The 72,089-nt window shown below is 44.0% G+C and overlaps 2 protein-coding genes across 2 annotated transcripts in view; one reads left to right on the top strand and one right to left on the bottom strand.

Moving 5' to 3' along the window:
* Ccdc43 (coiled-coil domain containing 43) overlaps positions 1–8,419 on the top strand; it is a 12,329-nt gene extending 3,910 nt beyond the window's left edge. The window contains exons 2-5 of the mRNA XM_032913179.1: positions 1,447–1,534; positions 3,057–3,192; positions 4,455–4,513; positions 6,639–8,419. Of these exons, the coding sequence (XP_032769070.1) occupies positions 1,447–1,534; positions 3,057–3,192; positions 4,455–4,513; positions 6,639–6,826 (471 nt within the window). The 3' untranslated portion in view covers positions 6,827–8,419. The remainder of the gene's footprint in view (positions 1–1,446; positions 1,535–3,056; positions 3,193–4,454; positions 4,514–6,638) is intronic.
* Positions 8,420–12,636: 4,217 nt separating this feature from the next.
* Positions 12,637–29,380, bottom strand: Meioc (meiosis specific with coiled-coil domain). The gene is made up of 8 exons (XM_032914275.1): positions 29,315–29,380; positions 28,693–28,827; positions 24,077–24,234; positions 20,130–20,234; positions 16,521–18,393; positions 15,708–15,842; positions 13,279–13,459; positions 12,637–12,866 (listed from the first exon to the last, which is right to left on the bottom strand). The coding sequence occupies exons 1-8, from the start codon at positions 29,378–29,380 to the stop codon at positions 12,637–12,639; spliced, it is 2,883 nt and encodes a 960-aa protein (XP_032770166.1).
* Positions 29,381–72,089: the final 42,709 nt, after the last annotated feature.

Here is a 72,089-nt window from a genome sequence, read left to right as displayed (position 1 = left end):
ACTGCTTCCTGCTTATTAGAAACACTGAGTTCTTGGGGCAAGTTTGAGCTTTGCTGTCAGGATATCTAATTTTCTTATTCCTACCTTTTAACAAACCGTGACCAACAATGATCAACAACCCACCCTGGCCTCCTGGGGGGCCCTAGCACTTATATACCTTCTGAAATGTCCCCAGAATCCAAACATCACAGCAATTGCAGAAACTATCTGCACCTGGCAAAATCACACCCCCTGCTAGAGAGCATGAGGCAAATCACAGTCAGCTGCTGGGAGCAGTCTGAAGCAGCCTCACTTTTAATCCCATCCCACACACCTGGGCTTAAAACGAAAACGTATTCTTATAATTCTGTGTTCTTTAAAGAATCCAAAACTCCCACTAGACCCTAGTACTTGAAAGATGGAGGTAAGAGGTTCATGGGCAACCTCAGCTACTTAGCAAGTTGGAAGCTAGCCTAGGCCACAAAAACTAAAAAAATAAAAAAAAATCAAACCAACAAAACAAAAGAAGGGGAGAATTTTGATTTAGGCAACAAGTTTTCCTCCAAACAACAAATGAAGTTAGGCAAGAGAACAGGGGAGACACTTTAACAACCTGTAACATGAAATGGAAGCTATCACGAAGAACAATGTAATAAGATAGTGTGTTTCAAAGGTGTGTATTTTAACTCTTTCCTTACAGGAAGCTGGTAAGTAGTGAATTAAGGAACTGATCGGAAGCTTTAACCGTTCTACAGTATGTACATAGTATGGGACCAGTGAAGTGGCTTAGCAGGCAAAGGTATTTTCTGCCAGTCACTTAAGTTGGATTCCTGAGACCCTCATGGTGGAAGGAGGGAACCAGCTCCCACAGTTGTCTCTGACTCTACAGACACCATAGTGTTCGCAACATGTGCACACATACCACACATCACACACAGAGCAAAAAACTACACATTGTTTACTGTATCCTAAGAGTAGACAATGTATATAATTATTAATTAAAATATAAAACATTTCTTTCTTTAGAAATGAAAAATGAAGGCTGGGTGGTGGTGGTGTACGCCTTTAATCCTAGCACTCAGGGGGCCGAGGCAGGCAGATCTCTGTGAGTTTGAAGTCAACCTCGTCTACAGAGAGTTCCAGGACAGTCAGGGATGCACAGGAAAAACCCTGTCTCGAAATACCAAAAAATAAATAAATAAATAAATAAATAAATAAATAAATAAATAAATAAATAAAAGGAAGGATGAGGCAGGGCAGCGTGGGTACCCTGGACGACAGGGGTGAGTTCTAGAACACTCAGGATGGCTTCTGTGTGGAGCTTCAGATGAGAAGAACTCTCATCTGTGGCCCAAGTCCTTCCAGGGTTTCTCCTCGTCTCCACTGGGGAGAGCAGTGTCCTTCCTTAGGTTGCTGTTGTTTCTAGGTGCTTTTCAGGAAATTAATTGGTGCATTTTTCCACCTTAGGAAGAAGATTCCCTCCTTAATATCTGTAAGGAAATTGTGGAACGATGGTCAGAAACAAGGGATGTCACCACCAAAGTAAAAAAAGAAGGTAGAGTTGGCCTTACTTTTCAAAAAACATCTATTCTTTTGTGTGTGCCTGTGCATGTGCAGTGTGTGTGGGGGGGGTGTGGGGTGTGTGTGTATGTGTGGGGTGTGTGTGTGTGTGTGTGTGTGTGTGTGTGTGTGTGTGTGTGTGTGGTGGTGTATGAGGGTCAGGACATTTTGAGGATTTGGATCTGTCTTTCTCAGGTCATGAAGATGCCTGTGCCTCTACTCACTAAGCCATCCTCATCCTCCAGGGCAAGGGTTTCATTTTCTCCTTTGGACAGTCCATCTTCCTAAGATAATTTGCATTAACAGTACCTAGAGGCTGCCTTTATAGTTGTAGCAATCAGGGTTTCTTTTTACCCTTTGTCTTTCCAATTACCCCCTCACCCCAGCCTTCTTCTCCCTGTGGTGGATGTGCTTTTTTGTTTCATTTCGTTTCATTGTTGGTATTTTGTTTTGTTTTGTTTTTTTTTGAAACAAAGTCTCTTTGTATAGTCAGGCCTGCCTGGGACTCTGTGTGGCCCCTGCTTGCCTTGAAGTCCTGATCCTCTTGCTTCAGCCTCCTAAGGCCGGGCTACACGTGTGCACCACCATACGTGCATCATTTGGGATTTTACATTCCCTCCTGTCCTATGCCCCTGGTAGATTTGCATCGCGTACCTAGGGTCAGTTATAGTCAGTCTTGAAGCCATGTGGCTGGCCCATCCACCGCTCTCATATTTTCCTGACATAGCATAAGTTATGGTTGTTTCTATTACATTTGGCTGAATCCCTCACCTTTGGAAATGAAAGAGGAATGGGCTCACATGCTCATGAGGATGGTAAATTAGCCTCAGAGAACGAAAAACACAGAAGCCAAACTTGAAAGGAACCTAACAACTTCTACAGTGTTGGTCCTCAGTCCTGAGCACACAGTATAATCACGTAATATACTTGGTTTGGGGCCCAGGTACTGGTGTTGGTTTGTTTTGTTGGAAACAAAAGCAAAGCTGGTTTGTTAATGTCTATTTTTTTTCACTTGCATACGTGTTTGTCTTTGTGTGGGTGTGTGCATGTGAGTGGAGGTGCCCACCGAAGCATTGGATCCTGTCAAGCTGCAGTTACAGGGGACCGTGAGCCACCAGATAGGAGGGCTGGGAACTAAACTCCTGTCCTTTGCAGAAACAGAGTGTACTCTTAATCACGGCGGACCTGCCTCCAGCCCCAGTATTAGTGTTTTTAAAAAATTCCCCAAGGTGCTTAGTGCACAAGCCTGGAACCCCATAAAGGAGGAAACTGTCTCCCCACAGTTGTCCTCTAGACTTTGGTGCACCACCCCTCCCAATAAATAAACATAATCTAAAATATTTTTTAAAGGCACAAAGCCTACCTGCATAGCTTTTCCTTGACTCGTACATGCCTCAGCTTTCAGGGACCAGCAAACGTGAGCAGAGTGTTATTACCGACACTCACCACCGGGTGGCCTAGTGGTTTGGGAACTTGTTTTCACTTACCCCTGTCCTTGTCTCTCCTGCACCACACAGATGAGGTGCAGGCTATCACCACCTTGATTGAGAAGCAGGCACAGATCGTGGTGAAGCCCAGAGTGGTTTCAGAAGAGGAGAAGCAGAGGAAAGCAGCCCTGTTGGCCCAGTATGCGGATGTGACAGACGAAGAGGAATATCCTTTTTGGAGGCTCAGCACCATTCCCTAAGGCTCATGCTAGGAATGCTGGATAGTTTACATCACCCCTGAGAAGCTGCAACTGCCATCTGTAGCCTCGTTTCCTCTTTCAAAGTGGCAGTGGCCGGGGCCTTGGTCAGCTTGAGAAATGATGTTGGAATAGTTGACTTGGGACTTCTAATTCAGCACATAATTGGTAGACTCCGGAGAGAGTAAGAAAGTACTGTGATTCCTTGCACTTGTGGGACTGTATGAGTTACTCTTGCTTTGGCTTACAGTTCGAACTGATACCTTCCATCACGGTGGGGAACCTTATAGTTTGAACTGGTACCCTCCAACATGGCGGGGAAAGCAAGGCAGCGGGAGCAGGCAGCCGCTGGTTACATCGCATCCAGTCAAGAAGCAGCGAGGAATCCATGCTGTTATCAACCTGCCTTTCCTTTTGATTCAGTCCAAGACTGTAACCCAAGGAAAGGTTGCCTCCCACATTCAGGCTTAACCCATCTAGAAAGTCCCACACAGACACCCGAGAGGCTTGTGTCCATGATGATTCTGAATCCCATCAGCCAACAGTCAAGATGAACCGTCCCGGCTACTTATGCGTGTAGTAGCATACTTGCTTTCTGCCAAAAATAGCTTTTTTGAGACAGTTTTCTGTAGATCAGGCTGCCCTCAAACTCACAAAGATCCCCCTACCTCTGCCTTCCATCCCTGAGATTAAAGGCATGCATAACCACGATTGGCTTCCAAAAACAGCTTTTAAAGTACAAGTTCTCCTGAGGTTAAAACAGATCTCTGGGCTTTTCTCCGAGTTTCTACTATAAAGTACCCTTAAGGTAGAGACTGTGGATGATGTGGACTTCTTGAAAGTTCCTCGAGGCTCTGAGAAGTACACACTGTGTGTCTGTGGGTTCTCATGTGGCCGAGGTGGAACTTGCTATAAGAATGCCTGGCCTGGTCTTCCTGCTTCCATCGCTGTGCTGCTTCAGAATGTCTTGCCCCTGGCTTTTAGGTAAGGTCAGTGTGGTGGTCTTTCCAGACCACCTGACCCTTCTTTTTATTTTTAGCTTCTACGTTTTAGAGAATTTCAGACATCTCCCCCCACTCCCGTGTTAAGATTTTCAGAAATGAGTCTCAGCAGAGCCCCATCCTCACCGCGTTCAGCCTGCTCCTTACCCATGTGGATGAAATGCTTTTCAGACTCAGTCAGCGACGTGTGAAGGCCTTTGCTCTACCTGGTTTTCCTTAACGTCACTCACTGAAGCAGATGAGAAAGCTGATCCCGGTGCTTCAACAGCAAACATCGGTTCTGACAAAAGTATCCTTCTCTCAGTCCATCCCTCGTGTTTCCCCAGAGTCCTGGAGGTCAGGTGTCATTCTGCTGTCACTGCCACCGGCTCCCTCTCTCCAGGGAAGTCCTGTCAGTACTGGGAGCCCTGTGCCTAGCTCAGCCCTGGATAGTCAACTGAGCGAATACTCTACCCAAAACACCAGCTTAACAAGGGTCACACTAGCCTCTAACATGCTAGGGTGACTGAATTCCCGATCTCTGCCTCCACCTCTAAGTACTGTGATTAAAAGCAAGCCTGCACCTAACAAAGGAGATGGAGGTTTTTAAATTTATTATTAATAATGATAATAATAATAATAATAATAGAGACAGGGTCTTACTAGATAGCTATGGCTACCCTGGAACTATCTATATAGACCAGGCTGGCCTGGAACTCACAGAAATCTGCCTACCTCTGCCTCTTGAGTGCTGAGATTAAAGGACTGCACCATCACACCTGGCTTCTTGTTGGGTTTTTGTTGGTTTGGGGGGGTTTTGTTTTGTTTTTTTTGGGGGTTGTTTTTGGTTTTTGGGTTTTTTTTTTTTTTGTTTTGTTTTGTTTTTGAGGCAGGGTCTCTCTGTGTAGTCCGGTTATTCTGGAACTTGATACTCAATTACTCAATATGTAAACCAGGCTGGCCATGAACTCTTAGAGATTGCCTACCTCTGCCTCCCTGAGCCATGGGATTAAAGCATGGGCCACCACAACAGGCCTCACCTGGCTTGGTGTTTTGAGACAGGAGGAGTCTCTTTCAGTCCAGGCTAAACTCAAACTGGCTATATTGGAGGCTGCCCTGGAATTGCCTTCATCTCCTGTGAGGTGTGAGCTCCCATGCCCAACTAGAAGAATAAGAAGGTAAATTTAGAACTCCTTCTAAACTAAGGTTATAGCGGGCCGTCAGGGGTTATCTCAGGAATTCATGTTGGTGTGAGGACGGACGGTAAGGCCTTGTGTGTGCTTAGGCAAGTGCCCTGCTGCTGAGTTCTTGTCTCAGACCGAGACTCATTTTATAGCCTAAAGAGTATAGAGGAGATCGATTGCCTAGTACTTTTATTTTTTTAGATTTTTTTTTTTTTTTTTAGTGTTTTGCCTACATGTATGTATGTATGAATGTGCACCATATGTGTGCACTATACCCCCAGAGGCCAGAAGAGGATGGCAGATCCCTTGGAACTTGAGTTACAGATGGTTGTGAAACCACCATGTGGGCTCTGAGAGTTGAACCCAGGTCCTCTGGAAGAGCAGCCAGTGCTCTTAACCGCTGAGCCAGCCCCTGATATGTCATTTTTAAAGTTAAAAGAAATAAAGTTTCTGGCCGTTTTCTAACTTTTGTTAAACTCATTTCATATGAGTTCAGTGTCGACAACATAACTTAGTTTTTCACTTAAACTTTAGAAAAAAGGTCAAATCAGCAACATCTAGTAAGAATAAACCTTAATACTTCCAAGCATCTCCAGGGTGCTAAGTGCATCAGCATTCAAGCCCCAGCGATGCTCTCTTCACTGATGTGCCCGAGTTCCACAGCGATTACTCTGCTTTAGACTGCTCGAGGTTTTTGGGGGTTTTTTGTTTTTGTTTTTGTTTTGTTGTTTTGTTTTGGTTTTTTTTTTTGGATCAACTTTATCTGCAAGTTTAAACTGTAGTTTTCAGATGTCCTTGTTAATGAAATTCATTTTTATAAAATATTCCAAAGTGCAGGCTTAGTTTTCCAAATGATATTTTTTAAAAAAAAAAAATCCAAGGAACATTTTAGGGCTAATTGTAAGATTAAGGCTACCATTAAATCAAGAATTCTTTTTTAATGAGTGTTTTGCATGCATATGTGTGCATGTGCCTAATGTCTGGTGCCCGCAGAGGCCATAAGAGGGCGCTCCTGGAAGTGGAGTCATGCTTGGGAATGAACCACTCTCTGGGACTAAGGCCAGGTCCTCTGCAAGAGCAAGAACCTATGACCACTGAGTCATCTCTAGTCCAAACCAAAGATTCTTTTCCTGTACTAGGAGTAGCTAGAGTGCATTTAGGACTCAGTATGTAGAGAAGGGGCATCCAGACTGAGGAAGGAGCAAGATTGTTGCCTGTAGAATTTGGGCCAATCCCTTAACTCACTGGTAGGCCTGTTCCGAAACACCAATGTGGAAGACGTTCTCAATGCTCGGAAATTGGAGCGAGACTCACTTCGGGATGAGTCCCAAAGGAAGAAGGAACAGGACAAGCTGCAGAGGGAGAAGGACAAACTAGCCAAGCAGGAACGCAAGGAGAAGGAAAAGAAAAGGACACAGAGAGGGGAACGAAAGCGATAACCTCGGCCCACCCTGCTCCTTTCACCCATGAATTGTTGTGTGTGTATTTAAGAGAACTGAGACTAATGTATTTCCCACAGTTTCCTAAGGCTTCCCCTCTGTTTACATGTTCAAAAGGAAAATCGCAATCACTTGTAAATGTGCCATGTTTTGGTGGTGTGGGCAATCAATTATAGTTAGTATCTTTACCAAAGATCTGGAATTAGGGTAACCTTTCTATTTTAGTACTGAAACCCTGTGCTCTTCTGTCTTTTTTAAAACGGTCTTCCCTCATTTTGTATAATTAGCCAGTTACAGAAAGCTAACATCCTGAAGGAAACACAACTGTTCCTTCAGTGTTAAAAAAGTACAAATTGCTTCTGAGGCATTATTTGCCCTAAAATATAGTGGGCTTTTGTTTTGAGACTGGGTTTCACTCTATAGCCCAGGCTGGCCTTGAACTTGTCGCTGTGTCCTTGCCTCAGTTTCTCAGCTTCAGGATTATGGACAGAAATCACCATGCCTGGCATGTAACTATTTTTGAGGCTGAAATAGCTAATGAAAAGCCCTATCTAGATCCAGATTTTATATGACATCAAATTAGGGAAGTGGAGGAAATTATTTGGGATGTGTTAGATCTAAGAATTTTTCTAATGTGTCAACTTGGGCTCAGGTTGTAGTTGAGTGCCTGCTTAGCATATACAAGGCCCTGGGATTGAGCCCCAGTATGGAAGAAAAGACTTAACAAGTATCTTTTAAAATAGAGAGCTATGTATATTTCATGTAGTCTGTGATTTTAAAGGTATCATTTTGTTAGATTTTTTTTTTTTTTTTTTTTGGTAATCATGAGTTCCCTTGCAATCCCCTCTTAATTTTAATCTTGATTTATCCTACAGGCATGTCCTTCCTACCTTTTGACATTTTAAAAACTTGCAAAAAACAAATCATGTTTTAAAAGTATGATTTTGTGTTCTGCTGAATTTATAGCTATCCTTGACTACGGGTTGGACATACCTGCAACATGAGTAGTAAGACCTAGCAATTCCTGGTTTAGAGAAACTGAAGGAATTAATCTTAGAGAAAAACACTGGAAATCTTGCTAACACAGTACTTAAAAGTATATAGTTGGTGGTTAAACTTATGAGTGAATGGAAAAACCGGGAGAGTCAAGGGTAAACAGAACTCTCCAAGTCTACTTCTGTCACAGCCACATCTGGTTGTAAATAAAGTCCTTCTTTACTTGACTTTGGGCAATGGGCATCAAAAGCCTCAAGAGAACAATTTCTCTGATAAGATTATTTTCTACCAGGGGTCAGAAGACTCCATTCACAGGCCAAGTTTGGCCCACTCTTTTTTTGTATGGGGCAAACTAAAATGGTTTTTTACATTTTTAAGAGGTTATAAAAGAAAGACATTCATGATCGAGACCATATGTGGCCTATAAAACCTAGTATTTGGAGAAAGTTTGTTGACTTTTGTATCATTAGCTACCTTTGTGCAGAAGAAAAACATGGTTAAGGAAAGGAGATGTGCTGCCTCTTTGTCCTGCAACCATGGCATTGCAAAAATAACCACCTTTTTCTTTTTTTAAAATAAACTTTATTTAAGTCAGTGTCTTCTGTTTTGTTCTTTCCAACTGCTGGTGGAAAGGTGCTTGTGGCTGGTCCCTTGGGAATGCTCTTTATTGTCTGGTCAGCCCAGTAGCCAAGTGGATTGTCTTTTCCCTTAAATGTACAAATCCTTTCCAAGTTTCTGTGAAGTAAAGATTACCTGAGAGGATTACCCTGTTTTTTGGAGCATAGGTAAGTTGGTTTTGAAATTCTTTGAGGTACTAGTGGTTTTGGTCCTTTATTTTGTAATAGCTGTGAACCATAGCTCCGCAGAGTATATGACAACCTGTTTTAATAATTCTTATTTTAGGACTGGGTTTTCACCTTTGTTTTGACTTCGGAAGGACTCAAGATTATATCCTTTCCTTAAGGGCACTTGTTTCAATTTGCTAGTTTGTTTGCTTTTTGTTTCCTTTTCTTTTTGAGACAGGGATAGCCCAGGCTGCCTCCAGCTAGCTTTGTAACCTAGGCTCCCATTGAATTCCTGATGGGCCTGCATCTGCCTGCCAACCGCTGGGATTATAGGCATGTGTCAGCACACCCAGGTCATAGTCAATTCTGTTTTCTGAGACCATTTATGTTAGAGAGTACACCCAACGAATGCTTAAATAAAAGCAATCAGCTCATTGAGCTTTGGCAAAGTCACTGAACAGATGCTAATTAATTTAAACCAGAAATATGAAAGAGCAGGTTTTATACTATCATGCCTTCAGATTGAATTTAGGCCAAATGAGATTTTTTTTTTTTTTAATTATGTATGGTAGTGGAGAGACGCTCAGCAGTGAAGAGCACATGTTCTGGCAGAGGATCCAGAGGTTTGATTCCCAGCACACACACTGTGGCTCACAACTGTCACTCTAGTTTTAGGAGATCTAAACCCCCTCTTTTGGCCTGTTCGGGCACCAACTATGTACATAGTACAGACAAATGTTAGTAAAAATGTTCATGTACTTTTAAATCTAAAAATTAATTTTTCTCCTTTGGTTTTTTTAAGATAGGATTTCTCTATGTAGCCCTGGCTGTCCTGGAACTCACCCTGTAGGCCTGCTTGGCCTTGAACTCAAAGATCTACTGATCCTCACCTCCTGAGGGCTGGGATTAAAATGCACTTCCATGCCCAGCTAAATATTAAAATTGTATTTTTATGTGTATGTGTCTGCATGTCTATGCATGCAGTGCTATTGGAAGCCAGAAAGGGGCATGGAATCTCTGGGACTGGAGCCACCATGTGGGTGCTGGGAATCAAACTGGAACCAAATTCTCTGAAAAGTAGCCAGTGACTAACTCCTAACTGCTAAGCCATCTCTCCAGCCACCCAAGTGGGATTTTAATCACAATAGTAATTCCTCCATAACTTTATTGTAAACTATTTCATCCAAATGGAAAGGGTACTGATAAAATGGCTCAAGATAAATTCAACTATCTCCATATAAATGTTTGTGGTGTCTATGTTTGCGTGAATGTGAGCATGCTGTGTGGAAGCTAGGGGTTGATGTTGGCTGTCTTCCTTCATCTTTTTCCACCTAATTTAAAAAACACTTCTTTTATTCTGTTTAATATTAACATGAAGACATATACATTACTCTTTTAAGGAAAAACAACCAAAGTAAAAGAATGGGCTTTTGGTTGGGTATGTAAAAGGATGTGACAATCCGAATTTGATTTCCAGGACCCACAAGCTGTTAGGAGAGACAGAGTAGCCCTCTAACCCCACACCCACTGTAGTTTATGTGTGTGCATGTACACACACATTTTAAAATCACCACTGCAAGCCTGAAGCCCACATAACTACAGGGCAGCTAGGAAACCAAAGGGAAAGAACTATCTATACCAGTGGTTCTCAACCCTCCTAATGCTGTGGCCCTTTTACAGTTCATGTTGTGGTGAGCCCCAACTATTAAGTTATTTCATTGTTACTTCAAAATGGTAAATTGCTACTGTTATGAATTGTAATGTAAATACTTTTGAAGATAGAGGGTTGCTGAAGGGGCTATGACCCGCAGGTTGAGAACTACTATAGAAAAAGACAATAATAATAAAGCAAGATTTCAAAGATCTTGTTTGTGACAGGATAGCCCCAGCTGGTCTTTGTTATTTAGCTGAGGCTGGCCTTCAACTTCTTATCCTCCCAAGCTCTGTCTCACCTTGTATTACAGGCTAGCCTCAAAAACCTCATCCCCGAGTGAATATAGCTTTGACTTTCTGATCCTCCTGCCCTCACCCACTCTCATGCTGGGACTACAGACATTCACCACACGTTCTTATACAGTGCTCAGGAGCAGCGCAGTGTCTCCTCCATAGTCTAAGTATTCGCCCAATTGAGCTACATCCCCAGGCCAGGGTTTGGTTTTCCTTAACCTACTGGTATTTCACTTGTGACCACTGTCCTGTAAAAGTCTCCCCAGAGTTTTTATTCAGCAAGGGACAGTCTCATTCTTTTTCTTTTTTTTTTTTTTTCCTTTTTCTTTTTTTCGGAGCTGGGGACCGAACCCAGGACCTTGTGCTTGCTAGGCAAGCTCTCTACCACTGAGCTAAATCCCCAACCCCGGAAAGTCTCATTCTTAAAGGAGAGTTTATCTGAATGATAATCCTCTGTCGATATTCTTATGTGTTGATGAAATTTAAATCAGGAAGGCTCTTAGCTAAATGGATTTCATATGGTTTTCAGATATAAATACAATGTTAGAAATTAACACAAATGTAAAAAATGAAACTAAACATTTCCAACAAAGTAATTTATTTTTTCCTGAGAGACTAAATTCAGTACAATATTTGTTTTCATAACATTCAACATGTTTTATGTCAAACTTAACCACTTTCTATGCAGTGACTGTGGTGGGGTGTCTATTTTATTTGACTGCCCTCAGTGTAATTCATTTGGTAGTTCTAAAGCATATCAGTGATCAAAATGTTTCTCCCTACAGTTACTCCTGCATTCTCAATCAGTTTCTTCCGCACATCATCTAAAGAAAATTTATGTGGTGTGATTACACTCTTTTTTTTTTAATACCAGGATTTCTAAAGCTAAGAAAAAACACTAACATCAAAAACATCAGTGTTTCTAGTCAAGGATATTTCAATTAAATTTCATCAGTACATTATATTATAGTTTAACTCATGCTAGAAACTTTAAAACCCAAGATCTTCTGAGTCACATAATACCAACATTTCATATTAATGAATAAATTATTCAGGTTCTAATACAAAGATATTAAGTGATGAAAACAGAAAAAGCCAAGCTTTCAAGTGCTCTTTTAAAAAATACAGAAGCAAACAAATGAACATAACTACACAAAATATACACTAACTGAGAAACTAAACTAGTTAAAGATTAACCTAAAAATACATTTTAGAACTTCGTGATACCCTCATTAAAGACAGCAAACTAAGGGTATTAAAACAAGAGTCATTATTTTAGTTACTAGGCATCGAGTCTATAAGATCCAGATAAAGGAATGTTTTATTTTGATTCAATTTAAATACTTTAAAATTGGAAATATTTAATAATTGATAGTATAATTAAAATTTAAAGAATATACACTAATGATTTGAACAGGTTTTATATTCAGTAACTTGCATGGTTTTCACACTGGCACTTTCATCACTAATTTAGGAGAATCAGATGCACTTCCCTCCATATACTTAGGCACTAAGATTTCAAATTTATAAATATGGTAGTATTTTAAATATTAAATTTTTACATGAATATTGGGTTTATTATCCCTGTTTTCCTTTGTTTCCTAGGTATTATCCAGTTTTGTAAGGAAAATACTTTTAAATCACAATCAAAACTTGTCTTGCTTACTAAACTGTAGCCATAATTGGGTTACAGTCACTTAGACTCATTATTTGGAATATACTTACTAAGGCAGAACTAAATGAAACCTATCTCCTAGAAGAATTTCACATTTGCATTTACCTGCACTGAAGAATGGACTTAAGCAATTTTTAGCTGTAAGGGGATATTTAACAAAATAAACTTGCTATCTTTGACTACTCAGAACTCCTAGAATAATCAACTTTACCTTTGAGTTCACTTTAAACTGTATCTGATTCATTCCAAGCAGATTTTTAAATAGAAGTTAGACTTCATTGAAGTATTAACTTTAAATCTGAAAGAAAATTAATGGACTGAAAGTTTGACAAGTTCATTAAAAATTTTAGCACATCTTGATACATTTACTTATCAGCTTTTAAACTCTTCCTCCTGCTGGCATTTCCTTAATGTTTACTTGTTTCACCTCTCTGGTTCATTGGATTGCTACTATTTATGCTTTCATGGACTTTATCTTCACAGTTTACTAGATCTTGAAAAGCCTTTTCCATGTCAGCCTGGCCCGCTGTACTTGCTGTTTTTGGCAAGGTCATCTGCAGTGCACACCATAGGGTGGTGCGTGCTTTGCGAGTAGCTACACACATCTCCTTAATTGCTGTAGCAAGAGCAAAAACATCTGTAAAATAAATAGGGTTATTATTATTCACTTAAATCCTCCTTACATCTTAGGATGTTCACTGCTGTTGCTACCAAATGATCAAACATTATTTTTACAAAAATGATGATAGCAAAGGTAATGAAATACTCTGTATTTTTAAATAGTCAAAAGCATTGTTACTTTTTCTTTGACCTGTATAGCAATAACAATGATTTGGTAAAAAGGACTATTATCTTAAAACAAGTATTATAATTTAATGCATAAAATTAACAAAAGAGAACAATATACTTTGGGAATAAGTAATGTGATCATCATTTCTAATTTGTTCAGATAAGTGTTAATTTTAGAAATGTAGTCTTTTAATCCAGAATCTGATTTTATTAATATTCAAATTATTATCCTACTGTATCAAAAGCGTTAATGTTTGTACCTCTGTCATCTTGGCACCTAGGTACTCCTTGTCTTTGCCGATTTGAAGCATTAACAATTTCATCCTTTCTACGTGACTGTACAATGTGAATTGACTCCAAGTGTCTATCAAGAGCAGTAGAGATATTAGCATGAAGGGGAGAACTTCGAAGACGTTCCATTTTGCCTAGTAAAGTCACAACCTGAGGGAAACATTTAAATTTTGATAAGTCATACAAGTCTTTAATGAAGCACAGTAAAGAGCAACAATAATCATTCAATAGATAAATGGATGCTTACTATGTCCTAAGACTATGGAAGTGGAAAGAAAAATTGAAAGTCTTTATACTTGTTTGTATATGTTAATTCTAAAAGTTATAGTTGATTACTGAGAATAATGAAAAAATCTAATATTCAAACACATATTATTGACAGTGCTAAGATCTGACATTGGGTTTTTTGGCAAGCAATAGCCCATAAGTAGAGTGCTGTTAGTAAGAATCACCTAAAGGAGAATTTGAGTTAAAGTCAGCTGGGCATGTTGATACACACCTTTAATCCCAGAACTTGGGAGAAAGAGGCAGGTGGATCTCTATGAATTTGAGGCCTGGTCCACATAGCAATTTCCAGACCAGCCAGAGCTTCACTGTGAGACCCTGTCTCAAAAGAGGGGGAAAAAAGGGAGGTGGGGCTCAGTAGTTAAGACCGATGCTCTCCTAGAGGTCCTGAGTTCAATTCCCAGCAACCACAGGGGTAGCCCACAACCATCTGTAATGGGATCCAATGCCCTCTTCTGGTGTGTTTGATGAGAGCAACAGGGTACTCATACATGTGAAATAAATCTTTAAAAAAAAAAAAAAAAAAAAAAGACTATTTTTGATCAATCCTAACCTCAAGTCCTCTTTTGGGTCTCCAATATTTTGTTTTTGGAAATCAGAAATAGACCATTCAAACTAACAGATTTTTTTCTAAGATTTTGTGTGTGCGTGTGTGCGTGCGTGCGTGCGTGCGTGCGTGCGTGCGTGCGTGCCTGCCTGCCTGCCTGAAGAGACCAGAAGAGGATAGTCCTAGGCAGTTCTGCAGCCTACTGTGGGTACTGAGAACCAAACTCATGTTCTTTGGAAGAGCAGTAAGCACTCAACCTCTGAGCCACCTCTCCAGCCACACCTGTTAGTTTTAAGGCATCCATAATGCAGACAATAAAGATTTAAATTTATATTGAAATGATATAAAGTATTATAAGTGCTGTGATTACAGGTGTACCCCACCATACCTGGCTTTATGTGGTGCTGGGGCTTTGTGTGTGCTAGACAAGCATTCTATCAACTGAGCTACACTATTTCCAGTCCCGGGAAAGTTCCCAATATTCTTGTTATTGAGTTTTTAAAAGGGTACCAGGGCTGGGGAGATGGATTACTGGATAAAGTGCTTGCCACACAAGCGTAAATACCAGAGTTCAGATTCCCAGCACTCACGTAATCTTGGTAGCCTGCGTGTAATCCCAGTGTTCCAGAGGCAGGGACGGGATCCCTTGGGCAAACTGGCTAGCTATACTAGCCAAACTGGCGAGTTGTGGGTTCAAGTAAGAGATTCTGCCTCAATATATATGGAGGACAGTGAATAAGGAAAACAACACTAACCTCTGGCCTCTACAGGCATGTGCACACACATACATCATGTACACCCTCATGTGTGCCCACAGATGTAAAATACACACACATATGTATGCATATACAACACACTCTCATGCACATGAAAAGCTAAAACATCACTGGGTATATTAAATTAGTATGGGAAGTTCTGTTTAATATGCCTAACATGTTTCAAGATTTAACCAATATACATTAAAGAACTTTTTAATTATTGGTATGTGACTATCAAGTAAGTAAAATAATAAAATAATCACTGGGAACTAATTATTAACATGTCTGTTCCAAGTATTTTCCTCCCTTTGTATACCAGTCAGAACCTGAGTTCAGATCTTCAGCACCCATGTTCAAAAAAAAGTCACAGTTATGTCCACCCATAGTCCCAGTGCTGAGGAAGAGGAGATAAGAGGTACGGTACCTAAGTCAGCTAGTAAGCTAGCCTAGATAAATCTCAAAAAACTAAGGCAAAAAGCAATTGAGGAAAACTGCACTGTCCACCTGGCCTCTGTATGCACATAGACACAAGAGAGCTTTTTTTCAGCTATAGGTAAGTGATTTTACTGGTTTTTGTTTGTTTTGAGCCAAGGCTGTCCTCAAACTCACTAATATAGCCGAGGCTGGCCTTAATCTTGATCCCCCTGCTTCCACCTCCCAAATGCTGGGATTTCATACATATGCTACCACACCTGGCTGTAAATGTGATATTAAAATCTTTCACCACTCTAACTTGCTGAATTCTTTAAAATTTTTAATCAAGTAATTTTTAAAAGTCCATTCATTATTAGATGTTTTAACAGCTTACTCTAGCTTGTTCTCGAAGTTCATCCACAATTAACCGATCAACTCTAGATGGGTTGGAAGTCAGTCTTGGAATTGGAGTATTATTAGTACTGGATACTTTTTTTCCTGGATAATTCTTGGCAAGGGCTAATTCAGTCTGTAAAATATAATTTTTAGAGACTAGATTTTAAAAACGTGATTCACCTGTGGATATTTTTCACAGCTCTAAGAAATAGAAAAATTTCCCCTTTAAATACAAGTTACTTGGTGTCAAAAGGCAACCAATATAAACAACATTTAGATGCTAACTTAGAAAAGTAAAAAACTGAAAAAAGAAAAATAACAATATAAACCACAGCACCATAAATTTTCTCATATTTATTATTATATTTACTTTAAAACTCTCCAACAATTTAATACTAAAAAAACAAAAACAAAACAAACCTTTGTGACCCAATAAGGAGGAGAATCTACCTCCATAGGAACTTTTAAAAGAGAAAAAAACAACTACTTCAAAACTCTAATCTTTCAATCTTTAAGTAACCTAGTTAAGTCCTTATAGCATTGAATTAAATACTTTACAGTATTTACAGAAAAATCTAGAAATACTCTTAGGCAATGAAGGCTCACACTTTTAATCCCAGCACTCGGGAGGCAGAGGCAGGTGGATCTCTGAGTTTGAGGCCAGCCTGGTCTACAGAGTGAGATTCATGTCAGCCAGAGCTGTTCAGAGAAACCTTGTATCAAAAACCCAAATAAGTACTCTTAAACCAAAGTAAACAGAGACAAGCACATGGAACATACTGTTACTTCTACATGGATAATTCTGGGTTACCTTTTTTCTCTCCTTTTCCAGTGCTCTCCATTGTTCATAGCACTCTTCTAGACGAATATGAAGCTCACTAGCTGGTCCACTACGGGTTTTAATTGGTCTTTGAAATCCAAAAGTTGGCACAAAACCAGAAAAGGAATTATCACCATACATCATATCATTAAAATAAGGATATAAATGGCTTAAGTCATCATAAGAAAACAAATCATAGGAATCCAACAGTGGAACAACTGAATGCCCAAATGGGTGGGTAGATCTTAGGGGAAACCCATTTGAACCAAGTTGTTGAAAACCCTGATTATGTCGTAAATCTCCCATCATATAATTATTAGAAAAGCATGAGGCCTGTGTTCGATTCACACGGCTATTAATATTGTTGTCTCCACTTCCTTGTCTGTGGCTATTAAAATGACCCTGTGACTCTAATAGATCTTGATATGTATTTTGAGGCAAGCCATCAAAATGCTTTGGAATGTCCTCAGGATCATAATGTCCACTCTGGGGCTTGGCTTGAAAATTATGTTTGTTTACATTTTCTATTACCCCGTACTGTGAAGCTGAACAGCCATCGCAAAATCCATTCAGCTGCTTTATTTTCTTCTCTGTAACTGATTCAAAGAGATTGTCTTCTCCAGCTTTTGTTAGTCCTTCCATGTGATTCACAGATTGAATTCTTTCTGCACCGTTGTAACTAAAATCAAAACTAGAAAATGCTGAAGGGTTTTCTTGGCAATACTTCTGAAATAAATTGCTATTTGAGGTTAAATTTGTAGATGAGAGTTGGGGAAAATCTGAAGAATGGTTAGAACCTTTTGAAGCTGCGCTTAAATGACTATTCAATTTCATCAAGTTACCTTGATTTCGATAAGGAATAGGAAGGTTGTTTTTTGTTTGAACATTCATCCAAGTTGGTCTGTTTAAACTGATACCTCCTGAAGATGTTGCTGAATTTGAGAATAAATTCACTGATTTAAAATATTCAGAGTTTAGGGTATCAGGCTTAGCAAACTGTTGCTTTTCAGTGACATTAGCAAAATCATTATTAGCTGGACAAGCTGTGTGAGGCTTTAGTCCATATTCTGATTTTAAGCCAAAATCAGCAGTAAATGCTGCTTCCTTTGCAAACTGTTTTTCTGTCAGATGTGGTGTTGTTTTTGGAAATGCAAAATTCTGCTGGTCAGGTATTGTCTCCTCCATTTTTTTCTGATTTGCTGGTTTAACTTGAAATAACTTCGTATAGGCATCTGCTTCCACAGTCGGTGTTTCGGGTGTACCATTGGCTAATTTTTTACCATCTTGGACACTAAAATTTGAACATTTGTTAAGCTTTGTCTTATTAGGATGAGCATATTCTGGGTATCTACAATAATCTGCATTTTCATTATATCTATTAAATTGGGAAAGAAATATCTCTGCCCGTTTATGCTGTAATGGTGTTTCAAGACCTTTAGCACATATTTTCTCTCTTCCGTAGGCGTAAGTATCAATCCCTGATTCTTTCATGATATCAGACAGACCAGTCTGTGGTGTAAAACAGTTTTTGATAAATGGATATTCTTGGAAAGTTGCCTTAACTGTATCATTTGTCTGAATATTGTAACAGTTAGAATGATCACTTCTTGAAAGGTACAACCATTGTTCTTCAAGGTCTAAACCAGTATATCCATGATAAAGTTCATCTATTTTTTGCTGTGGTGTGAGAGTACTATTATGCAAGTATTGCTTTTCCACTGCTGATACAGATTCACCACTATAAAAAGCTTGCTGAGAGATAGATGTATCTATTGGCCTTTTGTTTTCTGTTAAGAGGTCATGGTGATCTACAAATCTGCTTGTGTTCATTGGCCAAACTGACTTTAAATTGGAGGAGCAGGTCCTAGAACAAGTAAACATATTTAATTACAATTTAAGTCTTAGAGACTTTATTTCCTCTGGAAACATTAGGAAATAATAAAAACAAATTCTCTTGCCCCACTTCACCATTCTCGAATCTTTCCCAACCCTTATTTATGAACTACCACTGTTTCCAAACAAGGCAATCATGAAATGTGCTATCTGCTGTAAGAGTTGTGTGCCAAATACAGGTGACCACACATGTATGATGGTGCTTTAAGATTACCAGCAGAATTGGAAAATTCCCTTTACCTTAGTGGCATAGCACAAAGCATGCCACATACTTATGTTTGATTACTGTACTGCCAGTCCTTTAATAGTATAGGACACAGCTATGTGTAATATATAATATTCAGTGATGATAATGACTGTTACTAATTTATACATTTATTGTAGTATATTTAAAGTTTTTATATTTATTTTTATTATTATTAATTATGTCTATGTATATACTGTATATTTTAATTATGTCTGCATGTGGGTATGTGCATGTATGTCCAGTTTCCTCAGAGGCCACAGGCATTATATATCCTGGAGCTGGAGCTAGAAAAGGTTGTGAGCCTTCTCACATGGGTACTGAAAAATGAGCTTGGGATCTTTGAAGAGGAGCAAATACTCTTAACAACTGAGCCATCTTTCTAGCCCCTGTACGTTTTTATTGTCTATTTTTAAATAAATTAATTGTAAGTTGGTCATTATACCAGCAGCAGCCTTGTATAATCTGAGATTGCACTGTCATTTCTTTCTTTGTCTTTTGCTTGTATATTTGTAGACAGGGTCTTGTTATAAGTCAAAGTTAACCTCAAATTTTCAAACACTCTAGGTAGTCAAGGATGGCCTCTAACTCTGGATTGTACTACCTCAGTCCAAATTGAGATTATTGGCCTGTACACCCACTTGAAGCACTTTATGGTTACTGTGTCTTTGACATCAAGGAGGTGCACTGAATGATTGGCCTCTACCCTTTAGCTTTGGGGAACTACTGTGTTCTCATGACACTGAAACCATGTAATGATGCATTTGTTAGACCTGTCCCTATCATTAAGCAACGCATGACCATATGCATTATCTCCACCATACTTTTCTAGAAGTATGTAGATACTGAGGTGGGTAACTTTAGGGTCTTTTGTGAATTGTTTATACTAAGCAAATAGTTTTTTCTTTGAATAGGATATTATATAATTAAAAATATTTTGACCAAAATTTCTAATGAACAAAAAAATGTGTTTTGCTTAAAATATTTTTGAAACTAAAGTATTTTAATTGGTTACACATGTATGGCACATTTTCTTATTAATAGGGCACTTGGGTAATATGGCTTCCACACCCAAATAAAACAATTAAAATATTTTAAAGCCTCTACCACATGAATAAAATACATATGTATTTCTGCAATGAGTTTTATCCTTCAAGGTCTAAGTTTAAAGCCTCTTAGAACTTATGTTCCTTAAGCCAAACCTCAGGCTCATGGACTTAAGGGAAATACATATGAATTATGCAAGAATTTTTTTCAAATCAAAGTTCTTAAGCAAGTATTAGACTGAACATTCAATTGTATGTCAAGTACTTCAGCAAAATCAAGGCTCCTAGAAACAAATATTTGAAAATACCTACTGTCCTAGGATCCGTTGTTAAATACAAATAAATATTAAACTACAAGGTAACCTAGTATATGTCAATTAAAAGAGCTATTACACACCATAAAGCTTATATACTAACCCTTCAGCAAAATATGGCTGCGACTTATCCTGTTCTTCCAAAATGTTAGACACAAGTCCATATAAGTCTGTTTCACTGCCATAGTCATTTCTTTCGGTCTGAATCCTAAAAATGAATATCATACATAAACTATCTTATTTATTAAAATATATCAATTTCTCCATCCATATTCCATTCTCGTTCATTTTTATTCCTTTTTCTTTTGTGGTGCTAAAGATCAAATCCAGGACCTCATGCATGCTAGGTAAGTGCTCTAACATTAAGTTACATTCCCATTCCCTTTATCATCTTTCCTGTAAGATAGACTGACTCTATACATCCTTTCAAACAAAGAAAAGACAAGAACATTTTCTAGTTTAGTATATTATCTATTATATATAAAGACTTCTCATTTCAAGTCCTATGCCTAGTTTACAAAATATACTTACCTCTTATTTCTCTATAACATACGCTATTGATTTAATGTGACCAAGATAAAAATTTCTGACCAACAATGTCACAGAAATGCTTGGTAACACACTTGAAAGCATGTCCAGTACAATTATACATCATTCTAAATGTGTTCAACTTTTTTCATTTGTTATTTGAAAACCAAACAAAGCTAGAGGCATAGTAGCACACTCCTTCAGTGCTAGCACTCAGGAAGCAGAGGCAGGCAGATATCTATGACTTTGAGGTTAGCATGGTCCACACAGTGAGTTCTAAGCCAGCCAAGGCTACAAAGTGAGACTGTCACAAAAACAAACAAAAAATAAACAAAAACAAAAAGGGGGAAGGATGAAAGAAAGCAAACCAAAACAACCATGAAACTGCTGTTGCTTTTAGGCCCTTGTATTAAATATTGGATAAAAAAGATGAAATGTGATATGGACATTATAGACAACGTGGCCATTTTACAGTTGTTCATTAAATATAGTAGTTTATGGACTATCTCTATATCTTTGCCAAGCAGTGATTAAGCTAGAGTTTCACATCTCTGAAATGCTACACAGCAATTAACAGTATCTGATACAGCAGTTCTAACCCTTTGAGTTATGACCCCTTTGGAGTGTTGGTTGACCCTTTCACAGGGTTTCACCTAAGACTATCAGAAAACACAGATATTTACATTAAGGCTCATAACAGTAGCAAAATTACAGTTATGAAGTAGCAAAAATATTATTATGGTTGGGGTCACCACAACATGAGGGACTGCATTAAAGGGTCACAGCATTAGGAAGGTTGAGAACCGCTGGTCTAATACATGAAGAGACACAAACCCTTGGAAAGTTGCTATCTTTTACTTTTTTCTATTTTTAAAAGTAATTCTTTCCTAAATGTAATGTTTGGTGTTTTAAAGCATAGCTTCTAAGCAAGGCATGGTGATACACACCTATAATTCCAGCACTCAGAAGGTTGAGGCAGGAAAATTGCTGTAAATTTGAGCCTAGCCAGGGCTACACAATGCAATCCTGTCTTCAAAAGAGAAAACTAAACAAAACAAAAACAAAGACAAAAACAAAAACAACAACAACAACAAAAAAAAAAAAAAACAAAGAAAACAAGGCCAGGTGGTTTAATCCCAGCACTCAGCAGACAGAGGCAGTCAGATCTCTGTGAATTTGAGGCCAGTCTAGCTTACAGAATGAGCTCTAGGACAGCCATGGCTGTCACAAAGAAAAACCTTGCCTTGAAAAACAAACAAAACTAACCAAACAACAACAACAAATTAGCCAGGTTTGGTGGTACATTCCCTTAATCCCAGCACTTGAAAGGCAGAGGGGCAGAGATAGATGCATCTCAGAGTTCAAGGCCAGCCTGGTCTACATAGTAAATTTCATGATGGTCAGAATTATGTAGAGACCCAGTCTCAAAAAGCAAAAAATCAGTCAAACAAACATTAAAACTGAGTTGAGGGGTTGGGGATTTAGCTCAGTGGTAGAGCGCTTGCCTAGCAAGCACAAGGCCCTGGGTTCGGTCCCCAGCTCCGAAAAAAAGAAAAGAAACAAACAAACAAACAAACAAACAAAAACCTGAGTTGTTTGAAGCCAGCTTAGGTAACCTGTCTGAAACAACATTCAAGATCATTTTTTCTTATTTTCTTTCCAACACTTCAGATTGTTGCAATAGTTTGGAAATAATTGAGAAAGGTCAATATTAGTAGTCATTTAGTTATCTGTTGAATGTATAATTGTAAGAAGTATTAAAATTGTATTTTACAAGGGTATATGACTTACCAAACTATACATTGAACAAACTGAATACCATCAAGTCTAATATTTTTCCACTATACAGTGTTAGCTCATTAAAGATTCAATATGAAATTTTCTTTCTATATAAGATCTAGAAATTTTTCAATCTAATATTTGTCAAACCATTAATAATTATCATTGTAGGAGAAGAGACAGTGGTCAAAGTAAAGTTTTACTTTTCTTTAATACACATTTCTGTAAAGTTTGAGGTTTTTGTGCTTTCTTGTTTTGAGACAGGGACTTACTATATATAGCTTTAGCTGTCCTGGAACTCATGATGTAGACCAGAATGACCTTTAATTCACATAGATTTGCATATCTCTGCCTCTCAAAGCTGGCATTGAAGGAGTGTGCCCAGACTGAATTTTTTCAATTGCATCTGTCAACTTCAGTCATTTTTGGAAAATTGTGTATTATATAATCTAATATTACCCATAATTTTTAATTTTCAGTGTTTTTTATTAGTAGGACTCAACAAATGTTTCCTTATTAAACATACATCAAGCCTCCACTAATAGCTCCCTTGTATGTGACTAAAACAATTGTAAACATCACCCAAGTAAGCTGCTGTTCCCAACAGCTTTCTTGTGATGTTTTGTTTATACACAGCCCCATTCTCTTTTTAAATCCTCCCTTGCAGATTGTCATTATTTGCTTTACTATAAGATTATAAACACAAGAATAATATTTACTGTATTAATTCTATTTTCCCCAGGTAAGAGAATACTTGACATTCAGTAAGCTCTTACTGTTTGCAGGAGAGAAAATATTTTAAAATATTTCATGTTGCATAAAATCTTGTTTTCTGTACATTATAAAAAATTAGTGAACACTTAAAATTGGATAAATAGGTCTAAACATTTTAATTTTATTTGTGTATGAATGCTATATCTGCATATATGACTGCATGCCAGAAGAGGAACTCAGATCCCATCATAGATATTGCTGGAAACTGAACTCAGGACTTCTGGAAAAGCAGACAGCGCTCTTAACCGCTGAGCTATCTCTTCAGTCCTCTAGATCCAAACATTTTAAACTTAATTATGTTTAGAATTGGCAAGATACTTCAGCAGGTTCTAAGCACTTACCACCAAGCCTAATGACCTGAGTTCTATCCCTGAGACATAACATATAAGAAGAGAACCAGCTTCCTCAAGTTGTCCTTAACACAGGCACACACACAGACACAGACATACACATACTTTTTTTTAAAAAATTTAAAATGTTATCTTTAGAAAGAACAACTTAAGACTCCTGAGATTTGGGACCCAAGAACTGTGCTCTTGTAGAGGATGCAGGTTCAGTTACCAGCACCCAAGTGGTGACTCACAACCAACCATTAATTCCAGTTTCAGGGGATTCAAAACCCATCTGACTTCCATAGGCAACAGACAGGCATGTGGTACACAGACATACACGCAACCAAAACACCTCTGCACATAAAATATTCCAAAAACATTTTAAAAGAAAGTTGAGACCTATGTACTACTGCAGATCCAGCACTCAAGAGGTAACAAATATGAAGCCAACCTGTCTAAAACATTAAGTAAAAATTATATACAAATAATTGCCTAATTTATGCTTTCTTAGAACTTTGATTAACATAAAATTATAATCCAGCAGCATTAAAATAGAAAGATAGAAATCTAATATACTTTGATCCCTGTGAAATCAAACTTTAAAAACTCATCGAACCTGAGAAATGTATTGATTTACCTGTTCTTTACACTGATCTGAGAACTAGAAGGTTGTTTAATATCATCTCCGTAAGTAGACCATGGTGCATAGAAGAGTGAGGAGTCTATAGAGCTTGCATACTCTGCTGATGAGGAGAGTGGAGTGCAGGTCTGCCTTAGGTCTACATTGTCTTCATTCTAAAATTTTAAAAAATGTCTACATTAGCGAAATCAAACTTTCATTTATTAGAGAGTATTAGCAAAATAGTAAGAAAACAGATAATGCAGGTGTTAGGAGTTGGAGTAGCTACTCAAGAACTCTGTCAAAAGCCAGAATACAAACATCTGTGGGACATTACATCTGCTGTAATTCCTCAGCTCTGTTCCAGCACGGAAGCTGAAGCAACTATGACAAATATAAACAAATGAAGATGTTTTTGTTGCAGTAAATTTTCATGTACAAAAAGTTATTGATCAGATCTAGAGTTTTTGTTAGAGATATATCAAGCCCGTATTAACAGCTCCTTTATATTAGGAAAAAAGGGATCAGCCAATGAAACTGCTCAGTGAGTAAAGGTTCTCGCCACCAAGTCTAATGACCTGAGTTTACATGCCCAGGACCCAAATGGTAGGAGCGCCAACTCCTTCAAGTTGTCCTTGGATCTCCACACGTGCCACAGACCCAAGTGCCCTGTCTCCCACCCCCCAAAATAATAAATGTAATCTTTTTTAATTCATAAAGTTAGGAGCAAGGAGATGGCTCAGAGGGTTAAAGTGCTTGCCCTTAAATGCCTGATGTCCTGCGTTCTATCCCTGGAACCCACAATGGATGAGAAAAACTCCAAAAATTGTCCTCTGACCTCTCTGTGTGCACTTATACTCATGCATACACATCATAACACAGTAAAAATTTTAATGTAAAGGTTATTTTAAGTTAAAAATAATAGAAGTAGACATCATTCCCTTAGGTCTCTCTTTGCAAAAACTTACTGATAGCTGTAATTGCTATAGTTTTAATACTTGAAACAGAAGACTTTGTATGGATACTGGTGGCATTATTTTAAGTAAAATATACACAAAATTTACTTTTTCTTAGACAGGATTGTAGAAGTTTGTTCTGTTTCTTCCTCTCTGCCCCATGCTCCCAGAAATGAGACTCATACTCAAAATATATTTACATATACCTTGGCCATATAGCTAGGCTCTTTTATAACTAGATTATAACTTCCTATAACCCATTTATTCTGGTCTACGTATTCTGCCATATGGCTGGTTACTGCTCTTAAGTACCACGTGGATGTTTTGTCATGTCTTTCTGGGTCAATCTCACACCTGGCTCTGTCCCAGAATTCTATCTGCCTCATGGATGGTCCCACTTCCTATTTCCTTCCTAAGCCATAGGCCATCAAATTTATTATTGACAGGTGCCACATCCATACAGACATAAGATATTCCTTCAACACAGCACCTCATGTAGTACAGGCTGGCCTTAAACTTACAGGAATGGCCTAAAATTTCTGAACTCCTGTTGGTCTCTCGTTCAAATGTTACTATTTTAGGAGTGCGCCACCATGCCCAGCTTTAGAAAATTTATTCAATGAAAAACATACAGTGTAAAACTTTTTAATTTTTCTAGAAATTCCACAAATATTATTTTATTTAGTCAACTTAGAAAATGAGTATTATCTCTTTGTTGTTGTTCAGACAGGGTCCTGCTCTGTATTTCAGGCTGATTTAGAACTCATTTGATAGCCCAAGCTGGCCTTGATTTCACAGCAATCCTCCTGCCTCAGATTCCCAAACACTAGGATTACAGACAGAGCCCCACTTGGCTTTTCTATTTTAAAAACAAAGAAACTGGGAGTCTGAAAATATAGTTCAGTGGCAGAACACTTGACTATCTATCATCATTAAAAAATAAAACAAAACAAAAATACAAGGCAATAAGTTACTCAGCAAATACATGACAATATTAACCTAAAACTCAAAATCTTACTCCTAATCAGGGCCTTTTTCACAAATTTTAAACTTTTGTGTTTCTAAGAGATATTGAAAAATATAAAGATAAATATTGTCATCTCTTTTGAGAAATTAAAGCTATTACTATAATTAGAAGGAAATACAAGGAACCAGGTGTGACAGCACTCAACTGCAATCCCAGTACTTACAAGATAGAGGCAGGAGAATTAGTTAAAGGTTTGTTTCAGGTATAAGGCAAGTTCAAGACCAGCTTGGTCAGTATAAGATCCTGTCTCAAAATCTAAAGATGACCTTGAATTTCTGATCGTTCTCCCCTTACCTTCCTAGCACTACGATAATAGGTTGGTATCACCATACCGAGTTTATGCAATGCTAGGATCATACTCAGAGCTTTGTGCATGTTAGACAAGCATTCTACCAACTAAGCGACACCACCACCACCCCCCCGCCAACTATGTATTTTTTGATAAAACAATCAACTAAAATAATATGATGAGAAATATATGGATACTTTTCTGTTAAAATATTTATATAAAAGTTTGGTAATATATAAATATTTGGATAAATGTTAATTATGATGCTTATGTACTTTATATACAAAAAATAAATGGAATTAGTTCCAAGTAAATTTTAGGAGAAATACTACAAGCAATAGCAGAGATGTCTGGTCTAGGGAGTGAAAAGATCTGGATTTCAGGAATTGGGGATGTACCTCACTTGTCAGAGTGCTTGTTTAGCATATACAAAACTTGAATTCAAACCAAGCATCCCTTAGCCTGGTGGTGGCCACAACTGTTATCTCAACTCTACAGAAGTGAAAGCAGGAAAATCAAAAGTTCATCATCATGTTCAGCTAAATAGTGAGTTAAAGGCCAGCTTGGGTTATATGAAACTGTTAGGAAGGAAGGAAGGAAGGAAGGAAGGAAGGAAGGAAGGAAGGAAGGAAGGAAGGAAGGAAGGTTGGACAGATAGATTTGGGTTCTGTATGAGGGATAAATCAAACTTCAATTTCTCAACCTGTACAGTAGATATACGTTATTCCTATGTACTGTTATGACTAGAAATATATCAATGTTGATGACCTGCTTAAAATTTTTCAAATAGAATTTGCAGGGGGCAAGAGAGATGGCTCAACAAGGTAAGAGTACTTGCTGCTCTTGGGAGAGGATCCAGGTTCAACTCCCAGCACCCAAATGATGGCTTTCAACAATCTAACTCCAGTTTCAGGGGTATTGCCTCGTCTGTCCTCCACAGGCAAACATGGTGCACAGAAAAACATGCAGGCAAAACAGTCATACACACTTTTTAAAACTTTATTCTATGCCTGATTTAAAAAAAAAAAAAAGTGTCTTGCCAGACCTGGTGGTTCATACCTTTAATCCCAGCACTTAGGAGGCAGAGGCAGATCTCTGAGTTGGAGGTCACCCTGGTCTAGAGTCAATTCCAGAACAGAGAGGGCTACGCCAGAGAAATGAAACCGTGACCTGAGTAGCCAGAAAAAAACAAACAAGCCAAAACCCCAAACCAAACAAAGTTTTAGTGAGGTAGACAGTAGCATGTAATTAAAGACACTGTAAAGAAAATAAAAATATAAAAAAATTTTACCTTTAAATTATCAAGTGTTGTAAATAAAAAAAAAAAAAAAAAAAAAAACTAAAAAGGGGTTTGGGATTTAGATCAGCTTGCTAGGCAAGCGCAAGTCCCTGGCTGGGTTCGGTCCCCAGCTCCGAAAAAAAAGAAAACAAAAACAAAACAAACAAACAAAAAACTAAAAAAAGTATTATAATACATGCTTAAAACAATATAATCTAGTCTTGCTAAACAATTTTCTTGTTAAATGAAGTTTTACTGACATGTTATATACTGTGGACAGGATGAGAATGAGCCAATGAAAAATCTTTTCTTGGAGGGCTGGAGAGGTTGCACAGTGGTTAAGAGCACTGGCTGTTCTTCGGAAGGATCAAAGTTCAATGGCGGCTCGCAACGCCCTCTTAGGGTCTCCAGAGGTGGTGCACAGACATACATGCTGGCAAAACCACCACGAATATAAAAGAGTTTTTTTCCGTTTTTTTCGAAACAGGGTTTCTCTATGTAGCCCTGACTGTCCTGGAATTCCCTCTGTAGACCAGGCTGGCCTGGAACTCAGAGATCCGCCTGCCTTTGCCTCCCAAGTGCTGGGATTGCAGGCATGCACCACCGTGGGGCTTAAATTTTTTTTTTAATTAGAAATTTTTCTCATGTTCAAATGCAAGTGTGTATTATGCAAACTCTAAAATGCTTTCTACTGGACCAGACAGATAGCGGCAGGGTGCTTGCTGCTGCTGATCCCGAGGACCCTAGTTTAATCCTGAGGACCCGCGTTCAACATGGTGGACGTTGAGAACTGAAAAGTCCTCTGATCTCCACCTGTTTGCCATGACACGTTTCCGTGCCCCCTCCCCCATAAAAGTATAATTTAAAAGACTTGGTGTCATATAGAGCTAGATAATAATAATAATAGTAATAATAATAATCCTATGTTTTCTCCAGTTTCTAATTCTGACTGGAATTTTTTCAACAAGTATGTGACTGGAGCTGGTCCTGGGTTTGCGTTAGGGCATCGGGGGCGGGGAGGCTACAAAGGAAGCTGGGGGGGGGATGGGAGGGGCGAGCAAAGTGTAGAATTTGTTAATGGACCTGCGACTTGTAGCAATCATAGAAGGACGTGGAGCCGGTCAGCATCATGCTGTTGAACACATCAGATAATCTACTGCTGGTGTCGACGCTGAGGTTCCAGCAACGATTCGCACTTCCACGGAACGCCACCTTCGGCTGCTCAGAACAAGGAAACGCGAGGTCATCCCGGAGCACTGTGAGGGCAGGGCTGCAGCCGGGGCCGTCTAACTGCACATCCTTAGGGGACACTAATTTGGGGTCCCTCCTTCGGTCCTTCCCGACCCCATTTCCTCCTCAAGCCCTCCTCCCCACTGCGCACCAGCTCTGAGACGCGGCCCTCGACGGCCCTGACAGACGCCTCGGCGCCAGAGCGCCTCGACAGGCTGACAGAGGTGGTGGCTCCGCTATGGAGGCTTCGGTGAGGTCAACCCTCGCCCAGAGGACCTCCCCCTTCCCCACTCGCGACTCGGCCGGTCGACACGTCCGGGCTTCCCACCCGTGACCCGCAATCTCCCCTGTCCCCGACACCACCACCACCACCACCACCACCACCCCCGGCCTCCTTAAAGAAGCGTGCAGACGGACGCGCCTGCTCCTCAGCGTCTCTCCCGGGTCGCCATCCTCGAAGCCCCCCGCCAGTTACCTCAGGTCCCTCCCTCAGGCCTTGGGGGTGACGGGGCCGGCAGGTGTCTCCGCCGCTCACCTCCATGGGGGCCCCCCAGCTCCTCCTGGACTAGCTACAGCTCCTGGGGTACGGGGATGAGGGAGGACGTCGAGGCCCAGCTCCCTCAGCCCGCACCCCACCGCTGTCGCAGCCGCCGTCGGCGCTGCCTGGAGCCGGTCTGTGGGTGGGGGGCCAAGCCGAGAGGGTGCGACAGAGAAGAGGCCGTTACATTGCGACCCGTGGCTCGCGACTAGGCACCGGACGCCGGCGCCCCGCCCCACCTACGCCCAGGAGGCCCGTCACCCCTCATCTCGCACCCCTCATTGGCCCGCTGCCCAGCCAATGGGCAACGGCCTCCAGGGTCTGTTACCCCCCCTCCCCCCCCAGAGACAAGGCTAAGAGGGAGCAGTTAGCCGACTTCGCTCTAGGCTTGCTCAGGCCACTTCGGAGACTTTCCCGCCCAAAGTAAGCTCGCTCGGGATTGGCCGGAATGGACGAGCACCTGCCTGCTGATTGGCTGATAGGAGGCGCGAGCCTACTGGTTAGGTAGCAGTGCTTGGAAGATTAGAGAATTTGCACAGCAACTGGCGACGACCTGAAGGCCCTCTGCCCCGCACCCTAGGCCAACATCTGCGTTTTGTGTCTTGTTCTCCGCCCCTAGTTCCCAGAATTCCACAGAGCCTCCAGCCCAATAGACTGTTGTAGCTTTTTTCAGAGGGCGAAGAAACGAAACTCTTGTAAGAGCCAAGTGGCAAAAACTGCCCTCTGTCCTCGGCTCAGGTCTCCTTTAGGGTGAAGGTATTTTGACTATTAAATGTGAATATGGCTTTTTAAACAAACTTCACGCTGAATTTTCTTTTTTTAAATGTTCGTTGTTTTAAAGCTATTCCAGGGACCTTACAAGATGTCGACATAGGCAATCTGGTTAGGGGTATGATGGTCTTTAAATAAAATGCAAAGTCCATCCCCAGGCAATCCTCAAAATGTGTGTACGCGCGAACATGGCGGGGCACGGGGAGGGGGCCGGGGACCGAAATATTAAAGGAGTAAGCACAGGCATTTTAGGGTGTTTGCACTTAAGGTCAAAATTTGAGACGCACCGGATTAAGCAATGTTCATTTAACTCGGCACTAATGGAAGTCGACTAGGGAGCTGAGTTTACTGGCCCACGTAAACCTGACACTTTTATCAGATCACAACTATCTATCACTCAAGATGGGGAATGACAGAGGAAATACACCGTCTCAAACTCTGGCCTCCAACACATACAAATGGGCACACACACAAACACAACTAGAAAAAGAGATTCGGGATCGGGGTGATAGTAAACTACTTGCCTTCAAGTGTGAAAACCTGAGTCTCATCCCCAGAACCCACGACAAAAATCCAGGCATGATAAATGTGTAATCCCAGTACTGGGGGTGTACAGGTGGATCACTGGACATTTTGAACTTGTTTAGCTGCCCACAAGCTTCATTGTGTGCCCCACATTCCCAGCTTTGTGAGCTGTCACACATACTGGGGTGGTCCTTGGTGAATCAGCTCTCTGCAAATAATTTCTGCTCCTGTAAGGAACCCCTCATACTCCTGTAAATAACCCCAATAAAGCTCATTGGTTTGGCAAGTTGGACTTTGGTGGTATTGGTACTTTGGTCTGTTAGGAGTTCCCTATCTGTGGTAAGTAGATGTGTGTGTTGCATCTCCCCAGCAAGTTTTGTCATATAACACACACCAGCATATATATGTACATCTACATACACACAAACATGTTCACACATCTGAGAAAGGAAACATAAGCAGCATAATCAAAGTCCATAGATACTTGTTCAGACACAAAAGCTTACAGCTTCTTTAAGGTCGGCACCAGCTCCTTGTGTCAGATTCTCCAAGAACCTGGGAAAACGACCCTGTTGACTTCTGCTCCAAGGGGACAGAATGAGAATGATTTCTAGCTACTTACTGGTCTGGAGTCCCGTTGCTAATCTGGTTTGATGATTTAGTACTTTATTCTTTCTTTGCTTTGGTTTTGTTTGTTTGTTTGTTTGTTTGTTTTTTAAGACCACCTTTCTCTGTGTGGCCCTGGCTACCCTGGAACTCAATTGGTAAGCCAGGCTGGCCTCGAACTCACAGAGACCCACCTGCTTCTGCCACTGGAGTACTGGGATTAACGGCGAGTGCTACTAATGCCCAGCTCACGGTTTGGATTCTTCTTCTTTAAATAGATTTTCATTTCTAGAGGTTTTGGAAAAACTGAAAGTAAAGAGCGTTTCCTTGGGCCTCCACTCCTACACATGCGGCCTCCCCCAACATCAGTGTCCTGCCTCAGAGTGCTACACTGCTGACAACCAATGGATCACCTTGATTCATCCTTCCCACTGCCATCCACATAGCGTTCACTCATGCTGCGGTCATTTCCGTGGGATGACGTGTGTCCCTGGCTGAGGTAACGGATGAAATATTTTCACTGTCTTAAAAAGAGTCTCGGGCTGGAGAAATAGCTCAGCGGTTAAGAGCTCCGACTGCTCTGCCAGAGGTCCTGAGTTCAATTCCTAGCAACCACATGGTGGCTCACAACCATCTGTAATGGGATCTGGTGTGTCTGAAGACAGCTACAGGGTACCCCTATACATTAAATGAATAAATAAATAAATAAATAAATAAATCTTAAAAAAAAAAAAAAGAGAGAGAGTCTCATGTTGGGCTGGAGAGAGTATGGACAGCTCTTGTGAGAGGACTCGGATTTAGCTCCAATCCTTTGTCAGGTGGTTCACAACCTCCTGTAACTCCAGCTCCAGGGAATCCGCTGCCCTCTGGCCTTCCCAGGCGCCTGCACATGTGCACATGCCAACACAGATACACATTCACACAGCATAATTATTTTAATAAACAAATAAGGGGTTGGGGATTTAGCTCAGTGGTAGAGCGCTTGCCTAGCAAGTGCAAGGCCCTGGGTTCGGTCCTCAGCTCCAGAAAAAAAAGAAAAAATAAATAAACAAATAAATTCCCGTCCCACCTATCTGTCACTAATGAATACATGATGCCTCCCGACATGCCCCTGGAAACCCCTGATCTCTTTACTGTATTCATAGCTTTGGCCTTTCCAGAACATCACCTCGAATTATACAATATTTGGCCTTTGCAGATTGGCACCTTTCCCTTGGTTCTACGCTCCGGAGAGTCTTCGGTGCCTTTTCATGGCTTCCTATATAGATTTCCCCCCCCTTCGGGTTTCGAAACCTGAACATTTATTTGACAACTGATTGTGAAAACCCTCAAGACCGGCTGGACACCACACCAGCCGCCCTCACAGATTTGAGTTTTGCTCCTTCACGGGATCCAAGCCTGAATCTTCCATGTAAAGCTTTCAGGCACTTCATTATCCCACTCCAGTTTCTCTTGCACTGGGCCCCGTTGGCTACAGGTTGGCTTTTGAAGGTGGTAGGCCACAGAGCCATGACCATGGCACACACTTTCCCGCATCTTCCGTGGTCTTGACTGGCCTGGAGCCCACTGAGATCCACCTGCTCCGCCTCCGAGTGCCGGGATCAAAGCTGTGCACCCGCACGCCTCTTGCTTGCTTCTGTTTAACACTCTGCACTCCGGTCCCGATGTTCCACGCGCTATCCTCTAACCTACCAAAGGGTAAGTTTGACAGTTTTGAATCACGCTGCTATGAGCATCAGTGTTTGGGTTTTGTAGTCACAGGCTTTAAAGTCACGTGACGAGACACCAAGGCCCGCAATTGCTACACCGTGTGGAAAATGACAGTGTTGTCAGACTCTACCAAAGTATACCATTTTATTTTCTCTCTAGCAGCGAACAAAAATGGCGGCTGTTCTAGACTCTCGCCAACACTTGGCACTGTACGTCCTTTGGCTTTAGAAATGTGATTAAACGGGTAGTGACATCTCACTGTTATACAACGTTCTCTGGCAGTGCTGGGAATCAGACCCAGGGCCTCCCACAGGGTAAGCAACTACCAAAGGACACTGGCACTTGCTGCCGCAACCAGAGAGCTGAGTTCCAGCTCCGGGACCCACGTGCCATAAGGAGAAAGCAACCTCCCGCAAGCTATCCTCTGACACTCATGCTTGTGCCCTGGCACACAGCTCACCCCTCATCCCGCATATTGTTTGTTTTGGTTCCCCAGTTTCTAGATGAACAATTTACAACAGGCGACCTTAGACCAACAGCATCAGCACCACATGGGAAATGGGTTAGAAATTCAGGGGCTTGGGCCCCACCGAGACTTAGTAAATGAGAAACTGTGGAGATGTGGCCCAGCAGTGTGTATGTTAACTGCCTTCCTATTGATGCAAACTGAGGTTTAGAAACACTGTTGTGGGCCAGCTCGGTTGCTATGGTAGCCTCCAACCACCTGTAGCTACTGAGATCTTGTAAAGTGACTAGGACAAATTGTACCATGAATGTTAGGTATACCCCAGGATTCCAAAGAAAAAGACTGAGTTGAAAAAAAGTGATCTCATTAATACTTTTTATATTGATAAAATTGAAACTATGATATTTTCGCTGTATGGAATTGAATAAAGCAATGTTAAAGGTAATTTTACCTGTTTCTAGTTTCTTTTTAAAAAAAAAAAAATGGAGTGGGATCTGGAGAGGTGGTTCAGGGGTTGAGATCTGTTATGGCCCTTCCAGAGGACCCAAGTTCAGATTCCAGCACCCACATGGCAGCTCACAACTGTCTGTAACTCCAGTTCCAGGAGATATGGAACCCTCAAACAGACAGACAGACATCTGGGCAAAACACCAATGCACATAAAATAAAAATAAATAAATCTTTAAAAGAAAACAGACCCTCTCTCAAAAGCTAAGTGAGAGTAAAGAAGACAGTAGATATCCCCTCACACAAGCCTACACACACATGTACTCTCAAAAAAATGGTATAAATAACACAGAGTTTCCGGAATTTTTTTCTGGTATTGTTTTTCTTTTATGCTGGGACTAAACGGATATGTAGGTACTCTACCACTGAGTTACACCCTTAGCCCTAGAAACCTTGAACTAGGTACTGACTCACTCTGTAGACCCAGTTGGCCTGGAGCACCTGCTTCTGCCTCCCAAATGCTGGAATTAAAGGTAAAATATTTGGCCTCTTCATGTTTTTAAATTCATCATCATCAGTAGTAGCCGCAGTGTGTGTGTGTGTGTGTGTGTGTGTGTGTGTGTGTGTCTGTTTGTATTTGTGTTTTATATCAGCATACACAGGCACAGGTACAAGTGTGGAGGTCAGAGGGCAACTTTTAAGGTCAAATATTGCCTGACATATATATATAGTTTGTCCATATAGTCATGGACTACATATTTCTATATAGTCCATGAGCTAACCATGGTTTTAACTTGTAATAGTTGAAAATAAAAAATTTAAATACAGTAAAGCAGATGTCTGGCCATGGAGGTGTAAACCTTTAATACTAGTACTTATAGGGGGTGCTATGAAGAGATAGAACAGATCTCTGTGAGGTCCAGGCCAGACTGGCCTAAATAGTGAGTCCCAAGCTATCTAGGTCTACAAAGTAGTGAGACATCTGTCTCAAAAAGGGGGGGGGGAGAAGGAATAAAGGAATAGCCTTTGATCTTTCTCATGTAAGTAGTTTTACATGTATTATACACACCCAGCACAGATGTAACAGAAATCACATCTCAACCCAATCTGCCAACACATGACAAATAGAATAATTTAATACGGTAAGTCATATTTTAATATGGCATAATTTAATGTGGTAATAGTCAACTTCTATAGCAGGACCTGCCAGCAGTATAAATGATGAAGAATCTTTTAATATAATTTAAAGCTTAGGCATTTTGCTGGTGCATTCTCCCATCTAGCTCACCTAACTTAACCCAACTATCTTGCCACATGGCTAGATCCATACCTTTTTACTCCACTATGGTCCGTGTCTGTTCCCTCCATGTCCACTCTGAATCTCTCTGAATCTCCCGCTTCTTCTTTCTTCCTGGGTCATCCTCTCTGCTAGGAAGCTCCGCCCTCCTTTTCCTGCTCCAGTTATTGGCTGTCAGCTGTTTATTACAAGCACTCTGTACGGAGACAATCTCTCATGCAATTTTAGATCACCTCTAGGTACAGAGGGCTGTGTGAACTTTGAGTGCCTGAGGCCAAGTAGAGGACAAGTCTTTACAAATATAAGGCCAGGGATAAGCCATAGAGATGACAATACCAATATCCTGCCAGCATTTAGAATTAACCATTGAAAATATAGAGACACACCTTCACACAATGTACAAATGGTTATCCCAACATCTATGGTAATAGCCATTTTTTTTAAAGATTTATTTATTTATTTTATGTATATGAGTACACTATATCCGTCTTCAGACACATCAGAAGAGGGCATCGAATCCCATTACAGATGGCTGTGAGCCACCATGTGGTTGCTGGGAATTGAACTCAAGACCTCTGGAAGAGCAGTCGACACTCTTAACCTCTGAGCCATCTCTCCAGCCCCCAATAGCCATGTTTTAATATAGCATGATTTAATACGGTAGTAGTCAACTTCTCCATAAGATGGTGCTCAAAGACTAACTGTAACATACTTCTATTGCATTTTATTTGTATGGGGGGTGCAGACAGTCATGCACATGCTACAGTAGATGTGCGGAACTCAAGGCAGTCAGTTCTCTCCTTCCACCATGTGGTTCTGTGATCCATCTTAAGCCATCAGCCTTGGGAGCAAGGACCCTCATCTGCTGAGCTGATTCTGGCCCTCTGTGAGACTTTTCGTTTTCAAGGCAGGGATTCTATGTGTAGCTCTGGGCTCTGTAGACCAGGCTGCCCTTAAACTCAGACATCTGCCTGTCTCTGCCTCCTGAGGGCTGGGATGAAAGGCATGTGCCACCACTACCCAGCGCTATATAAAACTTTTAAAAAAAAGTTTGTTTGTTTGTTTTTGTGAGTACACTGTTTCTCTCTTCAGACACACCAGAAGAGGGCATCAGATCCCATTACAGATGGCTGTGAGCCACCATGTGGTTGCTGGGATTTGAACTCAGGACCTCTGGAAGAGCAGTCAGTGCTCTTAACCACCGAGCCATCTCTTCAGCCCCTCTATAAAACTTTTTAAGCTTAAATTTTATTTATTTATTTATTTATTTATTTATTTATTTATTTATTTATTTATTTTTCGTGTATGAGTGTTAGCTGTGTGCTCATCTGCTGCCTGCAGAGGTCAGGAGAGAGAATCAAATCTGGGACTAGAGTTACAGATGTTCGAGAGCTGCCACGTGGGTGTTGGGAAATGAACCCAGGTTCTCTGAAAGAGCAGCCAGTGCTTTTAACCACTGAGCAAGCCATCTCTCCAGCTCCTTACTCATGCTTTTAGGTCACTAATGAAGTTCAACATATTTCATCTCGATTGATCCCTTCAGTCATTCAATATAAACCATCCATTTGTTCCGTTCCCTAGGAGTCTCTGGTGTTTCCTAGTTTTCTTTTTTTTTTTTTTTGGTTCTTTTTTTTTTTGGTTCTTTTTTTCGGAGCTGGGGACCGAACCCAGGGCCTTGTGCTTCCTAGGTAAGCGCTCTACCACTGAGCTAAATCCCCAGCCCCGTTTCCTAGTTTTCTTCTTTGGATGTGTGTTAGGTGCTAGGAATTGAACCTGAGGTTCCATAAAGGTTAAGCCAAAGCCTCTCCCACACCCACAACCCCAGCTCCTACATTTTCTCACTGGCCGAAGAACTCCCTGTGTATTGGAGAAATCAGTAAATCCGTGAGAAGAGATACAAGCATTTCCTAGTGTGTCGTTTACCTGACAACCTTTTCCATAACTTCTTTTATGTAGACAGAGGTCGTTGGATGTTGTCTTTGTCGAATGTATTACCTTTACCAGGCTCACCTCTAGAGCTCATGTCAACCTTTAAAAAAAGGGGGGGGGGAGGTTGGGGATTTAGCTCAGTGGTAGAGCGCTTGCCTAGCAAACGCAAGGCCCTGGGTTCGGTCCCCAGCTCCGAAAAAAAAAAAATCTTTGTTATACACAGTACTGCCTGCCGTGTTTCCTTCTAGAATCCTGGTGGTCCCATGCCTTCTACATTTAACTATGTAATACATGTGAATTTGTTTGTTTGTTTTCCAGCAGAGTTTCCCTTATAGCCTTGGCCGTCTTGGAACTCACTCTGTAGACCAGGCTGGCCTCAAACTCAGAGATCCAAATGCCTCTGCTTCTCAAGTGCTAGGATTAAAGATGTACCATCCTGGGTCCTGAATTTTTAAAAGTTATTTGATTATTTATTCTATGTGCATGTGTGCGCCTGGGTGTATTTGTGTGTGCCACGTGTGTGCAGGGCCATCAGAGGCCAGAAGAAGGGATCAGATCCCTTGGACCTGGAGTTTCAGGTGGTTGGGAGCCACCTAACATGGGTTCTGGGAACGAAATGCAGGCCCTCTGGAAGGGCAGTGCGTACTCTCAACCACTGAGTTATATCTTCAGGCCCCTAAAATCTGTTTTTATTTATACTGAAAAGTACGGGTCTCACTATATACATGTATGTACAGTACCAGGACCTCTAGCAACGCAGGCAAATATTCCGCTGCTGAACTATTCCCCAGCCAGAGTCTGACAGTCCCACCAAGAGTTATTCGCTTCTTCCAACAGCGCTTACTAAGCTATCTAATTAACCCCCATTGGTTTTAACTGTTTTATTTAACACATATTAAGTTCTTGAATCTACTTCTGACCTCCATTCTGTTCCCTTGGTCTGTTTTCTATACCCGTAGCAATAGCACATGGCGTAATTTACGCGATTTACGCAGACTAAAAGTACTTCTTTCTTGTAAGGGGGTGGGTGGGGAGGATGCTCATGGTTACAGGGCCTGCAGAGATCAGAAGCATTGATTCCACCTGGAGCTAGAGCTCGAGTTACAGGCGCTTACATGAGCCGCCTGATGGGAAAGCAGAAACTCAGCCAGGTCCTCTGCAAGAGCAGGGCACGACCTTAAACCACTGCGCCCGCCATCTCTCTAGCCCCGGAAAGATTTCTAAGATCTAGTAGGGCTACTCCTTCAAACTACTACTTTTACACACCCACAAATTTATTAATTGGTGTGAAATTGACATGGCATAAATGTACTCACTCAAGGTCACTTGGCGTGTGCTCCATGTTATATACCCTTACCTCTGTTCAGTTCCAAAACATTTCACCACTCCACGGGAAACCCCACAGCCACTACATAGGCTGTAAGTAGGTCTCTACATTTCACTTTTAGGATTTGTATTAGCTGGGCAGTGTTGCGCACACCTTTAGTCCCAGCACTTGGAAGGCAGGGGCAGGCAGATCTCTATGAGTTCGAGGCCAACCTGGTCTACAAAGAGGACAGCCAAGGCTATACAGAAAAACAAAACAAAAACAAACGAACAAAAAAAAAGATTTATTTATAGGTAAGCATGTGCCTCTCTGTGTCTGCCATGTGTATATGGGTGTCCACGGAAGCCAGAAGAGGACACTCCCTGGAGCTAGGGTTACAGGCTGTTATGGGCGGCCAATGTGGATGCTGGGAACCAAACTTGGATCTTTTGGAAAAGCAACAGTCAGTCACTCTTAACTGATGAACCTTCTTTCCAGTCCCCCTACACAAGTTTTTAATACACACACACACACACACACACACACACACACACACACACACACAGGAACATATGTGTGTGCACAAACATGTATTATAAAATCTAGGATCGGAGTTCCAGAAAATCTGGCCTAGAGGGCACCAGGCACACATGGTACACAGATACATATTCAGACAAAACATTCATTTGTATAAAGTAACACACACACACACACACACACACACACACACACACACACACAACTAGGCTTGGGGGCTGGAGAGATGGCTCAGTAGTTAAGAGCACTGCCTGCTCTTCCAGAGAACCTGGGTTCAATTCCCAGCACCCATGTGGTGGCTCACAACCATCTGTAACTCCAGTTCAGGGGGAAACTGATGCTCTCTTCCGGCTTCCATGGGTACCGGGTACACACATGATATACAGACACACATGCAAACTAAACCACTATACACATAAAATAAAGCAAAAATTAAAAACAAAACACCAGCCAGGTGTGGTGGTTCATGCCTTCCTTTAATCCCAGCATTTGGACACAGAAGTAGATAGATCTCTATGAGTTTGAGGCCAGACTGATCTATATAATGAATTCAGGCCAACCAAGGCTACACAGTGAGACCCTGTCTCAAAACAAACAAACAAACAAACAAACAAACCCCCCCCAAAAAAACAAAACAAACAACCTAGACTTCATATTCACTGTACACTCATAATTCAAATCCAAGTTCAGAATCCTACTGATAGTTTTCCTGATCGGAGTCATCCTCCAGTATGGCCTTTGCTTTCCTGGTAGCCCCAAAGCTCAACATTGACCCACTGCTAAATTGTTCTGTGATTTTTCTCAAGCTTCTCTGACTGTCATGTCTCTTCAACAGATTTGTAAACTCGCAACAAGTTTTTTTGGCTTTTGTTTTCATGTTTAAACATTATTTTAGGAAGAGGTTTTGCCACCATATGTGAGTGGAGATCAGAAAGAAACTTGCAGGCATCACTTCTCTTCTACTGGTGTGTGGATGTTGGGGCCTGAACCCAGGTCATCAGCCTTGGTGAACCATCTTGCCAGCCCCTCCTCCAGGTTCTCATTTTCTCCAGTTCATCTCTAACAACATCTGCTGATGGCTTCAGACCTTGTCTTAGTCAGGGTTTCATTACTGTGAAGAGACACCACGACCAAGGCAACTCTTCTGAGGCCAACATTTAATTGGGGCTGGCTTACAGTTTCAGGGGTTCAGTCCATTATCATCATGGCAGGAAGCATGGTAATGTCCACGCTGACCTCTGAAGGTAGGCAGAGGAGACTGTCTTCCACAGTCAGCCAGGTGCAGGACTTTCTTCTACACTGGGCGGAGCTTGAGCACTAGGAGATCTCAAAGCCCGCCTACACAGTGACACACTTCCTGCAACAAGGCCACGCCCTCTGGTAGTGTCGCTTCCTATGGGCCAAGAACATTCAAACCACCACATTCTCATTTCATTTTTGGCCCTGCAGGATATTGTGAGACTGCTTGATGGTGGTTTAAAGGATAATGAAAAGGGAATTCAACCTCAGTGTTTTATTTTCAGATAATATGATGCTACTAGCTGTTATTTATTAACTGCATGTCAATGGCGGAGCCACACACATCATCTCCCTTAAACGATTCTTGTTGATGTTTGGTTTGGGGTTTTGGTTTTTCTTTTTTCTTTTCTGTTTTTCAGAGCTGGGGACCGAACCCAGGGCCTTGCGCTTGCTAGGCAAGTGCTCTACCACTGAGCTAAATCCCCAACCCCGGAGTTTTGGTTTTTCAAGTCAGGGTTTCTCTGTGTAGCCCTGGCTGTCCCAGAACTCAATTCATAGACCAACCCGGTCTCAAACTCAGAGATCTACCTGCCTCGGCCTCCCCGATGCTGGGATTAAAGGCCTATATTATCCCTCTCCAAACCCCCACTCCCCAGTTTCCCACTCCACCCTCATGTCTCATATAATTCTTACAGCAGTCTTTGGAGTGGTTTGTAGATGACGCTCATGGAGATGAAGTCACTTACCTGAAGTTCCTGCGAAGAGTCAAATCGAAACGTTTACTTCAGGCTTGCCTAGCTACTACAGCGCATTCCACAAACCATTACTCCCCCCGCCCCCGAGTCATTCCAGCCTGTGTTTTTACTTCCGCGTTATAAGCGGGGTATGTTTACACGGAGCTCCTGCTGGCTTACATAATTACATGCTCTGCCTATTAGTCACTTTCATGTTGCCGCGATAAAATATCTGACAGAAGTCATGGAGTGGAAGGAAGCGTTATTATTCTGGCTCTGTGTGCAGAGGCGTGGAGGAGCAGCCCAGTTCACAGCAGAGGGAGTGCGCGGTGCAGGCTAGTCCCATCTTGGTGAAACAGGAAGCTGAGAGACCAGCTTTAAGAAAGCAGGACCAGGCTATAGTCAAAGGCCTTGCCTTAGTTACCTACTTGTGTCAGCTAGGCCTCACCTCCCAAACGTTACACAGACTCCTGTTATAAAATATATCACTGTGAGGGGTACCTGGTGGGCTCATGCCTGAGTAACTACACCATGCAACAGATCTGATATAAAGGAGTTTTACTGGGGGAAGGGAGAGGGGTGAGGACCTGGGAAGGGGTAGAGGCAGGCCAGTGGACATGTAGTCAGGCACACAGGCTAGAGCAGAGCCATGATGGTAGAGAAGAGGGTAGTACAGAGAAGGACAGGGAGGGAGGGAAGGAAGGAGGGAGGGACAGGAGAGGGAGGGAGGGACAAGAGAGGGAGGGAAGGAGGGAAGGACAGGGAGGGAGGGGCAGGAGAGGGAAGGGGAGGGAAGAAAGAAGGAAGGGAGGGGAGAAGAGAGAGAGAGAGAGAGAGAGAGAGAGAGAGAGAGAGAAAGTTGGTGGGCAGTCCTTTTATAAGCACCTGGCACACCTGGCAGAGGTGACAGATGATAGAGGCAGGTGATGGCAGCAGGTGACAGTGGCTTAAGTCGTTGCTAGGTTCCTAGGAAGACCTAGTGGAATCTTGAGTAAGCTAAGGCCTCTCCTAAATAATGCTGCCAGCTGTGGAAAAAGCTTTCCAAACAGGAGCCATTGTGGGGTAGTTTCAGATTCAAAGCATAACAGGCAAGGGCGGACGTGGTAGTGTATGCCTTTAATTCTATCACTTGGGGTACAGCGGTAGGCAGTTCAAGGCCAGCCTGGTCTGCATAGTGAGACCCTGTTTGTTCTCATTGTTTGTTTGGATGTAAACCCCACCAGACAGGAAGCACCAAAGTCTAATTGCTTCTTCTCTTACACATGACCTTACTGCACACCCCAACCAAGCTTTCAGAGATCAGATTCATTTGTTGTTTTATTATACTCTTGGTGCTGGATGGCCCGGGTGTTGTGGCTGCCCCCTTTGCTGGGGCTGGCACAGGAATAAGGAAATAAAGCCAGACTCAGCACCCGCTGTAGGTTGAGTGACATCATTTCCTGAATAGGAGAGCCCAAGGAGTGCCTGAGTTACCCCCACTTGGCCTCTCTCTATTTCCTGTCATTTGAAAATGTGTGAAACTCAATGATGTCTGCCCTTCTTTTTTTGAGAAATTAAATTTAAATGAATCAAAAACACATGGATTGGCTTTTCCTCAGAAGGACGCTCACATTTTAAAATGGAAAGGAAAATAAAGGGGACAAAGACCAGATGGATTTTTAAATATGGAAACAGGGTTGGAATATTTGGGAAAAGTCTAAGCAGTGAGGCATGCCCTGCCCAGACTCTCCCTCACAGCTGCAGAAAGACAGACCACCTCTGGGATGAGCAGGCCTGGCTCTGTGGATGATTGTGGAACCAGAAGGTATGAATTCATGATACACCAATGCATCGTAGAGGTTAGCCTGATCTCTGGGACTAGACAAGCCACTTGGTCCTTAAATTTTGAGTTATCTCTTAAAAAGAGGGAGGCCAGGGGCTGGAGGGACAGCTCAGCAGTTAAAAGCACATACTGCTCTTCCATGGGACCTGTGTTCGGTTCCAAGCACCCACATCTGGAGGCTTACTCCTTCCTCTAACTCCAGCTCAGGGGGTCCATCACCTCTGGCGTGTGCAGGCCCCCATACTCATGTGTAAATATCCATATGTGGTTTGGGGATTTAACTCAGTGGTAGAGCGCTTGCCTAGCAAGCGCAAGGCCCTGGGTTCGGTCCCCAGCTCCAAAAAAAGAAAAAAAATATCCATATGTACACATCACACATAAACGCATAATTAAAAATAAATAATGGGGCTGGAGAGGCGGCACAGCAGTTCTGAGGGTGATGCGCTCTCCGGGAGGACCTGCGTTCAGCTCCTAGCACCCACATAGCCACTCACACCTCTAACTCCAGTTCTAGGGGATCTGAAGCCCTCTTCTGACCACGCCAGGCACCAGACATGCATGTGGTGCACAGACACAGATGCAGGCCAAGCACCCATACACATAAAATAAATACATAAAACGAAAATAAATCTTTTTTTTTTTAAAAAAAGGCTTGAATGAAGTTAGGGCATCTAGTTGTAATTAGACTTTTTTTTTTTTTTTGAACACACAGCTAAGGGTGAAAATGAAGCTGAAAACCAGATGTTAAGATGTTAATCCATATACTGTGAGGAAGGAAGGAGAGAGAGAGAGAGAGAGAGAGAGAGAGAGAGAGAGACAGTGAGAGAGAGGAGAGAGGAAGAAGAGAGGAGAGAGGAGAGAGGAGAGAGAGAAAAAAAGAGGGAAAAAGGAGAAGCAGACAGGCAGGCAGGAGGGAGAGAGGGAGGGCGGACTGTAGAGCTGACTCAGCTGACCTGTATACCTTTGGCAGAGGACCTGAGTCCGGCTCACAGGAACCACATCGAGTGGCTCACAACCCCCTGTAACTCCAGCTTCTGAGAGATCCATCACCCCTGATTCTGCCTCTGTGGGCACCTCCATTCACACGCACATACCCCACATATGCATATACATATTTTTAAAATTAATTTCCTCTTGTGTACATTGGTGTTTGGCCTGCATGTATGTCTGTGTGAGGGTGCCATATCTTCTGGAACTGGGGATCACGGACAGTTGTGAGCTGCCGTGTGGGTGTTGGGACTTGAACTCAGGGCCTCCAAAAGAGCAGTCCATGCTCTTAACCTCTGAGCCATCTCTCCAGCCCTGCATATACACAATTTTAAATAAATAAATAATCTTTTAGAAAGAAAGGAAGGAAAGAAGGAAGACTCCTTTTGACGCTCCTCTAAAATAGAAAGGATTTTTTTATTACTTATATTTTTATTCAGTGTTTTTGAGACAGGGCCTCATGTAGCCAAGGCTAGCCTTAAACACCTGCCCCTCCTGCCTGCCCCTTCTAAGTGCTGGGGTTACAGATGCACACCGACCACCACTCCCAGCTTAGAAGAATTATTACTACTCACTAACTAGTCGGATGGTCTGGGCCAGGCTGTGTCTCCTGGACAGGCTTCAGTTTCTTCACCTATGAGGTGATAGTGCAAGCTAGTACTTCCCAAACACCTATTTGCAAAGTACGCGGACGCTGCACGCTGAGCTGCACGCTGAGAAGTCAGCAATGGGAGCCGCTGACAATAGCGTGGGCCGGATCCAATACCAGGTGCTTTAAAGATCCCTCCACTTAATCCTCACCAAAGTCCTATGAAAATGTTATTGTCAACCGTAATCTCACGTATGTAAAATAGAGGTCACTGAGTTGAATAATTTACTCTAGATCCCTCTAGGTGGTGGGTGGTAGAGCTGGACTTCAAACACTGGCCATTCTGGCTCCTGAGCCCCCAACTTTACCGCTGCCTGATATTACCTCTTACTACCTCGTAAAATGAGAGCGGATAGTTAAAAATAATCCCTTAGCGTTTTAACGGCCCTTTCCTCATTCTGAAGCACTGTTCGAGTTCGTGCCTTATTTGATCTTCACAATGACCCTAAGGGTAGGTATTATTAACCCATTTTATGGGGCAAGAGCCGAGACTTATTAAGAGGGTCACGTGCCCTAAGCATGCAGCTAGCAACGGCAATCAGCGCTCCACTACCCAGGACTGCCCGTTCCCAGTATGTCCAGTGCGTCCCAGTCATCCCTCTCCTCTAGCTCCAGCATAGTCCACTTTTCTCTACATCTTTCTTTAAAGAGGCACTGGTGTTTCCTCCCCAGGTCTTGCCTCCTCGCCATGAATCGGGCTCTGCATAGTATATGCTCACAAGCAGCAACAGGGGGCGCTGCGGACCAACTCACCAGTATGGTGCTTCACAAGCCCCAGTTGGTGGACACAAACTAGTCCTGGCAAATCGTTTTTTTTCTTTTTATTTGTTTTGATGTTTTTAAGTATTACTTTTATTCTTAAAGGTATATATGAGCCTACAACGTGCGTGCTTCCTAGCTCCCCAGTTCGCTTAGCATTTGAGTTCTAGAAGTGTATGCCTATATAATGGAATGTATTTTTTTTCCCACCCAGATGGTAGCGTACAGACGCCCACACATTATCTTTTATTTCCCATACAAATTGTGTTACACCGTAGCCACTATTCTTACTCCAGATATTTCAAGGTTGTTTATCTTTTATGCTTTTGTTTTTGTTAGTGAGGCAGGGTTTCGTGTAGTCCAGGCCGTCACTGTGTAGTTGAGGATAACTTTGAAATTTTAGCCAGGTGGTGGTGGCTCATGCCTTTGATCCCAGCACTCTGGAGGCAGAGCGGACCTCTGAGCTGGAGACCAGCCTCCTCTACAAAGCGAGTTCCAAGACAGCCAGGGCTACACAGAGAAACCCTGTCCAAAAAAAAAAGAAAGAGAGAAGGAAGGAAGGAAGGAAGGATGGAAGGAAGGAAGGAAGAAAAGAAGAAAAAGAAAATGAAAAGAAATTCTAATCCTCTCTCTTCCACCTTTCACTCAGCTTCTGTGGTGCTGGGAATCAAACCCACAACATAGGCAAGCACTACTCCGGCTGAGCTACATTCCCCAGCCCAAGGACATGTAGATCAGCCCATGTCAGAGTCCCCAATCCCCAGTCAAATGGACCAGGCAAAAGTCATTTGACCAACTCCTCTTTTTTTTTTTTTTTTTTGGGGTGACTTTTTTTTTTTTTTAATTTTAGTTTTTCTTTTTTACTTTTTGAATGTTTTTCCCTTTCCCGGTTTCCGGGCAAACATCCCCTCCCCCTCCCTTCCTTATGGGTGTTCCCTCCCACCCCTCCCCCACCAACTCCTCTTTTACAGTTACAATTGACGCTTTAGTAAAGGCAGTGGCGCCTCGGTGGCTCTGCGCATGCGTGGTTCTGAAAGCTGGCTTCTCAGAATTGGAGTTGTCGGCAATCTGTAATGTCAGTCAACATTGCTAAGTTCCATATCCAGATGGTACTTACAACTGCATCCGTGTCCACATGGAGCTGTTTCTCACACCCTTGCCAACCCAGAGACTTACCACAGTGGAGTCTGATCTTCAATTGTCCCCAGGTAGGAGGATGGGCTCCTCGCTGAGATTTTCATTGGTTGACTCTGATAATTGACTTGATAACTGACTGACTCCCTGACGTCTGAAATACATACATACATAATGATTAGCAGGTACCTTTTCGTGCCAGGTTCTGCTGTGGCTTTTCCCCAGTTAGCCCTTGCCCAACTTTCTTTTAAATGTAACCACATTTATCTGTCTGTCAGTCTACCTATCTGTCTGTCATCTTTCTAACTATCATCTATCCATCTTTCAATCTGCCTGTCTTTCTATGATCTATTCTATCTTTTAATCTGTTTTCTATCTATCTATCTCTCAATCTATCTATCTATCTATCATCTACCTATCTATCTCTCTATCTACCTATCATCTCTCTGGGTTGAGGGGAGGGACATGCTATAACCTGTGTGCGGAGGTCAAAGGACAACTATTATGAATCAGTTCTCTCCCTTTACCATGTGGGGCCCAGGGTTTGAACTCAGGTCATCAAGCTTTGCTGCAAACACCTTTGAGCAATTTCCCATCTTGCTGGCCCCTTCCTAGCCCAGGTTTCATTTTATTTCTTGCCTAATCTGTGTCTTCCTGCAAGGTGAATCTAAGAAGCCATTTCTATTGTGTGACCGTCCTTACCAAGCTAAGCAGACCTTGCTTGACCTTGCCTTAAACCATAAAATTGGAGGGAAACGCTAAGCAGGGCTTCAAGGTACATAGGATGTTTAGAGTTAGTCCTGAGTCGTTCTGTTTCTGAGACCCACAGCCCAAGTGTGGGATCCACACCCCAGCCTGTGGACATGTTTGGAAGGTAGACATGGTGCAGATAGTGTGACCTTATCTATAGTCAAGAAACTGTTTAGTTAGGCCATGGTAGCTCACAGCTTTGATCCCGGCACTCAGAAGGCAGAGGGAGGCGGACCTCTATGAGTTCAAGGCCAGCCTGACCTACAGAGTGAGTTCCAGGATACCTAGGGCTACACAGAGAAACCCTGTCTCAGAGATCAGAGAGAGAGAGAGAGAGAGAGAGAGAGAGAGAGAGAGAGACTGTGTAGAGCACATAGACTCACTATGTGAATCATGCTATCTCGAATTGATGGAGTTCTGCCACTTCTGCCTTTCTGCCTCCTGAGTCCTATTCTTTTGTTTTTTAACATGGGCACATAGGGGGTGCTCATACATACATGAAGGCAAAACATTCATACACACAAAATAAAATGTCTAAAAGGAAAATATCTCCCAAAGGTTTTTATGTGCATTGGTATTTTGCCAGAATGTATGTCTGTGTGAGGGTGCCAGAACTCCAGTGTCTGGAACTGGAGTCACAGACAGTTGTGAGCTGCCATGGGGGTGCTGGGAATTGAACCTGGGTCCTCTAGAAGAGCAGCCAGTGCTCTTAACCCGTGAGCCACCTCTCCAGGCCCTAAAAGCAAAGTTTTAAGTGGAGCTGATTTAAGGAAGGGGTTAGAATACCAATCTGCTTCTCCGTGCGAAAGCTCTGAACCATTTCTCAAGTCTCTTGTTCTTGGTGGCCCAGAAGACAGGTGAGTCCTGAACTACTGTTGCAGACAGACAGACAGACAGACTCTCCTTTAACTTCCTCCTCCATTAGCTTAAGAAGAACCCAAAGGCTCCCTTTTTGTCCCTCTCTACTCAGATCAAAGAAGGCATCAGCATAAGAATGTCTGTCTTTATTTACTTGTTTAGATAGGTTTTGATTTTTCTTTTTATTTGTTTGTTTTGGAGTGTTTTTTTGTTTTTTTGTTTTGTTTTTTTGGGGGGGGGCACCCCAGGCTACCCAAACTCATTGAGTAGCTGAGAGTGAACTTGTACTTTTACCCTCTTGTCTCTGCCCCCCGAATGCTGGGGCTACAGGCATGTGCCTAGACTACAGAGTGCTGAGGGTTGAACATAGAGTTTTGTAACGCCAGGCAAGCGCTCTACCAACGGACTTTTCAAGTGGGTTTACTTTTGCCTTCCAGCTTCTGAGACTCCATCCTCCAGGAGGCCCATCCCCCTCGGTAGTAGCTTAACTCACCAGGCCTCCCGTTCCGCTGCCTATGCTGCCCTGCCGTGTTCTCCTCCCACAGCGTACTTCTAATCCAGTCAGTCGTCTGTGGAGGTTTCCCCGAGGCCCACTAAATGAAGTGCAAATTCTTTAGCTTGGAATTTAAGGGCCTTGTGATACGGCTCCCGTCTACTTTTCTGGTTCTTTTTCCACTACCTCATGCCCTAACCACACCGAATTACTCCACACTTCTCCTGTGCCCGCGCCCTGCGCTTTGCCTGCGCTGAGTTGCCTCAGCCCAGAGCACAGCCATCCTCTGCGACCCATCTCCATCTTGCTCTTCCCTCCAGGCCCTTGTTTGAAAAGGAGAGGGAACACGTTTTCTTTTATTTTCTTTTGTTCCTATTTGGGTTTTATGAGACAGAATCATAATAGTGTAGCCCTGGCTGGCCTCAGACTAGCTTGTAGCCAAAGATGACCTTGAACTCCTCATCTTCCTCCTCCCAAGTGCTGAGAGTACAGGTAAAAGCACCAAGCCAAGCTCAATGCTTTTTAAAAAAATGTATTGATTCTGTCTGTCTGTCTGTCTGCCTGCCTGCCTTTGTGTCTGTGTGTCTACATGTCTGTGTGCTTCCTCACGCTCACAAGTTCAGATGCCTGCAAAGAACAGAGACATCAAATTCCCCCTGGAGCTGGAAGCTGCCCGATGTGGATTCTAGGAACAGAGCTCCCAGCATCTGGAGGAATAGCAAGGAAGTTCACTTAGCTACTGAATCATTTCTCCAGCCTTTAAGATTTTTTTAAATATATCTTTATTATATTTATCTATGTTTTGGAATTTTTGCCCGCATGTTTGTCCGCACCGCATGTATGCAGTGCCTACAGGGGCCAGAAGAGGGCAACAGATCTCTTGGAACTGGAGCTACAGAAGGTTGTGAGCTAGCTGTGCAGTGCATGCTGGGAACCCACCCCTGGGTCCTATGGAAAAGTGGCCAGGGCTTTTAACTACCTTCTCTCCAGTTCCTGTTTTGATGTCTAGTTATGTGTATATCTGTGTGTCTATGTGCACGGTGCTATGGGCAGCCTTCATAGCGTTGGGATTACAGACCCATTCCATTGTTACCTGACTTTTACATAGGAAGTAGGAATCTGAGGTCAGGTCCTCATGTTTACCTGGTAAGCACTTTGCCATCTGAGCTCCCTCTAGGCTTCTGACATTCTGGTTTTTGTTCAAGTTCGTCTGAGACAGGGTCTCATTGTGTAGTCCAGCTGGCCTAGAACTCATTGTGTAGATCAGACTGGCCTTGACCTGAAAGAGATCCATCTGCCTCTGTCTCCTAAGTGCTGGAATTAAAAGCATGTGCCATCATACCTGACTATTTTTAATATTTTAAGATAGGTATATGTGTCCATAAGTGGGTTTGTGCATGTGAGGGCAGAGGTGTCAGGTCCCCCTGGAGCTGGAAGTACAAGTAATTTTGAGTGGATGCTGGGAATCAAACTCTGGTCCTCTGGAAGAACAATTCCTGATCTTAACCTCTGAACCAACTCTTTAGCCCCATGCATGTCTTAAGACAGCATCTTATTAGGCCTTGGTAACGCATGCCTTTAATCCCAACACTCAGGAGGAAGAAGCAGGTGGATCTCTGAGTTTGAGGCCAGCCTGGTCTACCAGAGTGAATTCCAGGAACCTGTCTTTTTTAAAAATCGAGGCGGGGCGGCGGCAGACAGCATTTACTAAATTGCTGAGGTTCACTTTGAACTTCCTATCCCCCTGTCTCGACCTCCCAAGTAATAGCTGGGAGCATAGACCTGTGACACCAAGCCTGATTTAATTTGTTTTTCCCCTATGTGGTGATGAGGATGGAACTGAAGGTCTCATCCATATTAGGCAATGACCTCTAGGCCACACCCCCATCCTCTTTCCTGATTGACTTCTGGTCACTTCCACCACTACTGCTGCCCCTTCAGACTCTTGGAATGTCAGGAGATAATGTAGTTCTGTGTGTCCTCCACCCCGCCCCTCGTTCCTCATGGACGCTCTACAGAGCAAGTCTGCCTAGGCACGGAGACAACTCCCCGTGTGTGAGCCAAGGCACCATGCAAATATGTCTAACTGATCAGCAGGAAGAGCATTTGTTTACTTGAGAGGTTTGAAATACAGGCAGCTGGGAAAAGAAATGGAAAAGCTGTTTGTTTCCCCCTGAGGCCCTGGTGTGCCTGGAGCTAACAGATGAGCAGAGACGCTCCGATGCCAAGGACCTGTCTGCATGATGGGTGGTGATCTGTGTGCAGAAAAAGCTGGGGGAAGAGGAGGAGGAGGAAGAGAAAGAAAGGAGAAGGTGAAAAAAGGAGGAGGAAAAAGAGGAGAAGGAAGAAGCAAAGGAAGAGGGGGGAGGGAGGAGGAGGAGGAGGAGGAGGAGGAGGAGGGGAGGAGGAGGAGGAGGAGGAGGAGGAAGAAGAAGAAGAAGAAGAAGAAGAAGAAGAAGAAGAAGAAGAAGAAGAAGACGACGACGACGACGACGACGACGACGACGACGACGACGACGACGACGACGACGACGACGACGACGACGACGACGACGACGACGACTTCCTCTCTACACATCTGCATCGGGGAGAATGAGAGAGACCCCAGAGTTAGTCAGGAGGCTTGCTTCGCCCTCCAACAGCCAGATGATCTTGACCAGGCTCCTTAATCTCCCTTGCCTAAAAATAGAGATAGCTGCACCTTCTCCACGCTCTCCCTGTGAACATCAAAAGAGAAAATGTACACAAGAGTGCCTTGCAAATTATATTTTTAAAATATTTATATCTTGCCTGGCTGGGGGAGTGGATTTACGGAGTTTAAAGGAATGTAAGATGTAAAAATAGCAAAAATTAAAAATGGGCATTTTAAGAAGGAAGCAAGAACAGAATGCGTCCGAAACGCAGACAGATGCTTACATTGGTATGTGTAGGTTTCCAGGGTGATGTGTGCTGGAGAGCATATCCTGAATGAGTGGGTGAGGTCACTTGGGGTGATGGTGTTTTGGGGTGTCTGGAATGGAGACTGAAGGCTCATAGGCAAGCTGAAGAATTTGGAATAGGCCGTGGATATGAGAGCAGGGACTGATTCCAATCTCACCCTCTGCCCAGATGTTACTTCTCGTCTAGTCCAAATCCAGATGTGTTCAAACCTGGGGGCAACCAGGTCTTTTTCCTACTCATACATACAGCAATCTGATCTCCCTTTGGGGGCCAACTTGACTACCTTCTACTCAGACACTCTAGGTAACAACAGCAAACAGCTGTAGGACTTGGGATGTAGCACCCTTGGTTGAGGGCTTCCTAGCACACGGAAAGCTCTGGAATGGGTCCTCGGCACAGTGTGGAAGCATCTGGGAGAAGACAGAAGGATCAGGAATTCAGGGTCATCCTTAGCTACATAATGTGCTTGAGGAGCTCCTAGGTTATATGAGACCCTGCCTCCAAACAGCAACAAAAGATTAGTTTCATAGTTATACACATATGTATGCATGCATAAGAAATGTCACAAAGGGATGGAGAGATGGCTCAGTGGTCAAGAGCACTGACTGCTCTTCCAGAGGTCCTGAGTTCAGCTCCCAGAAACCACATGGTGGCTCACAATCATCTGTAATGTGATCCGATGCTGTCTTCTGGTGTGTCTGAAGACAGTGACAGTGTACTCGTATACATTAAATTAATTAATAATTAATTAATTAATTAATTATTCTTTGCACTAGGGAGGCAGAGGCATGCAGACCTCCATGAGTTCAAGGCCAGCCTGGACTACAGAGCAAGCTCTAGGACAGCCAGAGCCCAAAGAAACTCTGTCTCAAAAACCAAAACCAAAAACAGACAGAAAAAACTTTTAAAAATGTTTCTTTTATGTACATGTACATGTGTGTGCCAGTGTGCAGCATCCAAGCAGGACCTCAGAGGCCAGAAAGCATCGAATCTCCCTAGAACTAGAGGTGGGGGCAGCTGCTTGGAAGCCTCTCAGACGTGGGTGCTGGGAACTGAACTGAGTCCTCTGCGAGAGCAGTGAGCACTCTTGGCTGCCGAGCCATCTCCCCAGCCACGGCTCATCCCTTTAAAATGCACCCACAGTGTTTTCTTAAGAGTCTATGAACATGCTTAAGACCTGCGTCAGCGTCACCTCAGTCTGTTCTTTGCCACGCAGACTCAGCCCTTTGTCCTCAGCGCTCCTCCCGCCTTCCTGCTTAATCTTCCAAGAATCCAGGACCTAAATGGTATAACAATTGCCTCATATTTCAGCATTTTCCGTCTCTGTTCCCTCTTTTTGCCAGTGTCCCCCCTTAGGTTAAACCATATAGGAGGTCATGGAGATCTAGGACTACGAGGCCTCCACAGACTCTAAGGTCAAGGGGCGACCTATGAGAATCCAGGCCCCATGAGGCTGTGGGCAAGACCGGCCTAGGGAGCGGCAGCACTTGACAGATAACATTGTTAGACTGTGACTCACTCCTGTGGCAGTCTGGAAGCTCAACCCTCAGCTTTCAGAGCCTTCAAAGGACTGCACATGACCCTCTTCAGCACTGTTGGCAAGCCAGAGTTCAGACCTCTTAATTCCTGAGGCCGACTGCTCTGTGTCCCTTTACCCCATATGGAGAGCCCCACACTTTAACAGTTTATGTATTGGAGTTGGGTGTGGTGGTGTCCCCTGTAATCTCAGCACTCAGGAGGCTGATGCAGGAGAATTAGGACTTCAAAGACAGCCTATACTATGAAATCTTGTATAAGTAAATAAACAAATATGTACTTTTTATATATTATATATTTATATATAAATGTGTGTGCGTGCGTGCGTGCGTGCGTGCGTGCGTGCGTGCGTGCGTGTGTGTGTGTGTGTGTGTGTGTGTATGTATGTGTGTTGGGAACCTGAAAGGAGAAAGAACCCTGTGTTCTTGAGGGAGAAGAGGGAGCCATTCTCATCAAACCAGAGATTTGGCACCTGAGACTTGCTTCATCGTGGGGACCCTAAGTCAGGCTATGGAGCCAGAATCAAGCAGGACTCCCTAGTGGTCACACAGTTCCGTTCTCCCATTCTTGAGCCAGGGCCTGACTGGAGCTATTGAGGTGTCCCAGAACGCCCTCTGTGAGGGGAGACACAGCTCAGTCTTTGAGAACTCCCCATCTGGTAGAGGAATTTAAGCTAAAACAATAAGGAAGTTTTTAACAAAGCAGTATTGTTTCCAGTTGCGAATGCTACAAAGACAGACATTACAGAGGGTGGATGGCATTGTGGCAAGACTCTTCAGAAGCGCATGCCGAGCGGCTCGGAATCACAAAGGGTCCCACAGCGCTTCAAACACTCTTTTCTAGGGTTGGGGTATAACTTGGTAATAGAACGCTTGCCTAGCAATCTGAGGCCCTGAATTCCACGTTATCACCTGGGGAAATCTTCCATATAACATTTTTGAGAACCATCACAGGCATGTGGATCATATAGAAAGCCAAGGGTCAATGCTGGGCTGATTAGGAAATGCTGGCTTAGATGTCCTTAGGAATAAGAAAGACCCCCCAGACCCAGTGTCCTGCCACCTTCAGCCACTGCACTGACTTGCTGAGTATTTCTGGGGTGGAGGTGACGACGCAGGGGATGGAGACAGTGTGGGTGTGGATGGGAGGAGATCTGTTCTACCTAATGAAGACCCAGGGATGGAGGAGGCAGGTGCACCAAGCAGAGGAGAGGGACAAGCCAGGGGGAGAACCATCACTCGCTTGCCAGCCATGACATTAGCTTGACCATCTACTTCCCCAGACCCGCCAGACGTCTGCCCCAGTCACCCTGCAAGGTATCACTGCTATCAGGCACGTTTTCTTTTCCCTCTTCTTCTCTGGCCCCCTTACATCTTGTGTAGATGGCCTGCAAATGGGGTACTACTCTTTGTATATAGAGGAATTTTATTTTGTTTTTTGTTTTTTGTTTTTTTATGGATGGTTTGCCTCCATGCATGTCTGCGTGCCACTTATATGCCTGATACCCATGGAAGTCAGAAGAGAGCATCAGGTCCTCTGGAACTAAAGCTACCGAGAGTTGTGAGCCATCATGTAGATGCTGGGAATTGAACCCAGGTCTCTGGAAAACAAAAGGACTCCTAAACACTAAGACATTTTTCCAGCCCCTTCTACTCTTCTTCCTCTTCCTCTTCCTCTTCCTCTTCCTCTTCTTCCTTTCTTCCTCCTCCCCCTCCTTCTACTCCTGTCCCTCCTCCTTCTTTCTTATAGACTGAGGATTGAACCCAAGCCTTGTCCTTTGCTAGGCAAGCACTCTACCACTGAACCACACACCCAGCCCTTTAAAAAAAAATGTTGTTTTTTTTTTAAGGGCTGGAGAGATGGTTCAATGGTTAGAAGCACTGACTGCTCTTCCAAAGGTCCTGAGCTCAATTCCCAGCAACCCCATGGCACCTCGCAACCATCTGTAATGGGATCCGATGTCCTCTTCTGGTGCGTCTGAAGACAGTGTATTCATACACATAAGATCAACAAATAAATCTTTAAAGAAAAAAAATAAAGATATTGGGTGATTTCTTTAAAAAAAACTTTTTAAAAACATTTTTTAACCTTAAAAAAAATTTTTTTTTGAGTCAGGCTGGGTGGCACACACTTTTAATTCCAGCACTTGGGAGGCAGTCAGATCTCTATGAGTTCTGGCCACACTGGTCAACATAAAGAGTTCGAGAACAGCCAAGGCTGCATAAAAAGTAAAAAGGAGGATGGGCTGGGGAGATGGTTTCTTGGCTAGAGGGCCTGGGTTCAAGTCCCAGTGCACATGGCAGTTAACAGCTCTTTGGAGCTTTGGATTCTGGGGATTCAAAACCCTCTTCTGGCCTCCAGGGGCACAGACACTACAGGCAGACATAACACATACAAATAACAATAAATAGTAAACTACAAAAGTAAAATAGAGGAGGGCTAGAGAGTTGGCTCAGCAGTTAAGAGCACTGGCTATTCTTCCAGAGAACCCAGGTTTGATTCCCAGCACCCATATGGCAGCTCACAACTGTCTGAAACTCCAGTTCCAAGGTCTCTGACACCTCCTTCTGGCCTCCACCAGCACCAAGCACCTACATGATACACAGACACATATGCAGGCAAAACACACATACACATAAAATAATTTAAAATTATCATTTTAAAAATATTTTATTTCATTTTATTTTTTGAGACGGGGTTTTTCTGTGTAGCCCTGGCTGTCCTGGAACTCTCTGTAGATCAAGCTGGCTTCGAACTCAGCACTCTGCCTGCCCCTCCAGTGCTGGGATTAAAGGCACGGGCTACCATGTCCAGCAATAACACTTCTTGTTAAGATGCCTGGGATGACCCTGGCCTTTCAGTTTTACTCTCTCAGCCTCCCATAGTAAACCCCTCTTGCTTTCCAAGTGAGGTCCAAAGGACTAAAACTGCTGACACCTGGCTGACTGGAGACTGGAGACTCAATCCTATTTCCCAGGAAAGCCTGGGAACCATTCCACAATGCTGCCTTGCCGCCCACCAGGCTAGGCTTCCTGGTCATGACTGTTTCTCTGGTCACCACTCTAAGCCTTTTTCTGTCGCCCAAGCAGTTTTTCCTACCCCGTGTTTAGGGCGAAGTGGAAAGACTTATTTCTACAGGGCTACTCAAACTGCTCTCAGGCTTTGCTTGATGTCTCTGCTCCCCTACCCAGCCCACCTCTACCCGCTTAGCCCCAGCTGACCCCCAGAGAGTGAGGCAAGGCCAGAAGGGTTTTCTTTCCCAGTAAGAAGAAATAGCTGAAATTCTTCCCACAGAAGATAGGGCAGCTCTGAGATTCCTGTTGCTCCCAACACTGGCCAGGTAATTGGATGTTGCTATAATAATTTTTACAGCAACAATTGGAGACAGATTTGGGGGCTCAGATTGGCAGGTGAGGCTTAAAATACAGTCAACAAGCCTCCTGTGGGTCAGTGTGTGCTCAAGCATGAGTAACTTTGGTGGGGTTTCTGTGTGTGTGTGTGTGTGTGTGTGTGTGTGTGTGTGTGTGTGTATAACTATGTAGATGCTTGTGTGTGACTATGTAGATGTTTGTGTGTGTGAGACTATGTAGGTGTGTGTGTGTGTGTGTGTGTGACTATGTAGATATTTGTGTGTATGAGACTATGTAGGGGTGTGTGTGTGTGTGTGTGTGTGTGTGTGTGTGTGTGTGTGTGACCATTAGATGCTTGTGTGCTTGTGTTTGAGTCTGTGTGGTATTTGTATCTATGGTGCACACGAGAAACATGTCTATGTTCCTTGTATTCTTTATTAATGTGCTGAACTCTGCGTGGTGTGTATCTGTGTGTGCATGCATGTGTGTGTGTGAATATGTAGATGTTTGCATTTGAGTCAGTGTGTTATGCATATCTACAGGACACAAGAGAAACATGCCTATGTTCCTCGTATTCTTTGTTAGAGTGCTGGACTCTGGGTAATGTGTGTGTGTGTGTGCGTGTGTGTGTGTGTGTGTGCGTGTGTGTGCGCGCGAGCGCGCGTGTGTGTGAAAATATATCTGAGACTGTGTGAGAAGTTCCCCTGGTTTGGTTTGACTTCCTCTATGAGATTCAGTCTACCTTGAGGAGACCTCATCAACCGTCTTATAACCTAAGACTTAATGTTTAAATGTAAAACAATAATTAAGATTTAAAAAGTACAAAAAAACAAAACAAAACCCCAAAAACAAAAAAACGGACAGGCAGATGGCCTTCAGAGAGAGGATGCAAAGGAGACATCAAGCAGAGTTAGAATGACAGCTAAGGGGGTCCTGTGCGGGCCGTGCAATTCCTTCAAGTGCAGACAAAGCCCCAGCTTCCTCTCTGCTAAAGGCTGCCACACTTCCAGAGTGAGTGTTTTGGAGGTCACCCAAGGCCACTGGAGCAGAGTGGGCCCCATTGCCTTCCTACCTGAACCTTGGCCCCGGAGAGAGAATCACACCTTTCCTCAAAGCTTGAAGCCCCTCTACACTCACGAATGTAAATGTTGATACCAATTGGAGGCAGGCTAGCTGAAATGTCGCCGGATGTGATGGACCTGCTGTGTTTCAGACACTGAGCTACCCACTCTACAAATAGATTGGTGGGGTTTTGGGTTTGTTTCTGTGATACCAGGGAATCCTAACCGGGGCCTAGTGAGTGCTAAGCAGATGCTTAACCAATGAGCTATCCCCCAGCCCTACTTTATGTACAGGTGTGTGTGTGTGTGTGTGTGTGTGTGTGTGTGTGTGTGTGTGTGTGTGTGTGTGAAGCAGTTATGAATAAGCTAGACACTACTTTCCTGCAGAGAAAATTGAGGCTTCTGGGAGAACCAAGACCTTAACCTTCTGTAGTTTCCTCCAAGCGATCATGTATCCATACTCCGCAAGCTCTCGTGGGGCCTGGGGATGTAAATTGGCTGCTGGAGTGCTTGCTTAGCACGCAAGGAACCCTGGGTCCGAACCCTGGCCTCACATAAAGCAGGTCTGGTGCCACATGCCTGTAATCTCGGCCTTTAGGAGGTAGAGGCAGGAGGATAGAATCTCAAGGGGAGTCTCAGCCCTACAGTGAGCTGGAGGCCAACATGGGATAGCTATGAGGCACTGTCCCCAAACAAAAACAAACAGGCAGGCAAAAATACAAACCAAAACTCTAACCCTTGGGCACAAGATGGGGCACAAAGATGGGTAAGACGTAGGCCCGGCCCTCACAGAATCACTCCACCGGGAGGGCTTCAAGGAGGGGTTTCCCGTGGCTTAGCTGGGATGGCTGTTCTCAATGCAGACACTCTTGTGCCTGGTCTGAGGACTTGAAGCCATGACAAGAGTTACTCCCCGCCTCAGTGGTTGCTTATAAAGAACCTTACGGGAAAGTCTGGGTGTGGAGAAGGCTACCTGGTAGGTAGTAAATAGATGTATGCTCTGAGGAAGACACGGAGTGGCTGACTGTCCTCCTCCACCGCTTCATAGCTTGGCCTTTGCTAGGTGCCCTGAGATGGTGGGCGGGAAGCAGGGAAGACACCCATACACGTTTGATCTCGCTTGGCTGGTCTCTGCCATTCTGAAGCGACTGGTTGGGTGGGGTTGGGGGGGGAGATGAAGATCCCCTCCTCATTCGTAACAGCCTGACTCAATTCCCCAGAGGAGCCGCCAGCCTTCTCCAGCTAAATCGCTTCCAGTTTGTTTAGTCAAACCCTTGGCCCCAACATCAAAGCTCCTTTAGAGTATCTGGGGGTTGTTGTCCTTACATGGTGTTTACTTCAGAGATGGTTTGGCTGTCACTGGCTGTGTGGGGTGGGGCAGGAGAGACTGCCCGAGACTTTAGATGTCAGGAAAACCAGGTTGGGAAGGTGGAAGAGCACTGTCATGACGGTTACCCCTAGGACACTGCCCCCCACCCCCCATGCCTGCCTCAAGCTGGGACACAGGTACAAGAGACAGAAGGCTGCCCAGCGGGCCAGCCCCAACTCCTTCCATACCTGAATGCCTTTCTGCCAAGGGCTCTAATGCCTTTCTCTTTGCCCAATTAACTGAGCATGTGCTTGGCTACGGGTGCTTTCATTTGGTCTCATTTGGCTCTGGGCTCTTGTACCTTCTTTTCCCGGGAACTGCTGCAGGTTCTAGCAGATCTCGTCTTCCCTGTAACCATCCCAGGTGCCCAGCTCAGGGTGAGCACCGAGAGAGAGGAGCTCTGTCAGGGCTGGGCGGGCAGCGTGGGCAGCGTGGGGCAGCGTGGGGCAGCGTGGGGGCAGCGTGGGGCAGCGTGGGGCAGCGTGGGGCAGCGTGGGGCAGCGTGGGGCAGCGTGGGGCAGCGGGGGGAGGGTGATGCTGTTGCCGGTCCAGGTGGAAGCTGAGTTCCTAGGACTCTCTCCAGGCAGGGAAAAAAAATCCACCCTGGATGAAGCAGAGACAATTCTTTGGCCTGAACTGTCCTTTAGAATAAGAACAAAGGAGAAAGTGAGACAGACGCCAGGCATGTGGCTGTGCAATCCAGCCAGGGCTCAGCTAACCAACTGAATAGAAAAGGTTACAACTGAGTTGCAACAACAGCAACACGGCCCGGCCCGGGCCGACTGCTGCTCTTTACTTGGGGCCTATAAAAAACCAGAGGGGTCTCCAGGTTCCCCTCGCCCTTTTCCTCTCCTCCCACTACCTCATCTGCTTCTGTTTATTCTTAATGTTGTGGCTCTTCCGAGACCAAGCTCTTCCTGGGCCTTGCCTCTCCGCTTTCTGACTTCATGTTACCAGACAAAGGGAACTCTTTATGTTTTCCTGGCCGCCTCGTAGCCTCCCCATCCCATAATCCTTTAGAAGTGCTTGCTAAAGAAATGTGAGACCAGGGTTTTGGAGGGACGGCTGAGCAGATAACAGCACTGGCCATCCTTCCAGAGGATCCAGGTTCAAATCCCAGCACCTACATGGCAGCTCATGTCACATGGCAACTCCCAGCAGTCTGTTAACTCTAGTTCCAGGGGATCCAACACCCCCTTCTGGCCTTCATGGATACCAGGCATGCATGTGGTACACAGACACACATACAGGCGAAACACACATGCACATTTTAAAAAAAAATGTAAAGTCAAAAACAAAACAAAAATAAAGAACAAGAGACCAGCTGGGACAGATGAAATTGAAGACCAGCCATGAGTTTAGTTATTGTCCCTTGTAGAAGACAATGAGAAAGGCCCGGAGTGCACATTGTGAGACAGAAACCGGGTCTTTACTAGGAGCTGCTGTCTAGACGCTTGGCCAGGCTAAGGTAAGCTTCCTTGTGTTAGGGTGGCCTGACTTGGAGCTTCTCGAACGTGATGTGGACATGCAGGAGACCTACACAGTGACTCTCCATCTTTAAGCCAATTCTTCCTCCTCCTCTTCCTCATCATGGTAGCCATCAAACTCAGGGTCTCAAGAATTCTGGGCAAGCACTGTGCCATTGAGGTACACCCTCAGCCCCAACCCGCTGTCTTTGATGCCTTAAAGAGCCCGGATCCTGCTGACAGTCAGATGCCTGCTTTGATTCAGTCAAGCAGGTACTTCTGTCAGCGCCACGGCCTCCTCCAATGTCCATCACACCTTTGTGGAGCAGTTATTTGGCAGCGGCATTAAGGTGGCTGCAGTTGGTGATTAAAACCATTGGTCCGACTAAGGGCGAGCAGACCCACATCCCTGGCATCGTTGCTAATCCCTTGAAAATATGTTTTTAATAAGCATAGGAGAGGTCAGGGTGGGTGGTCCTGAGAGCTGTGATCCAGCCATCTCTGCCCCCTCCCACACCCGTTCCCATGGTTTCTCCTGGGCAGACACTCCAGGGTGTGCTGGGAAGACAGGCCAACTCTACGACAGATGGAAGTGGCGCCTGGTCCACAGCTGCTGCATTCAGGGGCGGGGCTGTGCCAAGGGCGTGGCTAACTGAAGTGCCCAGGGTCAAGAAGCTTTTGCCACGTGGAAGGATTAAGTCTGAGCTTTGCACTGCTCTCACTCCTGAGCCAAAGGCCTGAGGAAAAAGTGAGGACTCCAAGAGTCCCCTTACCACAGCAACCCCACCTCAGGCTTCCTCAGTCTCTTTTCTTAGAAAAGCTTCAAGGTGAAGGAGCCCACTCCTGCTCACGTAGGCTCTGGGAGTCTCGAAGTTGTCCCCAGCCATTTAATTAATAATATAGTGGCAGGTACATACTAAATATAAACTATGTATTAATAGCGTGTATTATATAATATAATCATATTATATATAATTATAGTATGTAAATATTCTCTGATACGTTTTATGGATTGGTTTGGCAAATCCAGACAGGTGTGATGGCATTCATCTCTAAACTCAGCATTCGGGAGGCCAAGGCAGGGGTGATAAGTAGAGGTTTGAGGCCAGCCAGGCCTACATAGCAAGACCTTATCTCAAAAGAGAGAGAGAGAGAGAGAGAGAGAGAGAGAGAGAGAGGAAGAAGAAGGAGGAGGAGGAGGAGGAGGAAGAGGGGGAGGAGGAGGAGGAAGAAGAGGAGGAGGAAGAGAAGGAGAAGGAGGAGGAAGGAAGAAGAAGAAGAAGAAGAAGAAGAAGAAGAAGAAGAGAAATATACTTATTTATTTCTTCACAAGAAGCTGCCAATCAATCTTTATTACCCTACTTTATCAGCACTGCTGGGGACCAAACCCAAGATCTCATGCTAGACAAGCACTCCACCATCGTGCTGTATTTCTAACCCTGTTATCCTTCTTTATAAATGAGGAATCTGAGACTAAATTACCCAAAGACACAAAGCTAGTAAGATGCAAGGTCAACACCAACCCTAGGTCTCTGGCCAACTTCAAACTTGTGCTTTTCTAACTTCAGTGCAACACCGTAGAGAACATCAAGACTAAAAGCAATATGAAATGGTTGCTACCAAAATTCAGATAACCATAACCAGGTTGGGCATGGTGGCACATATCCCAGCATTCTGAAGGCAGAGGCGGGTGGATCTCTGTGAGTCAGAGGCCAGCCTGGTCTACATAATGAGACCCTGTCTCTAACAAAATAAAAGCAAAAACCAAAACAAACAACAAGAAAAAAAAAACAAAAAACAGATAACCTGGCTCCCCAGATGTGATGTATGTACACGCACTAAAACACCCATTCAAGGTTGCTTCCCAGGTGTTGTAGTTGAAAGCCTTGAGGTTTAGAGGTCTTTAAGAATGACAGAAGTCGGGGTTGGGGATTTAGCTCAGTGGTAGAGCACTTGCCTAGCAAGCGCAAGGCCCTGGGTTCAGTCCCCAGCTCCGATAAAAAAAGAAAGAAAAAAGAAAAAACCATGTCTCATACAAAGAGCCACAATAGCCATCAGAGGTGGCCGTAGTGTTAAATCAGAAGCCCCTCCCACACTCATGGTTTGAGCCCTTGTTCACCAGCTCTAGAATCTCTAGGAAGCTAGTCTGAGCTGGAAAAAGGTCATTAGGGCTAGAGCTTGGCCCTGATTCATGCGGTGCCCTTCATGCTGTGCCCTCCAGTTCCTGGTCCTCCAGGCTGTGAACAGCATCCACCACATGACCATAGACTGTTCGCTCTGCCATTGCTTTCCTTCCCCGAGGGATTGAAACCGTGAACCAAAATCAGTCTCTCCTCCCCTAAGTTGCTTCTGTTACAGAGTTGAGAAAGCGACACAGGTAGGTTGGACTTCATGGAGGTGAGCATATTAGGCTGGCTTACCGAAGCCTGCTGACTTTTGTGTCCTGAAAGCAGCGTGTCCTCACTTTCTCTTTGTTTTTGTTTTTTTTGTTTTTGCTTTTTTAATGTGTATGGGCATTTTGCCTGAGTGTAGGTCTGTGTACCATGTTCATGTCTGGTTCCCATAGAGAAAAGAGCATCAGATCCCCCGGAATTGAAGTTACACATGGTTGTCAGCTGCCATGTGGGTGCTGGCAACAGAACCCAAGTCCCCTGGAAGAGCAGCCAGTGCTCCTGATTGCTGAGCCATCTCTTTAGCCCTGGTCTGCTGGTGACATCGGCAGGACTTAGGGCAAGACTCCAAACAGGTCATAGGCAAAAAGTTATAAATATTTAAAGATAATAAACCAAGAAAATCACCCAATAAAATTTATTTACCTGAACACATGCCTCCTTGATGACTTGGGATGGGGGTGGGGTTGAATTGGAGCATGGTGGTACCACCCCATCTCTTGGCATCCCTATCTTCTCTTTGCTGGCCTTTTTTGGTAAAGATTTATTTAATTTATGTGAGTACACTGTAGCTGTCTTCAGACACACCAGAAGAGGGCATCAGATCTCTTTACAGATGGTTGTGAGCCACCATGTGGGTGCTGGGAATTGAACTCAGGACCTCTGGAAGAGCAGTCAGTGCTCTTAACCGCTGAGCCATCTCTCCAGCCCAAGAAATCAACTTTTTTTAAAAAAGATTTATTTTATTTATTACATATAAGTACACTGTAGCTGTCTTCAGACACACCAGAAGAGGGCATCAGATCCCATTACAGATGGTTGTGAGCCACCATGTGGTTGCTGGGATTTGAACTCAGGACCTCTGGAAGAGCAGTCGGACCACTGAGCCATCTCTCTAGCCCAAGAAATCAACTTTTAAGATGACAAGATTACTTTTTTAAGATGACCAGTATTACTTTTATTTTATTTTCATTGTTTTATTTACTTAGCCTCAGATTCGATGTGAGTTCATCCTCTGGTTCAGGACCCCAGAGCATACTGTAGAAGGAAGTAATGGTCAGAGCAGGAAGAGAAAGGTTGGGCAGTACCTGGGGGCTGTTAGTGGAATGATTTATATATAATAATTATGATGTTATAATGCGGGTGTGGGGCAGGAGGGGGTACCTGGTAGGCCGTGCCAACGTGTGCCCCTGAGAAGTCATGCCATGCAACAGACCTGGTATAAAGGAGGTTTATTTGGGGGAAGAGAGAGGAATGAGAGCCTGAAGAAGAGATAGAGGCAAACAGATGGGAAGCAAAGCCACGAGAGCAGAGGTGTGGGGCACAGAGAAAGACAGGGAGAGACCAGCCGGGAACACGTGGCAGGGCGGGGGCAGGGAGAGCATGAGAGAGTGAGAGAGAACCGGGATGGCGAGCACTTCTTTTATATGCTGCCCACACTTGGCAGCAAGTAATGGCCCCAGATGATGATGTAAGCCATTGCTAGGTCGCTGGGAGGAGCCTAATGGAATCGCCTGTCAATCAACACCTAGAACAAGCTCCCTACAGGGAATCCTGTCTTGGGAGCCTCAGCCCGGTGGAAAATGAAAATTGCACAAGAGCTTCAGCACCCAGCAGAGCCTCCGACACTTCGTTAGCCCTCAAAGAACAGTTCTTGAGTGAATAAATGAATAACACTAAGTTTTCAAGGTTTATAAGGAAGGTCGCTCTCCGCCTTACCCCAGCGTTTTGATATTGGCTGGGCCAGGGTTGGGAGCAGAGGCCAGAACGCTGGCCAAGGCTTAGAGAAGCAGGATCAGCTATCCTGGGATGGACTTGGGGGCCGGAGTCTCAGAAATTCAACCCGAACTGGGTTAAGAAGACAGAGGGGGGTTGGGGATTTAGCTCAGTGGTAGAGCGCTTGCCTAGGAAGCGCAAGGCCCTGGGTTCGATCCCCAGCACCGAAAAAAAAAAAAAAAAAGAACAAAAAAAAAAAAAAAAGAAGAAGAAGAAGACAGAGGGGCCTGGGAGTGTGGCTCAGTGGTGCAGCACTTGCCAGACTTGCAGAAGGTCCTGGGCTCCCTCTGAATAGTACAAAAGAGAAGAGGAAGGGAGCGGGATGCAGGATCGTGGTGGGTGATGCTGGAAGAGGGAAGAGCTGACGGGGAGGATCAGGGATAAAGCAAGGAACCAGAGATTAAGCAGGAGTGGCAAGCCGGAAAGGGAGTTGTGGAGCCCGGCAGGAAGAGCGCAGGGGTGTGGAAGGAGTGCATGGGTTGTGTTTCTACAGCAGGGGCCTGGCGAGGGGCAATCAAAGACTGCGGAGTGGGACTCTCAGAAGCCCAAAATGGAATAGGGCAGTTCCTTAAGAAAGGCTCTCACAGTTCCCTCCCAACTAACTCAGGTTACACATTGGCATTTCCTATTTCAGGCTTAACCCCTCACCAGTTACCCAGTTCCCTTTTTGTCTCCCCTCTTTCCTCCCCCATCTCCCCCGGGGGAAGGACAAAGACACTTGACTATGTAGTCTTTCTACTTAAATGCTTGGGAATCCCACAATGGCTCAGTGTTTGATGGCCCCATCCTCCCAGCTCCTTCCCCGCTCTGTCTGAGAGTCTGAGAAGGCCTGCGTGCCTTTTGGAATGTCATAGAGAGAGACATGTGGTGGAGGCAAACCCCCCCAACACCCGCCACCTCCTCCCACCCCCAACCCCCATCCTCGCCTGCTCCCATGGCTCAGGTGGTGATTTCTGGGGTTTCCTTCTTTGCTGCCTAAGTTCCTCCCTTTGGTCCAAAGGAAGTTTGAACATAACCTCCTCTCTTAGAGATGTGAATCCAAAGGAGAAGGAAATTTGAATTTTCAATTTTCCAATATCTACACACACACACACACACACACACACACACACACACACACACACACACACACACGACCCCACCCTCTGTGCCAGGCACTGGGCGAGGCTGTCACAAAAACAAACTTGATTCCCCTTGGAAAGCTTTTGTTGTGTATTTCCGTCCAGTAAAGTGCTTTGCTGTGATTGGGGGGATGAGGGACAGTGCGTATGCACAGGAGAATTTGGAGACCAGATGTCAATGACGGCTGTCTTCTTCAACCAGGCTTCACTCTTGCCTGGGGAGACAGGTTTCCTTTTTGAATCTGGACTGGCTTATCAGCAAGCCCTGGGCCTCGATACCTAGCATCATAGATATACCGATTTTTTTTTCATGTATGTTCTGGGGATATGTATGTTCAGTCCTCCTGTTTGCATGGCAAGCACTTTACCCACTGAGCCATCTCCTCAGCCCTCTCTCAGAATTTTTTGAGGTAGATACTGTCAGAGTTGAAGGTGTACGGAGACAAACAAGGTAGGAGGCAGTATGGCTCATGTTCAAGATTTGGGTTGCAGCCAACAGACTTGAGACCAAATCCCAGCCCTTGGCTTCCTTGGCTCTGCCCCTGGAATGAGTTCCTGCACTCCTCCCCATAAGCCTCGGTTTCCCCCCATCTACTAAGGAGGGTGGAAGGCTCTCTGCCCAGTAGTTAAAGAAATGAAATAGAATATCATACCTAACACATCTGGCAGACGGCACATGGTAGGTGCTGAATTTTATTCTCGCTAGTCTTGGTGAGGTCTAAGCGTCCCCAGAAGGCTTATCTGGCAGGAAGGACTCTGGGCCTGGGATGTGGGCTTTGGCCCAATGGTTAGGGGAACCAGAGGAAGCCTGTGTTCAGAGGAGCACTCCACTCCTGTTTCCCAGGAGCCTGCTAGGGAAGTACAGATGGCGGGAGTCTTCCTAGTAAAGAGCCTGAAGTTAGGGGCTCTGAGGACACAGACATCCCTCCCACCCACAGGGGTAGGAGGTGGGGGTGGGGAGGACAACCCACTCCACCACAGTGGGTGGTCTTTCTTTCCTAGCAACTTATTCTGTGACTCAGGGAGAAATTGCTGTTGGCCCTAGGCTGCACAGGGACTAAATCTTCCACTCTTACACCACGTCCATGGCTGGTTCTTCTTGTCTCCAATAGTCATCCTCAGGGCTTTGGCACAATGCTTCCTTGGAGGAAGTTGTACACACACCACACACTCCATTTCGCTGTATGTGCATCTTGTTCTAAATGAGTACACGCATGTATGTCTGTGCACACAGCACTCCTATTTACCCTAGGGTTCCTGGGTGCATGCGTGTGCCATGTGCTGGGGTATCTGCTGGTGTCCACGTGCGTGACTGCTTGTCAAACAAAATCTCTGGAGCTGGGCTCTGCGGGAAGGGTCAGACAGCAGGCTGAGTCACTTTTCATGTGTCGGGAAAGCCAGGCTCCCCTTTCAGGAAGCCCTCCCAGGGAAAATAAGCCAGCTGAGCTCCTGGGGCAGAGCAGAGGAGGGTAAGGGGGAGGTAAGAGGGAGTGGGGCGCTGGGCAGAGAAGCTCGCAAAGGAAGGCAGTCAAATGATACCCTTTGACCCTTTGACCTCCCCATAAATGCATTTCCGAACCCTTCATTCCTTTCCCTTTGCTGCATCCTAAGAAGCCTTTGTCCTCTTTCCCTCTTTAGAGTCTTTGCTTTGTTTCGGGTTTTTTGAGACAGAGCCTTACTATGTAGCCCAGGCTGGCCTGTGACTCACAATCCTCCTGTCTCCACTTCCTGGGTGGTGAGATTACAGGCAGACACTACTGTGCTTGTGCCTCTATTCATTTATTTACTTAGTGACTTTTGTCCTTTGGTGCCAGGTGGGTCACAAGCCCCCCAGCTGTTGGCTCCGGCCTCCAGTTCTTTCATGTGACGATTGGCCGATTGATGAATTATATCCCCCCGCTTATGAAGTCCCCAGTTAGTGCCAGGCTTGGTGCTCGGCTCTCGAACTACAAAGGTGAACGATAATCAGAAAGAGCTCTTGCCTTGTGGAATTTATCAGTCTGAAAAAGGAGGCAGAAACCCAGCAAAGTTACACTGCGAAATACAAAGTTGAAGCAACTTAGGCTAGTGAGATACTCGGTCGGCCAGTGGAAGCTCCTTGTCACCCGACAAACTGAGCACAATCCCCAGGACCCACAGAAGGAGAGAACAGACTCCCCAAAGTTGTCCTCTGACATGCATGCACACAAAGCAAATGTAAGTCTTCAGAATGTAGGACTGGGGAGAAGGTTCAGCACTTGCTGCTCTCGCAGAGGACCTAGGCTTGATTCCTGGCACCTACACTTATTAGATTCTAGTCCAGGGAGGTCCGACGCCCCTTCCCGGTTGTTGTGAGCATCCACACATACACAGTGCACATCCTTAAACACACACATCAAAGGAAATACGTTTTTTATTAATCATTCCATTTGTTTACATCTCAAATGATATCCCACTTCCCGGTTACCCCTCCACCAAGCCCCCCATCCCACTTCTGCCCTCCCCACCCCAGAAAATAAATTTTTAACGAGAGGGAGAGGTAAGTGTTTTTGTTTGTTTTGTGTTGTGTTTTTTTTCTTTTTCTCCGACAGGGTCTCACTATGTAACCCTGGCTGGCCTCTGCCTCCCAAGTGCTTAAAGGCGTGCAGGACCACACCCGGCAACAGCCAGGGGTTCGCTGCATTGCTGCTTGGGTTGCTCCCCGAGCGCCTGGGTTTAAGTCCTATTGCTTCAACCTCCCAAGTAGTGGGGACTACAGATGCGCAGAGCCACAGCCAGCAGAACTGTTTATTTTTTGACCAAACCCAGGCTGTGGTTGCTGTCATTATTTTATCAGTGCTGGGGATGGAACCCAGGGTTGTCAAGCATGCCAGACATGACACATTGTCACTGAGCTATTAACTCAGTGTGATGCACTATATATGTGTGTATGTGTATGTGTGTGTATATGATGTATATATGTATGTGTATGTGTATGTGTGTATATAATGTGTATGTATATGTGTATATGACCTGTATGTGTATATATATATGTGTGTATATGATGTATATGTGTATATGATGTATATGTGTATGTGTATATGAGTATATGTGTGTATATATATATGTATGTGTATGTGTATATGATGTATATGTATATTGAATATGTATGTGTATATGATGTGTATGTATATGTGTATATGATGTGTATGTGTGTATATGTATCTGATGTGTACGTGTGTATGATGTGCATGTGTATGTGTATATGTGTATATGTGTATATGTATATGATGTGTATGTGTATATGATGTATATGTGTATATGATGTATATGTGTATGTGTATATGATATATATGTATGTTATATGATGTATATGTGTATGCTTATGTGTATATGATCTACATGTGTATATGTATGTGTATATGATATATATGTGTATACATATATGATGTGTATGTGTATATGCATATATGAGTTTTACTGTTGTTTTGTTTTGAAACAGACTACTCTCTGAAGCCCTAGCTATGCTGGTATTCACTATGTAGAATAGATTGACCATAAACTTTCAGCAATCTCCCTGCCTCTAACTCCCAGGTGCTAGGATTACAAATATGAGACCTCATGCCTGGCTGACAATGTTTTTAAAGTTGAGAAAGCATATGTTTATAATTTTTTTTAATTTTTTACAACAATATCTCCCATACATATTGAAAAACATTACGGGACGCAGACCTAGGAGACACTGGAAAACCCACAGATGACACTCTGGTCATTTACAGATACTTGAGCTTGGGGACACTGGGGCTCCAATGGATCCTCGTAGACTGAGAGTCACCATGCTGGGGAAGAGAGAAAATGGACCCATGATCACCCCGCTGGGTTACAGGGGCCTGGGCACCATAGAAGCAGCCAAGCTGAGCCCAGCTCTGCACCCTCCCTACTCCTGCAGGGCACTGACCCTGGCCCTCGGCCACTACAGCCATGCGATAGTCCTTAACAGCTGGCAGGGCTTGTGGCTGGCAGGGCGGGGAGAAGGGTTTGACAGCTGAGCAAGGAGGCTCCGGGGGACGAGCACGGCCTGTAGACCCTGAGTAGCAGTGGCAACTGACAACATGTTGGAAATTCAAATTCCCAGGATCCAGACCTGATCGAATCCAATTCCTAAAAGTGAATCGATGGGCGAGCGGGTGGGCCAGTATCCACCCAGGACGAGCATGGCATACACCTGTAACCCCAGGACTTGGGAGGCGAAGGTAAGGGGATCAAGAATTCAAAGTCAGTGAGTTCAACTATGTATCCTTAGCTATGTAGTGAGTTTGAGGCCAGTCTAGACTACAGCAGGCTCTATCTCAAAATCGAATAATACATAAAATAAAAATAAATAAGCCACCCAGGCAATTCCTCCTCAGCACAACAGAGTTTGAAATCCAGAACCATAAAGATAAAGACTGGTGGGAAATATTCCAGGCTAGTCCCATAAATGGGAGTTGAACTCCTCACTCAAACCATCTCAAGGCTCTGTTAACTACTTTCTCCATATCTCTGTCTCTGTCTCTGTCTCTGTCTCTCTCTCTCTGTCTCTCTGTCTCTCTGTCTCTCTGTCTCTCTCTCTCTCTCTCTCTCTCTCTCTCTCTCTCTCATTTGAAAGAGGGTCAGCCTCATGCAGTCTGGCATCAGACTCACAGAGTAGATGAGGCTGGTCTTGAACCCCTGACCCTCCTGCTTCCAACTTCCAAATGCTGGAATTGAAGGCGTACACTGCCACACAAAGCTCTCGTGCAAGTCTTCTGGATGGAACCACGTAAAAGGGAAAGTAACCTGACTGCCTTAGGCCTTGCTTTCATCTAACTCTCACTGGTCTGTCTAGCCTCTAGCTCAGGGTGAGTGAAGAACGCCTTCGCCCCAGCTTTCGGGGCAGGAAGCATCTCAGGATTGGTGTCAGGCTCTGTTTCCTGGGCAACCCAGCTGTCCCTTCGGATCCATACACTATCCCCAGCTCTTCAGCAACAAGCACACCCACCCAGCAGCTGCAGGAACCACCCAGCCTGGCCTGGCTGCCCCAGTGTCCCCAAGCTCAAGGAAAACGTAGCTCAACCTTTGCTTCCGTGACTGCCCCTCCTCCACCTCCCCAAGAGAGACAGACCCACCGCAGCCTGAACCATGACATCTCTCCTTCTCCCTCACAAATTTGCCTAATAGGGAGAGGGTCAGGAGGACAGCCTGAATCCCCTCAAGCTCCCAACCTGTACCCCAAATCCCAGTTGCACCCCCAGCCAACAGCTTGGGGTCACAACCCACTGAGTACCACCCACACTGTGAGTGGAACCTCATCACCACACAGGCCAAACAGCTGGCTGGACCACCTGCCTCAAGAGAGACCAAATGGAGGCAAAAGGAAGGTCAGCCATGGGGGAGGTTCTGAAGGAGAGAAAGCAGGATGAGAGGGCTGGCCAGGAAGTCTAGGATATTCTAGCTTGAAGGGATTTCAAGACTCAACTGGCGCCATCTTACCGTTTTCCAAGCTCAGAGAAGTCGGTGTCACACAGCAGACTGGTGAGCAAAAATCTAATCCCTCATGCAACGTTCTGTCCACTGTCCTCCCTAGTGACAGGCACCAGGGTACCTCTGTCTAGAAAAGGGTCAGTTTTTCTTTTCCCCTCCAATATGGAGGATCCTCTAGAGTACATCGTTTAGTACACCCTCCACAGTGATCTGTGTTTGGGGAACAGAGAGGAAGGCACCCAAACCAGTCTTTAGAGAGCGGGTGAACTAGTTTGAAGGATAGGCTTTACTTAGTTGAAGCCTCGATGACCTGACCCCTCATGGGAGTTGAGGAGGAGAGGGGTTGAAGCACATGAAGAAGGCTGTTGAGGGGCCCTGGGCAGCTCTGGAGAGGGTTCTATGCCTCAGCAATCCCTAAAACTTTGGCCATGACCACAGCTACAGAGGTTTGTCTCCCCTTCTGCTGTGGGACTTTGCAGTTCAAAATGTCTCCAGTGTCCAGAGGGTCCTTCAAAATACCAGAGAGATGGGCTGGGGATTTAGCTCAGTGGTAGAGCGCCTTACCTAGGAAAGCGCAAGGCCCTGGGTTGGTCCCCAGCTCCAAAAAAAAAAAAAAAAAAAAAAAAATAATACCAGAGAGTTTTCCAGGGGGGAGTGGGACAGGGCCCATCGAACACCAGGGTTGGCTGTTACTGTGACAGAGATAACCGGAATCCTGGGGATGATCGAGGAATGGCGACTTCTGTCTGGGGTTTCCCCAGTTATGCCTCCAAATGCCACCCCTCGTCCTGCCCAGTCTCTTAGCTGAGTACTCCTTGTCTAAGGGTCTCCCACACTTGCATCCCAGATTGTGTGGGCAAGGAATGAATATCAGAACTGTTTGCTAGGTTGGGGATTTAGCTCAGCGGTAGAGCGCTTGCCTAGGTGAAGCGCAAGGCCCTGGGTTCGGTCCCCAGCTCCGGAAAAAAAAAAAAAAAAAAAAAAAAGAACTGTTTGCTAAAGGAAACTTGGTCGCCGGGTGTGGCTGCACTTGCCTTTTATCCCAGCATTTGGGAGGAAGAAGCTAGCAGATCTCTGTGAGTTCGAGACCAGCCTGTTATACAGAGTTATAGGACGGCCTTGGATGTGACACGGAGAACCCTGTCATGAAAAATCAAAGAAGAAAAAGATGGAGAAGGAGGAGGAAGAACAGAAGGAGGAGAGAGGGGGGAGAAGGAGGGAGGG

The sequence above is a fragment of the Rattus rattus genome, chromosome 9, assembly GCF_011064425.1.
Source record: "Rattus rattus isolate New Zealand chromosome 9, Rrattus_CSIRO_v1, whole genome shotgun sequence".
Classification (NCBI taxonomy): domain Eukaryota; kingdom Metazoa; phylum Chordata; class Mammalia; order Rodentia; family Muridae; genus Rattus; species Rattus rattus.
Note: the sequence above shows the minus strand (reverse complement) of the source record. Positions and strands in the feature narration are given on the sequence as shown.

Excerpts from the sequence above, each read along its gene's own strand:
- Meioc (XM_032914275.1), bottom strand. The coding sequence starts at position 29,380 with ATGGAGGTGAGCGGCGGAGACACCTGCCGGCCCCGTCACCCCCAAGGC. Across the intron at positions 28,828-29,314 it reads GCCTGAGGGAGGGACCTGAG|CCGAAGGTGGCGTTCCGTGG; the intron begins GTAACTGGCGGG and ends TGTTCTGAGCAG. Across the intron at positions 20,235-24,076 it reads CAGATCAGTGTAAAGAACAG|GATTCAGACCGAAAGAAATG; the intron begins GTAAATCAATAC and ends ATTCATTTTTAG.